Genomic DNA, 72,089 nt, shown 5'->3' on the forward strand with positions numbered 1-72,089 from the left:
CGTAATTCCGCTTGGAATCATTGCGCAATGATCGCGAAAATTAGAATTGCGCATACACGTTAACATGGGTTTGCTGTAAGTGGCATTGCTTTATACATGTTGGTCAAATGACGGATGCGTAATTCCGCTTGGAATCATTGCGCAATGATCGCGAAAATTAGAATTGCGCATACACGTTAACATGGGTTTGCTGTAAGTGGCATTGCTTTATACATGTTGGTCAAATGACGGATGCGTAATTCTGCTTAGAATCATTGCGCAATGATCGCGAAAATTAGAATTGCGCATACACGTTAACATGGGTTTGCTGTAAGTGGCATTTATTTATACATGTTGGTCAAAATGAAATGTGAATTATTATATATGTGAAGAATACAGTATTCTTATTTTCAATATTATACATAATAAAAAAAAAATAGCAGAATCCAAAAAAAAAAATAACATATGCCCATCAATTGATGAGAATGAAATAACACAAAAAAATAATTAAAGCTACAGTAAACAACACAACTGATTGAAAATAAGAGTACAGGATATATTTATCATGAATTTAATTGAGGAAGCAATTAACTCATGGGACTACCAAAAGATTAATAGTTTTTAATTGATTTGCTAATAATGTAAAGATTTTAAACATGGCATGATTTGTATTAATGATATCCAATCCTCATTTAATATATTACAGATCTGGATGTTGGTTCTGGATCCTCAAGCCAGGGCTTGTCACAGTATGGTATGTCTCATTTTAATTGACATTTGTCTTAGAAACATGGACAGAACATTACATACTAAATCCACATTGTTCAATATTTATATGTATCTGCAAAATGGATTAGTAAAATATTTACAAATAAGAATAAAAAACAAACAACATAGGATTACATTGTAAGACTACTCTGAATTTTTTTCAAATTTAAAATATCCCATCTATTCTGGATATCTTAATTTTAATGTAAGATTCTTTGAATGTCCAATTTATATTCTTCCCTTGTGTATTGCTTAATCTTATTTGTATACATTTTGAAAAAATTCACACACTTTTGCATATGATTTGTTTTTAAAAATATAGATTGCATTTTTGAAATTGATCACGTCATTTAAGGGACATGCCAACTAAATTTTACATTGAATGATTTGTAAACGTGATTTTATTGTTTTGTTTAAACATTTTATGAGCTACATTGGTTCAGTCTATTGTTTTAGTTCTTCTAAAAACATAGGCCTAGATTTGGAGTTTGGCGGTAGAAGGGCTGTTAACGCTCCGCGGGCTTTTTTCTGGCCGCACCATAAATTTAACTCTGGTATCGAGAGTTCAAACAAATGCTGCGTTAGGCTCCAAAAAAGGAGCGTAAAGCATTTTTACCGCAAATGCAACTCTCGATACCAGAGTTGCTTACGGACGCGGCCAGCCTCAAAAACGTGCTCGTGCACGATATCCCCATAGGAAACAATGGGGCTGTTTGAGCTGAAAAAAAACCTAACACCTGCAAAAAAGCATCGTTATTAACCCCTAATCTGCCGAGCGGACCGCACCGCTACTATAATAAAGTTATTAACCCCTAACCCGCCTCACTAACCCTATCATAAATAGTATTAACCCCTAATCTGCCCTCCCTAACATCGCCGACACCTAACTTCAATTATTAACCCCTAATCTGACGACCGGAGCTCATCGCTACTATAATAAATGGATTAACCCCTAAAGCTAAGTCTAACCCTAACACTAACACCCCCCTAACTTAAATATAATTTACATCTAACGAAATTAATTAACTCTTATTAAATAACTTATTCCTATTTAAAGCTAAATACTTACCTGTAAAATAAATCCTAATATAGCTACAATATAAATTATAATTATATTATAGCTATTTTAGGATTAATATTTATTTTACAGGCAACTTTGTAATTATTTTAACCAGGTACAATAGCTATTAAATAGTTAAGAACTATTTAATAGTTACCTAGTTAAAATAATAACAAATTTACCTGTAAAATAAATCCTAACCTAAGATATAATTAAACCTAACACTATACTATCATTAAATTAATTAAATAAAATATCTACAATTACCTACAATTAACCTAACACTACACTATCAATAAATTAATTAAACACAATTCCTACAAATAAATACAATTAAATAAACTAGCTAAAGTACAAAAAATAAAAAAGAACTAAGTTACAAAAAATAAAAAAATATTTACAAACATCGGAAAATTATTACAACAATTTTAAACTAATTACACCTACTCTAAGCCCCCTAATAAAATAACAAAGACCCCCAAAATAAAAAATTCCCTACCCTATTCTAAATTAAAAAAGTTAAAAGCTCTTTTACCTTACCAGCCCTGAACAGGGCCCTTTGCGGGGCATGCCCCAAAAATTTCAGCTCTTTTGCCTGTAAAAAAAAACATACAATACCCCCCCCCAACATTACAACCCACCACCCACATACCCCTAATCTAACCCAAACCCCCCTTAAATAAACCTAACACTAAGCCCCTGAAGATCTTCCTACCTTGTCTTCACCATCCAGGTATCACCGATCCGTCCTGGCTCCAACATCTTCATCCAACCCAAGCGGGGGTTGGCGATCCATCATCCGGTGGCTGAAGAGGTCCAGAAGAGGCTCCAAAGTCTTCCTCCTATCCGGCAAGAAGAGGACATCCGGACCGGCAAACATCTTCTCCAAGCGGCATCTTCGATCTTCTTGCATCCGGTGCGGAGCGGGTCCATTTTGAAGCAGGCGACGCGGATCCATCCTCTTCTTCCGTTGTCTCCCGACGAATGACGGTTCCTTTAAGGGACGTCATCCAAGATGGCGTCCCTTGAATTCCGATTGGCTGATAGGATTAAGGTAGGAATATTCTGATTGGCTGATCAGCCAATAGAATGCGAGCTCAATCTGATTGGCTAATTGGATCAGCCAATAGGATTGAACTTGATTCTGATTGGCTGATTCCATCAGCCAATCAGAATATTCCTACCTTAATTCCGATTGGCTGATAGAATCCTATCAGCCAATCGGAATTCAAGGGACGCCATCTTGGATGACGTCCCTTAAAGGAACCGTCATTCGTCGGGAGACAACGGAAGAAGAGGATGGATCCGCGTCGCCTGCTTCAAGATGGACCCGCTCCGCACCGGATGCAAGAAGATCGAAGATGCCGCTTGGAGAAGATGTTTGCTGGTCCGGATGTCCTCTTCTTGCCGGATAGGAGGAAGACTTTGGAGCCTCTTCTGGACCTCTTCAGCCACCGGATGATGGATCGCCAACCCCCGCTTGGGTTGGATGAAGATGTTGGAGCCAGGACGGATCGGTGATACCTGGATGGTGAAGACAAGGTAGGAAGATCTTCAGGGGCTTAGTGTTAGGTTTATTTAAGGGGGGTTTGGGTTAGATTAGGGGTATGTGGGTGGTGGTTTGTAATGTTGGGGGGGGGGTATTGTATGTTTTTTTTTACAGGCAAAAGAGCTGAAATTCTTGGGGCATGCCCCGCAAAGGGCCCTGTTCAGGGCTGGTAAGGTAAAAGAGCTTTTAACTTTTTTAATTTAGAATAGGGTAGGGATTTTTTTATTTTGGGGGTCTTTGTTATTTTATTAGGGGGCTTAGAGTAGGTGTAATTAGTTTAAAATTGTTGTAATAATTTTCTGATGTTTGTAAATATTTTTTTATTTTTTGTAACTTAGTTCTTTTTTATTTTTTGTACTTTAGCTAGTTTATTTAATTGTATTTATTTGTAGGAATTGTGTTTAATTAATTTATTGATAGTGTAGTGTTAGGTTAATTGTAGGTAATTGTAGGTAGTTTATTTAATTAATTTATTGATAAGGTAGTGTTAGGTTTAATTATATCTTAGGTTAGGATTTATTTTACAGGTAAATTTGTTATTATTTTAACTAGGTAACTATTAAATAGTTCTTAACTATTTAATAGCTATTGTACCTGGTTAAAATAATTACAAAGTTGCCTGTAAAATAAATATTAATCCTAAAATAGCTATAATATAATTATAATTTATATTGTAGCTATATTAGGATTTATTTTACAGGTAAGTATTTAGCTTTAAATAGGAATAAGTTATTTAATAAGAGTTAATTAATTTTGTTAGATGTAAATTATATTTAAGTTAGGGGGGTGTTAGTGTTAGGGTTAGACTTAGCTTTAGGAGTTAATCCATTTATTATAGTAGCGATGAGCTCCGGTCATCAGATTAGGGGTTAATAATTGAAGGTAGGTGTCGGCGATGTTAGGGAGGGCAGATTAGGGGTTAATACTATTTATGATAGGGTTAGTGAGGCGGATTAGGGGTTAATAACTTTATTATAGTAGCGCTCAGGTCCGCTCGGCAGATTAGGGGTTAATAAGTGTAGGCAGGTGTCGGCGACGTTGAGGGGGGCAGATTAGGGGTTAATAAATATAATATAGGGGTCGGCGGTGTTAGGGGCAGCAGATTAGGGGTACATAAGGATAACGTAGGTGGCGGCGCTTTGCGGTCGGAAGATTAGGGGTTAATTATTGTAAGTAGCTGGCGGCGACGTTGTGGGGGGCAGGTTAGGGGTTAATAAATGTAATACAGGGGTCGGCGGGGTTAGGGGCAGCAGATTAGGGGTACATAAGTATAACGTAGGTGGCGGTCGGCAGATTAGGGGTTAAAAAATTTAAATCGAGTTGCGCGCGATGTGGGGGGACCTCGGTTTAGGGGTACATAGGTAGTTTATGGGTGTTAGTGTACTTTAGGGTGCAGTAGTTAAGAGCTTTATGAACCGGCGTTAGCCCAGAAAGCTCTTAACTCCTGCTATTTTCCGGCGGCTGGAGTTTTGTCGTTAGAGCTCTAACGCTCACTTCAGAAACGACTCTAAATACCAGCGTTAGAAAGATCCCATTGAAAAGATAGGATACGCAATTGACGTAAGGGGATCTGCGGTATGGAAAAGTCGCGGCTGAAAAGTGAGCGTTAGACCCTTTAATCACTGACTCCAAATACCAGCGGGCGGCCAAAACCAGCGTTAGGAGCCTCTAACGCTGGTTCTCACGGCTACCGCCGAACTCTAAATCTAGGCCATATTGATTTTGGTTTAGGTTAATCAATGCATTATTGGTATTATCCGGCTGGTTTTTTATTCATAAATTGACATTGGGTCAAAAGTTAAAATCATGTGTTCAGATAACAGTAGTACATAGTTTCAAAAAGTATACAATTACACATTTAGAGCTTCATGTCCCTTTAATAGATGAAAATTAAATAATTCTTAGGATATCCTTAAATAACATATTAGATTCGAATTGCATGCTCAATCCCATTCATTACATCAACATATGGAGTAGAGAATTCATTAACACCAACCTTGTCGAATCAATATATTTTTATATTAAAGGGACACTGAGCTAAAATTATTAATGTTGTCATTCAGATAGAGCATGCAATATTAAGCAACATTTAAATATAATACTATAATCATATGTGAAATATTCTATTGCTAAATGTATTTTAAAAACAAGAATGTACGTTTATCTGCAGCTCAATTTTGGTTGACCAACCTGGGTTTTTATTGATGATTGGTGGATACCTTCAACAAACAATATTTATTGAATCCAATATTGCTTATCTGCCTTTAAGATTAAAATGTAGCAACATTAAAATTATAATAGGAGTCAATGTTAAATCATTTGGAACAGTTTGAACAGTGAAATCAATGATTGAAATAAATCATGTCAGTGTCCCTTTAATAAACAATTGATTCATTAATCCTTACATTCTTTGGATTAGACAATATTGATATATAATTCACATATTCACTGTTGGAGTTACTTTATAGATATAAGCATACTCTAACAGCACCATGATTACATATTTGTACTAATCAATTTTGTTTGGTATTGTGATCAATATGTGTTGTGTCCTAAACAAGATTACTGTACATTGCACAAATGGCTCGATGTGCCACATGTCTTTGTTTATATTTGTCAACAGCTGTTATATTTATATTTATATTTATATATATTTAGATATGCAATAGCATCGTATGAGATGAGTTTGATGTCTAATATAGTCAGAAATTAAACATATGTTCAATACATCATTTTTTACAGAATCCCCTTGATTCAATCAAGCATTTTTTTTCATAATGACTGCTCTATTCTTCACATTTTCAAGTTGATTATTCTTCTATATCGATACAGATGTGATTTAGTGCTATCCCAAATGTGTTCACTAATATATATCTATATCATTCATAGAGAGAGTTGGTGTGGGGAGCCCAGAGGAATCCAGCACCGACACAGAGCCGCCTTTGCGGTCTTCTGGTAAGTCCATTGACTCATTTATGTCATTGAAGGTGTATTGGTAATCAATATTATGAGCATGATTCTGATGAAGCATAACATTTGAAACAAACATATAATTGACTCCTCTGATTATATATTAATTTTATTTGAATATTGAAAGATTAATAATTAAAACTTTCTTAGTCTACACCTTTGTTATTCAGAAGATGTATAGCATATGTTTGTTTCCAGGTTCATTTTTGACAACAATCATCAAGTGATACACACATGAGAAATCTTAAATGTTCAATGTACTATGCTTTTATGATTTTAAAATTAATACAAATAATAAATAGAAAATTTGAATCATTGAGAATAACAAATCTAATGTCATTTGTATGCTCCATCAAAATGATGTAAATCATAACTTTGTTTGTGTATATCTTTAATGCAACATTGATGTGTGTCTTTGAGCAACAGTAACATATGTTATAATATCTGATCTTAACGTGTACACAACATGTTATGTTTTACAGAGATTGATTTAACATGTGGGACGGAGGATGAAGAGGCTCCCTTGAAGTCTGATGTTATGTGAAATATATCTAACATGTTTCCAACATGTTGCTTTATTGGAAATAATTTTATTGAAGACATTCAAAGTCTACAGCTTTTGCACTTTAAAAATGAATATTATTTGTCTGTTCAAATACACTACTGCCCCCTTTATATATCAGGCAGCATGAAGATATGCTTGGATTTGTTTAAATATTTGGATTTGAAATTCATGCCATCATGATGTCACATGCATATTCTAGGCCAAACCACAATAATAATTTTAGAATTGTACAGACAGTCATTGATATTCATCTGAGTGCCTATATGCATACCATATCCTCATGTCATCATTGTTTAGAAATTCAAACACACTTCTAAGTATATTGCAAACATAATCAAGTTGAATGGCGTTGATTTGATTTCATGATGTATGAGATGTTAATATATTTATTATATATATTTCAGATGGATCCTCTGCTTCTGGTCATCATTGTTCCTCCCCTGCCCAGTCCCCTGCCCAGCCCCCTGCCCAGTACCCTGCCCAGCCCCCTGCCCAGTCCCCTGCCCATCCCCCTGCCCAGTCCCCTGCCCAGTCCCCTGCCCAGCCCCCTGCCCAGTCCCCTGCCCAGCCCCCTGCCCATTCCCCTGCCCCTCCCGGCCCTTCCCATTTGTCCTGTTGTATCCCTCCCAAAAAACGCCCCTTTCGTCCCCCTTCACCGCTCTCCCCGTCTTTTGGCCCATACAGCTACCCCAGCTGCCCAGCCCCCAACTCACCACTCCCCAGCTGTATTGGCTACCCCAGAGCAGCAGCCCATCCCTCCCCAACCCAATCCCATCCCTCCCCAACCCAATCCCATCCCTCCCCAACCCAATCCCATCCCTCCACAACCCAATCCCATCCCTCCCCCCTGTCTCAACCTTCATTGTCCTGGGTGTCTGATTGTCCTTCCCAGGCACAGCTGTAAGTATCATTCAAAATCAACATTATAAGATACTTAAAGGTACACTGAATGAATATTTTTCAATTGTGATTCAAATAGAGCATGCAATGTTAATCAAATTTATAATTTACTACTCTTATCAATTATTCTACATTCTCTTGCTATCTTTATTGAAACAAAGAAATGCCTATATTTTTTTTTTATTAAAAAAAATTATGGACATCATTTCTTTATTGTTGGATGAATGTATCCATCAATCAGCAGGGACAACCAAAGTTGATAACCAGAAATGGCCTGCCCTATAAACTTACATTCTTGCATTTAAAATATAGCTTGAGAATTCAAACATTTAAAGAATACGAGTAAATTAATAATTCTTTTTAATGTCATGCTCTATCTGAATCAGTAACTAAAATATTTAGGTTTACTGTCCCTTTAATTTGATATCACTACATATACCAATCACCACTATTTGGATCCAAATATTTATGTCCAAATGTTCATACATTATCTCTTGTATAACCCAGTGGGAATGTAATTTCTTCTGGTTGCTATAATTACACAGCTTGTCCTCAACGCCAAAATGTTTAAGGATAGGTGTGCCTACCACAGTATAACTAAAATCTTAAAATTGCTAATGTAATTACAATGTAAATCCTTTAACAAGATTTTAGACACTCAAGCTGTAAAAGTGGATCATCAAAAAACAATTAAAGGGGACAACATGTTGGATTAAAATGTCCATTTAATGGTTTAGGTCTGTCTGAATAACATATTTCATGTGTAAATAATCAATGTCAACAAATTAATTTAAAGAATTATTTGTCTTTATGATGACTATGTATCTTTGCTTTTTATTTTGTCTGTTGTGTAATTATCATTAATATTTTATTTATTCTTTATTTTAGGCTGTGACTCAACATGGCTCACGCTCGAAGGTCTAGCACGCATAGAGCAGGCCGTGTTGAGGAACGCAGCTGTCCTGAGAGGGATGGCCGACACCATGCAGGCCCAGCTACAGGTTCAGCATATGACTCTACGTCAGATGAGGCGGTGGAACTCAATGCTTGAATCTGTAGCTGGACATGCACAGGACGATGAAGGTGATGACCAGTAAGTGGAGGATCTGGAGATGCTCCAAGGGCGCAGATAAGAATCCTCCGTCCACATGTTGATGTTTTTGTTATGGTTGCCATTTGGCCTTTTTTTCTGATTATTGTTGTGCCTGTTGCACTCTTTTACCTTGTCATATGTCTCCAATGGGGCTATGCTGGCCCTTGGCAACTCTCTTCATGGACTGTGATGCACTCTGTTACCTTGTCATATGGCTTAAATGGGGCTATGCTGGCCCTTGGCAACTTTCTTCATGGACTGTGATGCACTCTGTTACCTTGTCATATGGCTCAAATGGGGCTATGCTGGCCCTTGGCAACTCTCTTCATGGACTGTGATGCACTCTGTTACCTTGTCATATGGCTCAAATGGGGCTATGCTGGCCCTTGGCAACTTTCTTCATGGACTGTGATGCACTCTGTTATCTTGTCATATGGCTCAAATGGGGCTATGCTGGCCCTTGGCAACTCTCTTCATGGACTGTGATGCACTCTGTTACCTTGTCATATGGCTCAAATGGGGCTATGCTGGCCCTTGGCAACTCTCTTCATGGACTGTGATGCACTCTGTTACCTTGTCATATGGCTCAAATGGGGCTATGCTGGCCCTTGGCAACTCTCTTCATGGACTGTGATGCACTCTGTTACCTTGTCATATGGCTTAAATGGGGCTATGCTGGTCCTTGGCAACTCTCTTCATGGACTGTGATGCACTCTGTTACCTTGTCATATGGCTCAAATGGGGCTATGCTGGCCCTTGGAAACTCTCTTCATTGACTGTGATGCACTCTGTTACCTTGTCATATGGCTCAAATGGGGCTATGCTGGCCCTTGGCAACTCTCTTCATGGACTGTGATGCATTCTGTTACCTTGTCATATGTCTCCAATGGGGCTATGCTGGCCCTTGGCAACTCTCTTCATGGACTGTGATGCACTCTGTTACCTTGTCATATGGCTCAAATGGGGCTATGCTGGCCCTTGGCAACTCTCTTCATGGACTGTGATGCACTCTGTTACCTTGTTATATGGCTCAAATGGGGATATGCTGGCCCTTGGCAACTCTCTTCATGGACTGTGATGCACTCTGTTACCTTGTCATATGTCTCCAATGGGGCTATGCTGGCCCTTGTCAACTCTCTTCATGGACTGTGATGCACTCTGTTACCTTGTCATATGTCTCCAATGGGGCTATGCTGGCCCTTGTCAACTCTCTTCATGGACTGTGATGCACTCTGTTACCTTGTCATATGGCTCCAATGGGGCTATGCTGGCCCTTGGCAACTCTCTTCATGGACTGTGATGCACTCTGTTACCTTGTCATATGGCTCCAATTTTCCTGATCTTTACCAGATTATTTATAAACGTTGTTGCTGTTTTCTGACATACTAATAAAAGACATGTCATTGCACGAATCTTAGTCCTCCTTATTCATGTCATTGATTGAAATCTCTAGTTTATCTGGTTGATCCTTAAAGGACCTACCAAAAATAATGGTGTTTCCTGAATCATATATGTAATACAATTGTAAATGACTTTAAGATTAACATCTCCAATGTAATTTTATTATTTGTCTTTATATATTTTTCTAAAAGCTTTATCATTGCATGATTATGATTAGCATAGTAATTATTTTATATATGTATATATATATTGTTATTTGTGTATATATATGTATATTTCAAATTTCACATCCATGTGTGTATTTATAAACTCTGCATGAATTGATGCACCTTTAACAAATGATCTGAGGATTGATACAATGATATAATCCCTGTAAAGTGTTCATTTTATTGAATTAGTATTGTCTCTGTGTATCCTCTTTTTAAAAATAAAAATCATGTCCCTTTAAGTGATGGTGAGCACAATTGTTAATGAATGGATTTCCATTTCTAAAGCGTTTTTATCCTTTTTACATGAACAAGGACATATAATCTTATTAATAAACAATCTTATTGTAATGTTGACAGCACATGTATTTCATTTTCAATTCTATCTTATTGTAAAAGTGTAACCAAATCAATCTCTGTGTGTAATGCGCATATTTTAGATGAAGAATATGTTTTGACAAATATTGTAGGCTGACCATATTTCAACTTGAATAAATGACACGTTTGATCAATACATGTGTCATTATTGTTATTCCAAAACAATCTAAACATATCTTAAAACATCAATGGCATATGTATTTCTCATGTGTATCTTTTAAATGTTAAAGATATACACCATAGCTATAGTTAAAGGGACAGTCAAGTACGAAAAGATGATTCATGATTTCGTGACATTCCTAGATAGCAATCTAGACACATACTAGTTACTAAAATATAAATACGTTTCTTATTGATATGCCAAGCTGTCAACTGAGTCCTTGTATTGGCTGCGGTTTTTCCTTGATCTCGGATGCGCCATGTTGCTTAAGACATCACCTGCCAGGCTGTCCAATGATTCCTTGTATTGACACGTTTTTACGCGATCAAGGATGCACCTTTTATTGGATAGCGTTTTTACGCGATCAAGGATGCGCCTTTTTTTGCTTTGCGTTCTTACGTAATCAATAATGCGTCTTTTATTGGATTGCGTTCTTACGTGATCAAGGAAGCGCCATGTTAATTAAGACGTTACATGCAAAGGTAAAAAAACGTCTGATTGTATTACGTAGTCCCGCAATATTTGTTTGTGCACGTTAAACACGTTTGTGAATGAGAAGACAAGTTTAAAAACATGTCGAATATGGATTGTTTGCATCATGTTACATTGTTGACCCATAGCTGATAAAGACCACCACATTCTCTTTTGCTGGATGTCTGGTTGAATAAACGAACGAAAGCAAAATGTTTTCATGCATAAGATATTTCGAGGCAAGTGCAAATCTCTATAGTCCATGTTGTTTAATATGTTTGTCAACAATATGTTCCTTTTTATGAAAAATGACTGTTGTGTTTAATGTTAAAGATATCTAATTCATAAATATGCGCTATTATAAAGTAATCAATATGCATTTATCTTTATCATATGCTAAATATATGATGCCGACTTCTTCTAAATGTAATTTTGTCGTATATTTTATTAAAGGTTCATTAGACACTGACATTAAAAACCAAAATATTTTATTTGGTCTCTAGTTATATAGTCCATTGTTTACCAAATACATGTCTCATTTTGCTTCTGTTCAAATAAAATTTAAGTACTTTTCAGACTCCTCGCCAAGCCTCAAAGTTTCATGTGAGTACCATCTCCAGCTTTCTCCAGTTTGTGTAAAGGGTCTTTTCATATGTTAATGATGGGGTATTGTCTTGTTTTACGGTTGTAATGGGGGTTCATCTATATTTTCAATAGAGATAACCCGAATTTATTAGAAAGTGTTTAAAGCTTTCTAATATTGATATCAGTATATGTTAATCTTGTCATTTCTAGTAGTGTCTATTACATGCAGTTCTGTTAAAAATATAGTATACTGTCCCTTTAATGCAAATGTTGATTTTTGTATCATGTATGAGTTCCACATTGGTTAATCTCCAAATATATTATTGTTAGCATATTTCCCCCCCCCCACTCCTAAAAGGACTTTAAACCATATTCATTGTTAAAACAAATGTCTTTCTTAAAAAAAAATAAAAAAACAATAATGTCTCTTTAAGAAAATAGACTTTATTTAACACGTCAATATAAATATTTTTTCAAAATTTATTGTTTGAACAAGTACATGTAGATATACGAACAATCTGCAAATATTATGTTAGCATATGTAATTTTGTTAAAGGGACAGTTTAGAAAACAAATAATGTTTTGCATTATTAAAAAAGTCAATTTTGTAATATCAATGATATCAAAAGTTTCTCACCAATTAATCATTTGTGTTTATTTTAAATTGCTAGCTAAACCTATGAGGTTCGTGTGCTCATTTCTTAGAGCTTGAATAGTGCATGTAATCATTATGCAATTTGACCACTAGAGGGCATTTGGATAGCATTTGTATATGTAAATCATTGAGCTCATACAGCATATTTACCATGTATTGATCATTGATGTCTAAAATGTTGTTATGTCAGAACAACAAATAAGTGGTCATTTTTCATAGGCATAGATACAAGGGTAAGCACATAAGTCACACGTGTTTCACCATGTTTTGTTGTTTCCAACTTTATAATGCGTAATACAGTGTTTTCTTTGTAATCAATAATTCTGACTGTCCCTTTAAGCTGTGTTATTGTCATTCAAACAGTAATATGCCATCATGGATAATTGTAATGTTAATTTTTTTTGCGATTCGGGAAACAGTTTGGACATCACATCACAGAAACCAATCAATATCATGAACAAGGATAGGTATGTGATGTGGTTTTCACACACTTATAACCCACACTCTGCAAACAATATGCCTCCATGGACCCGGTCCCATAGAAGTAGATTATATACAGAGTGTGGTCCACAAGTGTATGAAAACCACATCACATACCTATCCATTACACATTAAATAAAAAAAAACATTAAACATGAAAACAAATACTTACTTCCTCTTCCTTCCCCTCTTCCCACGGGGCTGAGGCTCTGGGAGGGTCAACTGCCGACTCCGATGAGTTCTCATTGGAGATGTTGTGGGAAGAGTGGAAGGAAGAGTACTGGGATGACCAAGGTGAGGAGGAGGAGATGGGCCGGCAGGAGGAGATGGGCCGGCAGGAGAAGATGGCCCGGCAGGAGAAGATGGCCCGGCAGGAGAAGATGGCCCGGCAGGAGAAGATGGCCCGGCAGGAGAAGATGTCCCGGAAGGAGAAGATGGCCCGGAAGGAGAAGATGGCCCGGAAGGAGAAGATGGCCCGGCAGGAGAAGATGGCCCGGCAGGAGAAGAAGGCCCGGCAGCAGGAGGCCCAGCAGCAGGAGGCCCAGCAGCAGGAGGCAGACCAGCAGATGGCAGACCAGCAGGAGGCAGACCAGCATGCGCCTCCCGGAAGAAATTAAACATCTCTTGTTGGAGATTAAAGGTTCTGTTTTGGCCTTCTTCTATTCGAGTAAGGATGTTTATTATTTGGTTTTGGCCTTCAATGATTTTGTTTTGTCCTTCAAGAATTCTAGTTCTGCCTTCTATATTTTGTTTCCGGGAGTTACGCATCTGGTCAACGTAGTCTAGTAGAACCCGCACCTCCGCTATTTCCTCTTGTTGTGCACGGCGGGGTGCCCGTGCACGGCGGGTGCCCGTGCACGGCGGCCTGCTGGTCCTTGAGGGGCCTCCTCCCCAGACTCTGTATATTTGAAAAAGAAAGAAATGTATATATTAGCATATTTCCAAATAAAGCTTTAAATTACTTAGCTTACGATACAATTACAAATGCAGCCTCATTAATCCACTTTGAAATCTAACAATCAATACGATTTCCGCATTTTCTAAACCGTGTTTGTGATATCTCTGGTCAATCTGAATGTTTTAGCGTTTGTTTTCAGTCTGTTTAAATGCACACCTAACCTATAGCCTAGATACTGATGTAACCGCAAAGTAATTATGAATGCGTGTAAACAATGTTATAGCATTAATCTGATCCTTAAAGGGACATGAAACCCAATGTTTTATCTTTCATGATTTAGAAGCATACAATTATAATCAACTTTCTAATGTACTTTTCTTATCTGATTAGCTTCATTCTCTGGATATTCTTTGCTGAAAAGCATATCTAAATATGCTTAGAAGATGCTGATTAGTAGCTGAATATAGCTGCCTCCTGTGATTGGTTCACCGTGTGCATGGCTATTTCTTCATTAAAGTATATCTAAAGAATGAATCAAATTAGGTAATATAAGTAAACTTGAATGTTTTGTAAAATTGTATTCTCTACCTCAATCATGAAAGTAAAGGTTTGCGTATAGTGTCCCTTGAAATACATTCTTATGTTAATTTAATCTTAAATGAGCTTACCGTCAGATGAGAATGGCAGGTTCCCGGTATCAATTCCTCCGATACCGACTATATCCACCTCGGAGATGCTGGGACGCAACATTTCCTCCCATCGGCAGTAATCGATTTCCAGTGCAGGGCCGCCACCTGTTCCTGCGGCATGTCGGGCCTCCCGGCTTAACTTTTTCTTAAGATCCATCTTGCAGTCCCGGTATCGATGTTTAATAGAGTCCATATCTCTGTTCCGGCCAACCACTGCATTGACTGCATTCCTTATCTCATGCCAGAGCTTCCTCTTCTCAGTCGGGGTAGTCTTCTGATGCTGCAGCCTCCTATACCTGGCCATATAGGCTTCTACGAGGGCCTCCTTCTTCTCCATCGAAAACCTTGCCTCCCTAGTCGCCTTGGCCTTCCCCTGTGATGATGCCCTCTGTTTCCCGGACTGTGAAGCCCTACTCTGTCCGCCACTGGGCCCAGCCACTTGTTCATCTTGAACCAAGTGGCTGGGTCCACCCACCGCTTCCACCCCCGCTTCCTGCCCCCCTTCTTGCCCCCCTTCCTGCCCTGTTCCTCTCCCCCTCCCTCTCCTCCCCCCTCTACCTCTCCCCTGCCTGCCCTCCATCTCTTCCCTAAACTAAACCCCAACTAAGCAAACAAAAAGTGAGTGTGATCAAATGAAAAGGGGTCAAAATAAAGAACTAAAAAGACCAAAAAAAGTGCTGAAAGTGTGAAAGGGATATAAATAAAAGAGGGTAAGGAGTATTTAAATTTAAATGGGATAAGAGTAAATGGGATGAAAGGGAATGGGACTTCAGGGAATGGGGTATGGAGTGTAGTATGAGAGGGTATGGGGTATGGAGTGTATGTAGTGTTAACTCACACTAGCACTAACTCTCTAACTCACACTACCACTAACTCTCTAACTCAAACTAGCATTAACTCTCTAACTCACACTACCACTACCTCTCTAACTCACACTACCACTAACTCTCTAACTCACACTACCACTAACTCTCAATAACTCACACTACCACTAACTCACTCACGATAACACTAACTGACTCACAATAATGCACAAAAACCCACCAGCAACACAGTGAAAGAAGCCATGCTTGTGTGGTGCTTATATACCCTGTGTAAATGTTTAATGATGTACCGGTTTGCTTTGTAAATTGTGTTCAGGTGTGCTTTATTCTTACTGATTATTTGTGCAATGTGTATTAGGTGTGTGAATTTGCGCATGCTCATTTGGAGTTAGTATTTGTGGAATGTGTAGAATGCGATGATGTCATAGTGCTCGTTTTCTATAACATTGACCAATAGTATTATGGTTAAATGTTAATTTGCGATGGTGTGGTATTAGTGAAGTGTTGTATATGTATGTTTGTCCTAATATATAGTAATATTGAATGCGATTATTTTGCTAGTGTATGTTTTTTTTTTATTTTCCTTGTTGTTATTTTGCGTATTTCCGCATCTTAAAGTATATGCGTATTCCCTGTATTTTATTTAAATAAAATTCCCCCCGCTTGTGAATGTGTAATGCTTATGTGCTTTGTTTAGTGATTGTTGTTGTGACATTTGCTGCGTGTTATTGTTGTGCATGATGTGGTATGCGTCATACGACCGCTGTGCGTATTTCTCGCGAGATCGAGTGTTAGATGAAAAAAGCGTGTTTGTTTGCCTTTCCATTGATCTCTATGGGAGACTGTTACACGCGTTAGGAGTATCGTTAGAAGGTTTTGTTTGAACTCTAAATACCGGAGTCAAACAATGCAGTGCGTTAGACATAAACCACGCGTAGCGTTAGCACCCCATCTACCGCCAAACTCCAAATCTAGCCGGAACAGTGCAGGTGGAGAGGGAGAAGGAGTAATTGAATAAAGTAGTTTGTTATAGAGACAAAAGGCAGCAACAAGAAATAAGAAGGTATTAGGCATTTTTACAAAAGAGGGAACCAGTTAAACACATAAGACACAGTATTACAGTAGCAATTGCATTTGAAAACAGTAAGGTATATCAAACATAATATTACAAAAGTACCTGCCTTTATCTTGCCCCTTGCCCAATCCTTGTTCAATTCTTGTATAATTCTATTGCTAATGCCTCACTTATAAAATGTTCACTTAATTCTTGTATAATTCTATTGCTAGTGCCTCACTTATAAAATGTTCACTTTGAAAATGCGAACATATGTTATAGCAATGCACATCTCAGACTGGTGTGAAATATATGCAGGGAGGGCAGTCAGCTGAGTCCACTAAATTTAGTTGATTGCTAATCAAAGACAATTGGAAAGGCCAATTGGAAAGTTAGATTCTGGTCTGGTCAGGGTGAGATGTTAAAGGGATACTGTACCCAAAATTTTTCTTTCGTGATTCAGATTGAGCATGAAATTTTAAGCAACTTTCTAATTTACTCCTATTATCAAATTTTCTTCATTCTCTTGGTATCTTTATTTGAAATGCAAGAATGTAAGTTTAGATGCCGGCCCATTTTTGGTGAACAACCTGGGTTGTCCTTGCTGATTGGTGGATAAATTCATCCACCAATAAAAAAAGTGCTGTCCAGAGTACTGAAACCAAATAAAAGCTTAGATGCCTTCTTTTTCAAATAATGATAGCAAGAGAACGAAGAAAAATTGATAATAGGAGTAAATTAGAAATTTGCTTAAAATTGCATGCTCTTTCTGAATTACAAAAGAAAACAAAATGGGTTCAGTGTCCCTTTAAGTAAACAGACAATAAAATCTGGGGGAGGTTAAAACTATGGAATAAGGCAGCTATACATTTTAGAATAATAGCAAGTATTAAAAAGGATTGAACATCACATGGCAATTAAATGAACATTAGAAATAACACATTGGATAACAGTGCAACAGATGTAGGACTAAATTAACAAACTAAAATCATTTGCTCTATGTAAATATTCACATACCAGAAGAGAGTTACAGGAGAGTAAAAAAAAAACAGAGAACAGTGAATAGTTGCAGATTGACAGGGTCTCTATTCACGTACCAGAAGAGAGTTACGGGAGAGTAAAAAACACCAGAGAGCAGTGAATAGTTGCAGATTGACAGGGTCTCTATTCACGTACCAGAAGAGAGTTACAGGAGAGTAAAAATCACCAGAGAGCAGTGAATAGTTGCAGATTGACAGGGTCTCTATTCACGTACCAGAAGAGAGTAACAGGAGAGTAAAAAAACACCAGAAAGCAGTGAATAGTTGCAGATTGACAGGGTCTCTATTCACGTACCAGAAGAGAGTTACTGGAGAGTGAAATACACCAGAGAGCAGTGAATAGTTGCAGATTGACAGGGTCTCTATTCACGTACCAGAAGAGAGTAACAGGAGAGTAAAAAAACACCAGAAAGCAGTGAATAGTTGCAGATTGACAGGGTCTCTATTCACGTACCAGAAGAGAGTTACAGGAGAGTGAAAAACACCAGAGAGCAGTGAATAGTTTGCAGATTGACAGGGTCTCTATTCACGTACCAGAAGAGAGTTAGGAGAGTAAAAAACACCAGAGAGCAGTGAATTCTTTGCAGATTGACAGGGTCTCTATTCACGTACCAGAAGAGAGTTACAGGAGCGTACAAAACACCAGAGAGCAGTGAATAGTTGCAGATTGAGAGGGTCTCTATTCACGTACCAGAAGAGAGTTACAGGAGAGTAAAAAACACCAGAGAGCAGTGAATAGTTGCAGATTGACAGGGTCTCTATTCACGTACCAGAAGAGAGTTACAGGAGAGTAAAAAAACACCAGAGTGCAGTGAATAGTTGCAGATTGACAGGGTCTCTATTCACATACCTGAAAGCAGAGGAGAGAGAATAGAGTTAGCTTGATGTAGTGTGCAATTCTTCAGCAGATGTCAATAGGCAGCATGTTGTCTTAATAAGCAGCACTGTGCTGAGTAGTGAGTGCAGTTCTTGTATAATTCTATAGCTAGTGCCTCACTTATAAAATGTTCACTGTTAACTATATAGTCATGTTTTTGGTGATATCTAGGGTCTTTAGTTGGTTTAGCTATTACCACACATAATGTGTGGAGGGGTATTTTTTGTATAGAGGTTGATGCTTATACACTCACTTTCCTGATAAGGTGCTAATAATGTCAGCTGTTGGGGTATACTAGTTGAATTGGACACTCTTGCACGCTGATATAATACAGATATCCTGTTAGGATGTTTTGGGGCGATGCCTCCGGGCTATGTCTGGTATGTGATGATGATGTGTATAGGTTGTCGAGATTGGGGGTAATATAGAATGTTCAGTGCACCTATTTTTGATGATGAGGTATCTGCTAGGTGGTCAGCTCAGATATCATTTTTGAGATTATGTTTGGGCATGATTTATGCATTTTCTTCATTTATGTATCTGGTAATGTATTGTTGATACAGCGGATTGTAGGTGGTTGTGGATTTTGACGGGTGACAGAAGGTGGCTATGCAGGCCAATTAAATTGAGGGGAGTGTCTAGTTTGTTCCAATGAGGTATCAGTTTCCTTACCATGGGAGTTGAGGAGATACGTGTGTAGTGTGTAACTATGATTGATTCTACGACCGCAGAGGATGTTGACTATACTAGCGTGGTGACCAGTGGGCAATTTTTGGGAAAGTGCAGAGATTTTAATTTTATTTTTATTTTCGAGATTTGCTTCCGTATAATTGATGTGTTCGGGTCTTTGCACTAGAAACCGATGTGTTACCATGGTAATGGACATACACAGTAGTTCTCCCAATCCGGTGCTGAGGCGGTAACTGTTCTAACCAATGAATGCGTTTGTTGATGTGCATATATGTTCGTTATATGCACGATCGTGAACACACATGTCATTGCAAGAAAATATTTGAATAGATGTGAGAGGTTACTGAGATATACTTATGATACAGAGCACTGGTATTACGATGTTATATGTCACCACTTATGTTTGTGGGCTTTGTTTATTTTGTGGTGTGATTGTCAGGGTTTTTTCCTGACTTGTTTGCCATGTGCTGCTGGCAGCCATTTTAGTCACCGCTCTTGCTGACTTTGGTGCATTCTGGGAGATTCTGCTCACTTCCAGTACTTCCTTTTATGGCCAGACTGGTTTACATCATCCATGTGAGACAGGATGCAGTCTCAGAATTGTGATGTCATCACTTATTATTTAAAGGGCCTTTGTTCAGTATGCTTTGCCCTTGCGTTGTCTCAGACCTGTTTGTGAGAGCTCCTGTGTATTATCTGGCTGTCTGACGTCCCTCCTGGTTCCTGATCCCTGGCTTGTTCCTGATTCCGGCTGACTACCCGCTTTGGCTCCTGACTCGGCTTGTCTGACTACCAGCTCTAGTTTTGACTCCTGGCTTGTTATTTGACTTGTGGACTTTTTATTATTTTTTGCTATTAATAAAGGTGTGATTATTTTTGCACTTCTCGTCTCAGTCTGATTCCTGGCACCCTGACATTACGCAAGGGCTATGAATCCTGATGGTGCTAATAATCCACCTTTACCTGCCATAATTTCCAGGAAGGATGAACAGGATTACCGCTTGGATCAATTTGCACTAGCCCTGCAAACCCTGCTGACTCGCACTGCACATTTGGACCAAAGTTTCCCGCAAGTTATGGCTGCTCCTGCTTCCACTGCTGCACCTATGCCTACCAGGAGCATGTCCGGTTCTGCACCTCTACCTCAGCGATATGGAGGTGATCCTAATCAGTGCAGAGGGTTTTTGAACCAGGTGGGCATTTACTTTGAGATGTTACCTCTGGCGTTTCCCTCTGACAGAGCTAAGGTGGGATTTCTCATCTCGTTACTCTCTGACACAGCTCTTGCCTGGGTTAATCCCTTGTGGGAGACTAATAAACCTGTGATTTCAAATTACCCTGAATTTGTGGCCTCCTTTCGAAGGGTATTTGATGTTCCAGCTCGCTCCTCCTCTGCTGCTAAACGACTCATGTCCATTCAGCAAGATACAAGATCTGTTGCTCAGTATGCCATTGAGTTCCGTACGCTTGCAGCAGAGGTAGGCTGGAACAATGATGCCCTTGTTGCCGCCTTCTTTCATGGGCTCTCTGATGCGATTAAAGACAAAGTTGCTGCCAGAGATTTACCAGAAGATCTCGAGGCATTGGTGTCTTTTTTGATCCTAATTGATATCAGACTAAGTGAGAGGCCTTCTTTCAAGAAGCGCTTGCGGAAGCCTCCTGTACCGTTGTCTCCTACGTGTTCGTTCCCACCCATGCCTCCCTCTCCTCCCATGCCTCCTGGTCCCGAGTCACCAGGTACTGCTGAGCCGATGCAGTTGGGATTCACACATCTCTTTGCGGCAGAGAGGGCCTTTAGGAGGAGGGAGGGGCTCTGCCTCTATTGTGGGTTACAGGGCCACCTTTTGAAGTCTTGTCCTACACGGCCGGGAAACACTCACACCTAAGGTCCTGTCGGGGGCAGACCTTAGGTGGTTTATCCTTGTCCCCGGAACCGCTAAAGGAGAAACCTTTGGTCACGGTTGTCCTTTCCTGGGTGGACTCCTCCATAGTCACCCAGGCTCTTGTTGACTCCGGTGCTGCGGGTTATTTCATTGACAGTGCTTTTGTATCGAAGCACTCCATTCCGTTTTGCCTCTGTCCGTTCCACTTGCTATTGAGGCCATTGATGGCAGGCCCCTTCAGCCCGCACTCGTTACTCACGAGACCGCTCCGTTGTCCATGGCTGTTGGGGCTCTCCATTTTGAAACCCTCTAGTTCCAGGTGATAAACTCTCGCATTTTCCGGTTGTTCTGGGTTATCCCTGGCTCCAAAAGCACAATCCCAGTCTCGACTGGCGCAGGTCCCAAATTTTGTCGTGGTCTCCGCAATGTATTCCCACTTGTCTTCAGAAACCATTTAAAGTCTTGTGCACTTCTTCAGTATCTCAATTTCCAGAGGAGTACCGAGAGTTTCTAGAGGTTTTTGACAAGGTGTGTGCCGGTACGTTGCCTCCTCACCGGTCTTACGATTGTGCCATAGACCTGCAACCCGGAACCATTCCTCCTCGGGCCGGGTTTACTCTCTGTCTGTTGCAGAGAATTGTGCTATGGAGGAGTATGTTTCTGATGCTCTATTGTGGGGGATCATCCATAAATCCTGCTCTCCTGCAGGGGCTGGCTTCTTCTTTGTGAAGAAAAAGGGTGGCGAGTTAAGACCATACATCGATTATAGGGGTCTTAATCATCTTACCATTAAGAATGCTTACCCTATTCTGCTCATTACGGAACTCTTTGACCGCCTCAAGGGAGCTACTGTCTTTACTAAGCTTGATTTGAGAGGAGCGTACAATCTCAAGGAGAGCCACGAATGGAAAACAGCATTTAACACCAGGAGCGGGCATTATGAGTATCTTGTAATGCCCTTTGGCCTATGTAATGCTCCTGCTGTTTTCCAGTAATTTATTAATGATGTCCTACGAGATATGTTGCAACAGTGTGTTGTGGTGTACTTAGACGACATCCTCATACACTCACCCACACTTGAGGCTCATCGTTCTGATGTTACACGGGTTCTTCAGAGACTATGTGAGGACGGCCTGTTTTGTAAACTTGAGAAATGTGAGTTCCATCAGACTCAAGTAACCTTCCTAGGTTATGTTATCTCCATTGCAAGGTTCTCCATGGATCCTGACAAGTTATCTGCAGTTCTGCAGTGGCCTCGCCCAGTTGGTCTTCGGTCTATTCAACGTTTTTTGGGGTTCGCCAATTACTATAGAAAGTTTATTAAAAACTTTTCTTCCTTGGGCAAACTTATCTCAGACATGACCCGTAAAGAGAATGATCCACTCCATTGGTCACCTACTGCCATTAAGGCCTTTGATAGTCTTAAGACTGCCTTTGCTGCTGCTCCAGTTCTGGCTCATTTAACCCTGTCCTGCCTTTCGTTCTTGAGGTTGATGCGTCTGAGACTGGAGTAGGTGCTCTCTCTTCTCAACATCCTACACCTGACGTTTCCTTGCATCCGTGTGGTTTCTTCTCTAAGAAATAGTCTCCAACGGAGTGCAATTATGAAATTGGCGACAGGGAATTACTGTCCATAATTTTGGCACTCAAAGAATGGAGGCATCTTCTCGAGGGTACTAGCGTGCCAGTGCTCATTATTACTGACCACAAGAATTTAACTTCTATCTGAAGCAAAACATTTGTCGCCCCGACAGGCCAGATGGGCGCTATTTTTGTCTCGGTTTAATTATGTGGTCTCCTACCTGCCTGGTAGTAAGAATGTTAGGGCTGATGCCCTCTCTCGACAATTTTCACCTCTGTCCAAGGAGGAATCTGTACCTACTCCAGTTATACCTCCTGACCATATTTTAACTACCATACGTACTAATTTGACTTCTCCCTTGGGGGAGGAGATCCTGGCTGCACAAACCAATGCACCTCCTGAGAAACCTAGTGGTAAGTGTTTTGTTCCTGAGAATCTTCAAACTAAACTTTTGCACTCTTACCATTATCCTAAAGCCGCAGGTCACCCAGGCAAGAACCAAATTATTTTGCCTGTCACTCGACAATTCTGGTGGCCAGGTCTTCGTTCTGACTTTGCTGCATATGTTGCCTCCTGCTCAGTTTGTGCACAGAATAAGACTCCTCGACGTCTTCCTGTGGGTCTTCTTCAACCTATTGCTAATGGTGAGCATCCTTGGACACATCTTTCCATGGACTTCTTTGTCGAGCTGTTATCCTTATGGTGGTTGACCATTTTTCTAAAATGACACATTGCATTCCCTTGAAGAAGTTGCCTACCGTTCAGGAGCTTGCTTCAATTTTTGCCCGTGAGGTCTTCTGTTTACATGGGTTACCCAAGGAGACAGTGTCGGAATGGGGTAGCCAGTTTGTCTCAAGATTTTGGCGTTCCTTTTGTGCTCAAATGGGGATCCAGCTCTCCTTCTCCTCGGTATATCACCCTCAATCCAATGGGGCTGCAGTCTAATCAAGCTCTGGAACAGTTCCTCCGTTGCTATGTCTCAGATCACCACAATAATTGGTCTGAACTGTTACCTTGGGCAGAGTTTGCTCATAATAGTGCTATTAATGCTTCCTCCAAGTTTTCCCCGTTCATGGCAAATTATGGGTTTCAACCATCCTTGTTGCCCGATTCATTCATGTCTCAGGGTATTCCGGCTTTGGAGGAGCATCTCCGGTAACTCCGTTGCACGTGGGTGCAGATTCAGGATTGCCTTCATTGTTCTATGCAGTGCCAAAAGTTCCAGGCTGATCATAGGCGTCTGCCTGCACCTTCCTACCAGGTTGGTGAGAGAGTTTGGCTGTCCTCCCGCAACTTGAACCTTCGTGTGCCTTCCAATAAACTGGCTCCCCGTTATGTTGGTCCTTTTCGAATACTCCGACGGGTTAATCCTGTGGCCTACGCTCTTGACCTTCCTCCTGCAATGCACATCTCCAATGTTTTTCACGTCTCCCTCTTGAAACCATTGGTTTGTAATCGGTTTACCACTGTGTTGCCTCGTCCCCGTCCTATCATTGTTGACAACCATGAGGAGTATGAGGTCAGCAGCATTATTGACTCTCGTATATGTCCAGGGGCCGCGTACAGTATTTGGTTCATTGGAGGGACTACGGTCCAGAGGAGCGTTCATGGGTTCCCTCCTCTGATGTTCATGCTCCCGCCCTCCTCCGTGCCTTCCATGCCCGTTTCCCCAATAAGCCTTTAGGAGGGTACTGTCAGGGTTTTTTCCTAACTTGTTTGCCATGTGCTACTGGCAGCCATTTTACTCACCTCTCTTGCTGACTTTGGTGCATTCTGGGAGCTGCTGCTCACTTCCTGTACTTTCTTTTATGGCCAGACTGGCTTACATCATCCATGTGAGACAGGATGCAGTCTCAGAATTGTGATGTCATCACTTATTATTTAAAGGGCCTTTGTTCAGTATGCTTTGCCCTTGCGTTGTCTCAGACCTGTTTGTGAGAGCTCCTGTGTATTACCTGGCTGTATGATGTCCCTCCTGGTTCCTGATCCCTGGCTTGTTCCTGATTCCGGCTCGTCTGACTACTCGCTTTGGCTCCTGACTTGGCTTGTCTGACTACCAGCTCTAATTTTGACTCCTGGCTTGTTATTTGACTTGTGGACTTTTTATTATTTTTTGCTATTAATAAAGGTGTGATTATTTTTGCACTTCTCGTCTCAGTCTGATTCCTGGCACCCTGACAGTGATACAGTTGTTTGTAAATACGTAAGAATTCCTGACCAATCTGATTGAGGAGTATGACAAGCCTGGCCCAATCAGCACTATAGACATTTTTTCCCTGTGAATAGAGTGTACATGGGTGATGTTTGTTATTAGCGATCACACAGAGGATATCGACCTGTGTTGTGTGGAACGAGTTGGCCATTCATCCTGGGATGATTTTCTCTATAAAGGAGAACTTGGCATTAGACGGTGGTCTTTATCAGTGTTATTTATTTCCGGGTCTGAATAGGGGTGTATACAGACTGAATCAGCCAATCCATAATGGAGGCATGAGTCTGATACACCAATGAGGACTTTTGTTGATTTTAGCAATTTGTAAGATGCGGTCTGTGTATTTTTACGATCGTGATCATTATTTGTACTTACAGGGGGATTCATATATTCACCAGTATCAACATTATTTTATTGTTACACTAACAATGTCTGCACTTCACTTATATATATATATATATATATATATTTACATGCATTACATAGAATAGAAAGTCTGACACCTTCTTGCAAGCACACAGCTAAATTAAAAACTGTTTTTAATCTAGCTGTGTGCTTGCAAGAGAGTGCCAGACTTTCTATATGTTGTGTTTGTAATTTTGTTCTGTAATTTTTCCTATGGGATTTAAACTCAGGCTTGGCTGGGGTTAACTGCTTGAGATTCTGAAAGCTGTGTGGCTGTCTTTGAGTGCTAGTGAGCATCCAGGGCTGTGTGTTTTGTATGGACATAGGATGTGTACTCATTCTGGTTTGAGAGTACAGTCCATTTTAATGTTTGTGTCTAGGGAAATTACAAAGGGCCTGTGTCACCCTTGTTGTATCTTAGTATGGTTTAGTTGAAAGCATATCTTCCAATCCTCTTCAGCTTCACCAGTTCCTATATTATTCTAGCAGCTGAGTCAGTAAACAACTGGGAAATAAATCATCTTTAGTGAATCTGCTGGAATATTTTTAGAACAAATGTGAGATTAAATAACTTCAGCTACCGCTCCCGAGCACTTATGGCTTTAAAGCAGTTTAGTGAAAACTACAAGTCCTAAGAACACTTTGATGGTGCAGACTAAATAAGCGGTAGCCCAAACTACCAACAAAATGCTCATGCCAGACTGTTTATCTGTACTGATCAAAAAAGTCAACATACAAAAAGCCAAAAATCTTTAATGGGATTAATGTAAATTTAGTGTAAATGTAAATAAAATATCTGACAGTTCTGTAAATTTCAGCCGCCGTTTTAATGGCTAGTCATCATTCAAAAATAAATACCAGGAATGTAATTACTACAGCATGCACATTTTCTGTGTCTGCTATTTACTAGTACCACAAATACTGACAACAGGCCAGGTTTTTATAATAGATGAACCAGTGCACATGTGAAATAATCAGCTGATCAGTAACCATGGCTACTAACCTGCTCTCACCCATAAGCTGATCATTTCACCTGTGCACTGGTTCAGCTATCATGAAAACCTGGCCTGCTGGGGGTATTTGAGGACCACGGTTAAGAAACAATAGTGTATATGAATTAGCTGGTTCTGTGCTGTTTTAAACCACAGCCTATTTAAATGGGTTGAGCTTGCAGGTAATATCAGATCTCATTACGTTATCACTTTGTGTACACACTTGCTTCTTTATCTTATATTTGTCTGTAACCAATGCTTAATAGAGAACAATGGAGAATTATCATTTATTACTTATCAATCCTGCACCCCACTGAGAGTGTAATTTCTTCTGCTGGCTGTGTTTTCATAGGCTGGTTAATAATCTAGGCTCCAGTGTAGAAACTTTCAGTATAGGTAGGGATACCACAGGCTAAATCAGCTATATGAAAAGTCGAAAAAAGGGTAAGGGAACTACTTGTAAATATACTTCAGCAGGTAAAATGGATCATTAGGAAAAATGTGAAGGGGAGAAAGATGTGGGTAATCTGTCCCTATAAAACCAAAACACCTATAATAACCAAACACAAAAGAAACTATTCATGACATGTATAGTATAGGGTTAAACCCATGGGACCTTGGTTAAAAAAAAGGCATATCACCTTTAAAGGGACACTAAACCCAAATTTTTTCTTTCATAATTCAGGTAGAGAAGACAATTTTAAACAACATTCCAATTGACTTCTATTATCTAATTTGCTTTATTTTTTTGTAGATATTCTTTGATGAAGAAATAGCAATGCTCATGGGTGAGCCAATCACAAGAGGCATCTATGTGTGTGCAGCCACCAATCAGCAGCTACTAAGACTATCTAGATATGATTTTCAGCAAATTATATAAAGAGAATGAAGCATAATAGATACTAGAAGTAAATTAGAAAAATGTTTTAAATTGCATGCTCTGTCTAAATCATGAAAGAAAAAAATTGGGTTTCATATCCCTTTAAGTACAAGCAGGGTCACAGCCAGTAAGCTTTACCAATGGCCATATGCACAATTAAAGAACATCTAACAGTGGCCACATTTTAATGATCACTGTCAGATCAACATGAAATAAAAAGTTGAATTTCACATACCATTCATTGGTGACCGACTGCCTAATAGGTCAGCCCCCCCAATAAAGTCTATATGAACCTCTCTATTTTTCCTATAAACAACAAACCCTCGGCGGTTTCTTTTTAGACTGCAAATAAGGACTTATGGACAGATCGTATGGCACAGCTCTAAATTGTTATATAATTTGCATGAGAGCTCCAAATTACGAGCTCAGTCAAACTATCCTTCCTATTATTTATATATTTTTTAATTTTTTTTTTAAGCAACCTGAGACTACAAACACCCTATGCTGTACCCAACCACTTAGACCTTATCTCTTGGGAGGTATTTTATTATTATTTTTCCTATTGTTAATAATTGAAGGTCCATAGTAATCAAAATTGTGTCTACCATGTATATGATAGAGCATTAGTTAATTATATTAAAATACCTAAATAAAGGTAAAAACTGTTTAAATGTATAGTGAATTTAACTTCTTTTTAAGGCTCAACAGATGTCGCACACTGACAATTATTGTTTTTATTATTATATAATAGTGAGTGCTACTCATTGCATAAATGAGAGAAAATACTATTAAAATCAGGTACCTTACACCCATCATCACTTCTCACACTAAGAAAAATAGTTAAAAATTTTGCTACAGAGGTTGTGGGATTGAGGGCACATAAAACAAATAATGCAATAGCACAATATCATCAGAGGTTATACCTTACTACTTTGTTATTCCTACGCAATATTTTTATTATACTCCTAGGAATTAAGACTGAAATTTAGTCATTAAATTAAAACAAACGTCAAGGCTGGATTGGCCTACCAGGAGATTTCCCGGTGGGCTGCAGCAGCTGGGGCTGGAAATCTACAATTTAAAGTGGTGATTAATGGATGCAATTGGGTTGTATGATGTATATATAACAACAATCTGCCACTTTTATTTAATACAAAGTAATATTATTTAATACTGATAAACATATTGAGGAAAGAGTATACCAGTAATCCCCTTTGAGAAAAATGGGGCATGTGCTTTCTACTCTACAGAAAATAGGGCTGGTCTTTATATTTTTCCAGGGCTGCTTTGTATTCCCAATCCAGAGCAGAACTTCAGAACGTCTTGATATAGGTGACCAGATGTCCAGTGCAGCAACAATTATTTTTTTTCTCCATTTTGTTTTTTCTCAGTTTGTGGTCAGTTTCTCTTGTGACTCCTGTACTTTTGATACCTACAAATTATATAAGAATCCTATGGCATTATCAACACGGTTTGTAATGATTTAAAATTGCTCAAACAGGGAACTTTTTATTAATTTAAGTAATAGATGTTGGATGCACATTAGTAATAATATATGGTTTACGAAAAACTAAGAATTGACATATGGTTGAGACAAGGTTGTATGTTACTGTTATATTTTGGTGCATTTTGTGTATTAGACTATGATAAAACTCTTAATAAAAAAATATCTCAGCATAATAATGTAAACAAATTTTTCACCTATTTCTGTAGCTACCTAAGGACAACATTGTGTTAATAAAAACAATGAAACAAATGGATAATGCAATAAATAACATTTTCACACTTGAAATATTTTTCTGCTAATTTGAACACATTTTTTCAAATGTTACTAACACAGATGATAATCTCCCTTTTGTTCAAATAACTGGTTTACAGAAAAAAAACCAAAAAAAACATAGAAGGTCTTTAATTTTTTTTAATGCTTGAATAATTTAAGAAAATATAATGAGAATGTTGTGCTGTGCAGCCCAGCGTTACGTTGGAATTCAGCCATAGCATTCGCTTAATTTACTTCATCAGTGTTCCTAAGTGTAATTAGAAAAGTTCTAAAATCTATTCTGACATGGGTAAAATATGAAGCATTTTGTATGTTAGAAGCTTAACATCAAACAGCAACAAAATGTTCCCACTGCACCGATTCTATTTCCTCAAGGCTTTACTATGCTGTCAGCTGTGCCACGAGCAACACAGAAAAAAAAATCAATTAATCTTTAGTGGAAAGGAAATTAATATGCAAAAAAAAAATCAAAGTATTAGTGAGCATACCCCAATATTACAAGGTCATTACTGTTCCGCATTGGAGCTGGTTAGCACTGTTCCGCAATAAGGTGGAAGCAAGAGATATTCAAGGTTGTTAGTTTAAAGTGGACAGATGCCCTATCTTGTTCAGATGATGTGGACGGAGTGCCAGATTCCTTTTTTTTTACTTCTGTTGGCTTGTTTACACAACAGATGGGTTCTCTTCTCAGATGTTTTCAGCTATATATTATTAATATTTGTTTTCCTTGAAAGAAATTTATTTGTGATAATACTTAAGCCGGCATATGTTTACAATGTAACTTTTTTTTTTTTTTGCTTGTGTCAAGAGAAAAACGGTTCTGAATTTGGCAGTAAAGGAGACAATATTTCACTTGCGCATTTTTATCTCCAAAATATTTAGTTTTAAAAACCATAGACTAATGATGGAGTGAGAAAAGTTTATATTTTTTTGTTTGTTTTCTGCAGCTTTTTCTGTCACGGATGTTTTTTTTTTTGAAGATTGATATTGAAGCATTCTAGGAACAAGCATATTAGTTCAATTAAAGGGAAACTCAAGTCAAAATGAAACTTTTATTTTTCAGATAGAGCACACAATTTTAAACAACTTTCCAATTCACTTTCGTTATCTTAATGTGCTCAATCTGTTTATATGCACAGTTTTTGAGACACCAGCTCTTACTAAGCATGTGAAAGATTCACAGAATATGCATTTTGTGATTGGCTTTTGGCTGTCACATGATGCAGTGGGAGGGAAAATAGAACTAACTTTAGCATTTGTCAGAAAGAAATCTATTACTCATTTGAATTTCAAACCAAGTACTTTTGCATTGTCTTTTTATTATCCATTTATTGATTATGTGATTCTATTGTGTTTAGTAGTCCTTTAACCCCTTGAGTGCTAACAACGGCTCTGAGCCGTCGCAGTTTCTCACTCTGGTGCTAACGACGGTTCAGAGCCGTCACTAGCACTCTCCCACCTTGAGGGAGATCTGGGGGCTCCCACTCGCTCCTACCCCGGCGATCGAGCCTGCATAGTGACAGGCATCGCCGGGGCTTCATGTTATGCGTGGTGACATCACGCGCGATGATGTGATGATGTCACCACACAACTTTATTTAAACTTTGCAATGTTAATTATAGGAGCAGGGGGCATGCTGCTTAGAAGCCTGTATCTCAGGCATCTAAGCAGCTACAGACCACCAAGACCCATTGTTGGAAAGGTAATCGCCTTACCTTTCCAACAGTGTAAGTCTTGGGGATCTGGAAAAAACATTTTTTTTAAAAATAATAACAAAAAAATAAACTTAAAAAAGCTTGGCACCCAGGTGGAAAAGTGCTTAGCACTCATAGGGTTAATATAATAATATAAATAAATATATATAGTGTTTATCATACAGGTTGATGATGGATGGACAATTTCTTGCTTTGGTCAGTGGCTGGGTAGAGATATCCATTATAAATAAAGTAGAGCCACTTAATGTTGATCACTCTCCTTTTTTGCCAAAACCATAAAATCCCCCTTCATAAGCTGCTCTCTCATTTGATGTGTGGATCTTCTATCAGATGTATTCTTCACCACTGCAATATTTGGCTCTGCCTAACTAGCAGACCTCTTAGTGCTGAGCACTAATGCTATGGCTCTTGTGAACTCCACTCAAACTCCAAAGAATCCCTACATGTACAGATCCCACACTTTGCAGCAGCACAATGATTGACGTGTCTCCACCTTGGAAGGCACACAAGTAGGCTACAAGATAACAGGTTGCACCTTGTTCCAAAATGCTTCTCTGGTACTATGGCTTCCCATTTCTGCTGCTGCGCGGCCTTCTATTACCGGAGCCTCCGCTACCAAACCATGCATCCCCTGATAACCTATACAAATGGAGGGTTTCAGATCCATGGGAAGCCTGGCCAACTACACTTCAGTGCCCTTATCAAAGCTGTACACTCAGGCATTACAGTGCCCACTTGTGGCTTAGGCTGTCTCAGGAAGGCACATTAGTATAATTCTAAGGCATTTGCAGCAAATTTAAAGGGACAGTTCACTTTCTTTTTTTATCGTTTAAAACAATAGATAATGCCTTTACTACCCATTCCCTAGCTTTGCATAACCAACACAGTTATATAAATATACTTTATAACCGCTAAGATTGCCTGTTTCCAAGCCCCTGCAAATTGCCCCTTATCTCAATACTTGGTTTTTTTAGCTTTTTACAATCTTGCACTACAGCCAGACAGTGCTAGTTCATGTATACCATATAAATAACATAGTGCTCACTCCCGTGGAGTTACAAACACTCCATTCTTCTTATTCCACAAAACCTCAAATAGAGAGAGAGAGATAAAAACTCCCATAGTGCAGTAAATTTATAACACAAATGGTCAGAAATGGAACGGTACTCACATAGGATAGTAATATGTTAGCTCTAAGTATTGCGCTCAAAAACAATAAAAGTTATCAAAATGATTCCAATTTATTGCCAAAATATATGTTTATTAAAACAACTACAATTACTCCAGAGATGTACATTTGCCTTCCGGCTTTTGTCAAGGATATTTGGCAAAACGTACATCGGACTTTCTATGCCATTACTTCACAAGGAGAGAAGCGTACTCTTTTGTATCCTGTATGTATAGCTGTATACAGTGTGGGTGTAAAGAGTATTCTGACCCTGGAGTGATAGTAGTGATTCATTTTTTTTAGTGCAATACTCTCTATTCTGTGTGTGTGTACTGTTCCATTTCTGACCATATGTGTTATACATTTTCTGCACTATGGAATCTCTTTCTATTTGAGGTTTTGTGGAATTCGAAGACCAAAGTGTTTGTGACTGTTGAACCCTTTGTGGGAATCCCCATCAATCTGTCTTTATTTGTTGTTTTGTTGTGAGTTTGGTGCACAGTGTGCTTATTATCACGTTATCATTCATATGAATCCATAGTTATATTGTCATAATGGGTATTCTTCAATAGTAACATCAGGACACCAACATCTACAAATGTCATGTTTTTATGTTTTATTTTACTTTTTAAAGTCACACTTGCACTGCCGTGTTGGTCACAAACAGTACTTGCATCTTCATGATCAGGTTTTAAAATGGGATTACACAATTGTAACTTCCATAGGAATCAATCTATTGCAATCTATTTCCAGCTAAACCATCTGAATGCTAATTGTATGTTGGCATAATGAGCAGACTAGGCACCATTTTTCTATCACTATATTTTCATTTTTAAACTTATATTTAACAACAATTTCTTAATTGTTAAAAGGACCCTTTCCCTTTTGTTTTTTCTTAAAACAAGAAGGCAACTATAGATTTCTATTGCAAGGACTTAGCGTATAATATCGGCTTCTACTAGATTTTTACCTTTATCAAGACTATAAAGTGTGAACCTGATTTCTTGCAACGTTGTATCTGCCTAGGAGACCTTCAAACAAGATCACACTTTTGTTACCGCAGACAGGCCTTTATGCAAGCTAAACTTAAAGTACTTGCTTCTACATTATTGAGCGCATGGTCACAAAGGCATTTTACAATTTATAAATTCAATAATGTATATTGCAGTGTTGTCTTATTTAAATTAAATAATTAAATGAATTAGCATCTGAATTATTACATTTTTGAGTTTAACATCCCTTTAATAATACAACATCTCATCAATAGTGTTGTCCTAGAGAGTATGTATTAGAGTTACTTTTGTTCTTTGAAAACTTTTCTTACAAAATATATCAAGTTTATATTAAGTTGCACTGGGAGAGATTTGCTTCTTTGATTAATGAGATTCTCTGAACACACATGACACTTTTCCTAAGGCAGTATTTAAATTTCCGTTATTGAAATGCCTCATGTTGTGTTACTTACTGTATCATTATATCACAGTCACAAACACAGGCCTGAACAGACACAGCTAGAATGATTAGCTATGATTTAATGCACTTACGTTATGTCAGGGTAGAAATGAATACTTGCACTCAGAGTATTTGTCATTTATTTAAGATAACAAGATAAATTGTGTAACTATTTTTTTCCCGACGGATCTCCTTGCTCAGTTAGTGCCAAGAGGCAATGTGTCTTCCCGGGATAGAAATGAGGAATATTCTCTTTATCTCTGGAGATTGCAGAAAATGGGCTGTAGCTTAGATTTCTGCAGCACTAAAGAGGATTCATGTTTGGTGGTTTATTTTCATAGTTTTACAACCAAATTGATATATCTTAGAAACATATAATGGGTTTGTTTTCTGGTCTATGTTATGGTAACAGAAGTAATCTACCATGGATTGCTATGCCATCTATTTATTATTTTATTATTATTATCAGGTATTTGTAGAGCGCCAACAGGTTCTGCAGTGCTATGAACATGGGTGGTATATAAAAAAACCATTACAGGGATCAAATGGGTGACGGGTCCTGCCGAGAGTTGCACTGTTGTAGTCGGCTCTTATGAAGGTGGACTACAAACAGCTGGGCTCATAGGCTTACATGCTATGGGGTTTAAGGGGATAGCAGTGGAGATAGGAAGCTTAGTGTAGGTTGTAAGCAACTGTAGTAGAGTCTTCAGGGAGCACTTAAAGCTTTTAAAACTAGGGGAGATTCTTGTGGAGCGAGGCAGAGAGTTCCATAGGATGGGAGCCAATCTTGAGAAATCTTGTAGACGGGAATGGGAGGAGGTAACAAGAGAGGAGGAGAGGAGGAGATCATGAGCAGAGCGAAGAGGGCGGGAGGGAGAGTATCTGGAGACAAGGTCTGAGATGTAGGAGGGAGCAATGCAATTGAGGGCTTTGTGTGTCAGAGTGAGAATTTTGTGTTTAATCCTGGAGGCAAGAGGAAGCCAGTGAGGGCAGAGAGGTTGTGGCAGATCAAGAGCGACGTGCAAGAAAGATGAGCCTGGCAGAGGCATTCATTATGGATTGTAAAGGAGCTAGGTGGCAGCTAGGGAGACCAGAGAGGATAGAGTTGCAGTAGTCGAGGCAGGAAAGGATGAGAGAGTGGATTAAAATCTTTGTTGTGTCTTGTGTAAGGAAATGTCTAGTTTTAGCAATGTTTTTAAGGTGGAAGCGTCAGGCTTTAGCCAAGGACTGAATGCGAGGAGTGAAAGAAAGATCTGAGTCAAGTGTGACCCCCAAGACATCAGGCATGTGAGGTTGGCATATTCTGCTAGACAGAAGGATTATGAGTCTGTGTTGTTTGGTGTCCTACACCTATATTATGTCTATTTAAAAAAATGTTCATATTCTATAAAAAAAAAAGATCACTAATTTGTGGATAAACCACTTTTCCTTTTTTCCCTCAGTAGGATACTGGGAAATTCTCCTTTAAAATACTATAACTCCACCCCCAAAGAGCCAAGTTCCTTCCCTCCTTACAAACGGTCTTAAATTCAGAAATAAAATATGCATTTCAATAAGCTTCTTGAATAGTGAAATGGAAGCCAGTTCTTATTAATGATATTATAATTATAATCCCTTATTAATGACCGTTGATTCTGTTGCCCTGTGTAGTGCAAAACTGATAAGGAATTAATGCTAAACAGAAGTGACTATAACATTTTTAATAGCCAAAACCCACATAGACACACAAACACATTTTTTTCTATCAACAGTCCCAATGATAAAGTACAAAAATGGTTATATGACTATATGACATCTCTTCTATAAAATGGTACCATCATTTTATCAACATCCTCTGCTTGTAGTTTTCCCCTTTGTCTGAAATCCATTAGATAGATCTCAATGAGATCAAGGACATAAATCATCATTATCATTCTTGTTAATTAAGGGAACTTTAATAGAAAGCCAGAACATTTAGAAAAATATAAAATCATAAACTATTTTAGTAATTTCAATATAAACACAAAGCAGAGTCCGAGGGGTAATGCTACTTAGATAACATGGGTTCATGGAGAAACTGAATTTACAAGTGATACTTGGTTGGAGAGGTATGGCCATAAGACAACGTTGTACTGAGTAAATGATTACTAGAAATGTGCACAAGCAAAAACTTTGTTTCGTCCTAATGATTTGTCTCAGATTTTGTCAAATGTTCGGCTCGGCCAAATCTCGTCCATGCAGGCAGTAGTAGATTTTTTTCTGACAAATTTCAACGATATGGCTATTTCCACTCCTCCTGTATCATGTGACAACCACCAGCCAATCACAAATGCATATATGTATATTCTGTGAATTCTTGCACATGCTCAGTAGGAGCTGGTGACTCAAAAAGTGTAAATATAAAAAGACTATGCACATTATGTTAATGGAAGTAAATTGAAAAGTTGTTTAAAATAATATGCTCTATCTGAATCGTGTAAGTTTAATACTGACTTGAGTGTCCCACATTTTAAATTATAGGATTCTAGAACCTATTTTTCATGTTAAAAGAACATAGAACTCCTATATGACTAAAATCCAGTATTTAGTGCCTGACCGGCTGTCCCTAACATCAGTCATTAGTACTATGGCAGGATTAGAGCTGAGGGCAATGAACAAAAGAATGGTAAGACCCCCTGTACATCATTACACACAAAGGAGTTTATTAACCAAACAATTTAACTTCCTGCCCCTTTTTTTGGTGCCAAACAAAATGAACAAATCAATTTTGTCAACCATTAGTTTTTCGTGTTTTCGTATATCAAAAAAACTCGACAAAGCAGCATAATTCAAATGAATTTGCATTCGTCCGAAGCCTGAAAGCACATTTTTTGTGATTTTGCATGAGCGATACATATTAAAGGGATATAAAGTATATATAAAAGTATGTTTTAATATTATCTGAAGATAGCAAAATGAGGAGTCACTATCTAATACTTGATCAAAACCATCAATAATAGATATAAAGGTGTAGAACTATCTAGGAATATGACAAAGAGCGATCAATCTCAATTCCAGATCTTAGAGTAGGAACTCTAAGATATGAGTAAAAGGTTAAATCAATAGAAAAATACATACATAGAATCCCTTCACACTGGTTCTAAAAATAAGGAAGGTAACTAATAAGCTATAACAGCAATAATTTAATTTTATTACTGTATACAAGATAATATGAATTTACGATACCACAATAATGGTTATTAATAAATTTTAGAAATGTATATAAGGTTAATAATGATTGCACCATAAAAGTTGGTGTACTAGACAATGAGATAAAACTACATAGATTCCAATTCCCCCTTCATTGGAGGGACATAGAATATGATAGTGAATGTATGCCACCTCCTGAATACTCACCTTATCACAACACCATCACGATTAGTTTGGGGTGTCCTTTACATTTAAATTAATCTAAACACAATTTTTCTTTATTTATTTTTTCACCACATCATCATTAGCACTTATCAACATTAAATCACAAAACTGTCAAGTATATGATGCATATGATTGCACTTACAAATATAATTCTTGTAAAGGGACATAGGATTACCAATTGGGAGACAATATATCTTGACTCTCCTTCCCCTCCTTAACCCCCCACCCCCCCCCCCTTTTTTCTTTTTACTTTTACTCTCTAAATACTGTTTTAGATTTCTTTACACATAACTAGGTGCACCTGCACTGACACTACAGTAAGCTACCGAAAATTTCACAGATACCAGGGGCATTGTTAATAAACCACCCCCCACCCCCCCTTTTAGTCCTTTCCTTAGCACGTAGATTTATAGTCACAGTATATATATAAATAAATATACTCTTCAGAGAGGATCCAACCTTACAGAATATTATATTAATTATTTAAACCCGAAGATTGACAGAGGGGTTATACCTGTATTATATCAAACTCTATAAGAGGTTTATAGTGTTATTAGGAATAAGATGAACATGATATTCATCAAGAATTATTGGTAATATAGAATAATCTGGTTGATAATGACAAACTCTAAAAACCGATAAAGAATACAAAGGTATTAATATACAGTAAAGAAATACAATCGAGGAAATCTGACTCGTAGTGTTGAACATTATTAACATACAAAGCATTCACATAGACAGAAATTTATGTAATCATTATTCTAAAGTCTTATTAAGATGTGTAACCTATAATATAAATTTCTAGTACGCAATCTGGAATTGATGATTGGTCCACAGCAATGTCAATCATACAGGTAACATTAATTCAATAGAAACGACATTTGGAACAGATGATTGGTCCACAGCAATGTCGATCAACAAATCTATAGACGATTTTCATCCAATTAGAGTGGAGCGAGGGCGGGACTTCCGGTTTTGCAGGGTTTAAATCCCCAAAAACTCGGCGGCTCGCTGCCTTTGATAAAGCCCTATCGGGCGAAACGCGTCAGGGGAGAGTGTTGATTCCTTCACACTCGATTTTTTGTGTCTTTTTAACTGTCCAGTACCATTTATCCATGTACCGCTAAAATTGTACTTTTATATTATACTTCGTAGTGAGTGACTTGGGTGTATTTGGGGATATGGTACGTACCAGTACCCCAGTATCATAATTACACTATTTGCCCTCGATAATTAATCAAGGGATTTGAACTGAATGAATGTCTGAATGATCAGTCTAGTTTACAAGTTTGTATCAGTGCACCGGGCAGCAAGCACCGGGCTTATCCACTACAAGGCTTTATAATATAATATAAACACTCAATATAGAAACTGGGTTGTGCCAGATAAAAAATTTAACTTTATATATAGCCTACCACAGAGTGGACAGTAGAAAATATAAACTCACAGTTAATATCCTACTCAGACTGTGAATAACATAATCTTAGCTGTATGAGTGCTGCACAGCTGATTGGAATGAAAAATATCTTATAACTGTAAAAACTCACAGCCTGGGTTGTGCCAGACTTAGCTATATTTTTATATATTGAACTGTGCGAGATGATGTGTAGTGATGTGTGCCTGAATGGATACTATGATTAATTAATAATGGAAAACTGACTGGCTGACTGGGTTATTACTATCCAGATTGATCCACTAAAAAGACTCTGTAATTTACATATACTCAACTTATCTCAACTTATCTAGTCTGGGTTGTGCCAGACTTAGTTATATCAGATTTATACAGCCGTTCATACATAGTGGATGCCGGAATAAGAGCACCTAAACTCATTGTGACTGTCCAGACAGGATTACTAACTCTGACACCGTACAGACATAGCTAGACTGAATAATTATCGATATGACCTGGTAGTAGCTGCAGGCCATTACCGCAGTGTACTGAAGTTATAATATGTACTGAATAGCAGCAAAGTGTGTCTGATCCAGTGATACTGAAGTACTTGAACAGAGGGAGTAACAGACGATTACTCGATATAGCTATATTCATACACTGAACTGTGTGAGATGCTTGGCAGTGGTGTGTACCTGAAGAAATATTATGATTAACAAGCAATGGTAAACTTATATCGGCAAACTGGGTTATTAGTATCCAGATCGATCCACTAAACAGGCTCTCTAATTTACAAATATTTAACTTGTCCAGTCTGGGTTGTGCCGGACTTAGTTACATTAGAAATATTTAGCCCTTCACATATAAGGGATGTCGGAATAATAGCACTCTAACTCATTGTGACTATCCAGACAGGATTACCAACTCTGACACCGTACAGACATAGCTAGGCTGAATAATCATTCATATGAACTGGTAGTAGCTGCAGGCCATTACCGTAGTGTACTGAAGTTACAATATAGACTGAATAGCAGCATGGTATATCTGATCCAGCGATACCATAATACTTGAGCAGAGGGAGTAATATACGATTACTCGATATAATGACAATCACTCTGACACTGAGGATCATTTTCCTTGTCTCTACATTCTACATGGCAAAACCATAATTTAATATTAGAAATCAGTAATCCAGTGATTAACAAATAGAGGGGACACGTTCTACCCATTCTCTGATTACATATACCCAACTCACACTTGTAATCACTATTTGATATAGTTATACTGTAACAGTGTTTAGCGGACGTTATTTTGTTACTTTTTGGATCATTCATGACTGTGAATATAGACAGGCCTAATTCCAATAACTGATGATCCAATAAATGTTGATACTACTGGTATATGGTACTGGAGTGTATTTTAATAGTGTTTGTACTTTTTTTTTTTTTTAATTATTCTTTATTAACCAACAGTAAGAGAAGAAATAAATGATATTGTACAATAGCATAGTCTTGACTTGTTTCAAGATCAAAGAGATAAATAAAGAAAACAAATAGCAAAAAATAAAAAAATTCATCCACCTCTCTAGAAATTTAAAGGATTTCAACCTGGAGGTATAGAGGAAAACCAAATAGTCAAAATATATTGAATGATCTTTAGCCCTCCATATTCTCCTGGAGGAATTTATATTTTGTCAAAAGATCAAGGCTAAAAAGTACCCTATTACTTTGTACCATTTTCTGTCGGGATTTTCTAGTTTTATATAGAGAAGAAAAAAGAAGGAAAAAAAGAGAGAGAAAAAAAATAAAAAAAAAAAGGAATAAATAAAGAAAATGGAAAAAATAATAATTTTTAAATATCTCCACCTCTCGCTCAGCTCCCCCCATTCCCTCGGCTACCAAATGCCCAATAGCATTAAATCTGAGTTTTGAAAGGGAAAGATCATATATTCCTTTTCGTTTTCAGGGAGTGATTTAATATATACTATCCATTTGTTAAAAAATTTCCTTATATCATCGTCATTATTTATGTCTGTATCCTTTTGTTCTAGTAGGCATTGCTTTTTTAAGCAATTCTGGATTTCAGACACGCTGGGCACTGAGCGCATTTTCCATTTTTTGCAGATTAGATATCTAGTAGCTAAGATGGAAATAGATATTAATTTATCATTAGGGTGACCTTTAATCTGGTTGTCTTTACAAAATATAATTTGATGTGGGGTGAAAGTTACAGGAGGGATTTCCAACACCTTATTTAGCCAATATTCTAACTTGCACCAGGTTTTTCTCACTTTTGGACAAAACCAAAACATATGTTCTATATTGGCTGCTAAAAGTGAACATTTGGGGCATTTATCAAAACCTGAGTTGTAAACCCTGCGACCCATCTCCGGAGTGAAGTATGCCCTATGAAGAATTTTGAAATGCGCTTCCCGCCAAGTGGCTGAAAGAGTTATTTTTTTCACTTTACTTATGGATTGTTGGATTGTTAATAGTGTTTGTACTTTAACCAACAATTTGGTTTTTTAATGGTTATAATAAAAGTTATATTTTATTAAATCCCAGCGGGACCACCCACCCTTTAGTTTAGGGCCCAGAGTGCTATAAGTGCATACTTTTGGAATTGTGGTATTCTTTATATCATCTTTCCATTCGTTTGGATATAAAGTATCTGTGATGTTTGAAATGCACACAGTTTTATCTCCACTATAACTTAAATTAATAATATTGCTTTTTTACCTGAAAAAAAAGATACAAATTTAAATAATTGAAAAGGCTCTTAAAACTGTATGCTCTATCTGAACCATAAGTTAACTGTTGAATTTTATGTCTCTTTATTTGCAACTATCTTTTATATATGTCCCTATAACTAATTTAGGTAATAATTCTATCGGCTAGATTTAGAGTTTTGTCGGTAAAAAGCCGCGTAGCTAACGCTGCTTTTTTTGCCAACGCTACCTTCCAACAACGCTGGTATTTAGAGTTGTAGGAGGGGCTGCATTAGGCTCAGAAAAGGGAGCGTTTAGCATAACTTAGCTCCACTTCAACCCTCAATACCAGCGTTGCTTACGGTAGCGGTACGATGGAAAAACGTGCTCGTGCCAACGCTCCCTTCCAACAACGCTGGTATTTAGAGTTGTCTGAGGGGCTGCGTTAGGCTCAGAAAAGGGAGCGTTGAGCCTAACTTAGCTCCACTTCAACCCTCAATACCAGCGTTGCTTACGGTAGCGGTAAGATGGAAAAACATGCTCATGCTCGTTCCATAGGAAACAATGGGGCAGTTTGGGCTGAAAAAAAACCTAACAGCTGCAAAAAAAGCAGCGTTCAGCTCCTAACGCAGCCCCATTGTTTCCTATGGGGAAACACTCTCTAAGTCTACACCTAACACCCTAACATGAACCCCGAGTCTAAACACCCATAACCTTACACTTATTAACCCCTAATCTGCCGCCCCCGCTGTCGCTGACACCTGCATTATATTATTAACCCCTAATCTGCCGCTCAGGACACTGCCGCAACCTACATTATAGCTATGAACCCCTAATCTACTGCCCCTAACACCGCCGACCCCTATATTATATTTATTAACCCCTCCCCAATGTCGCCGCTACCGTACCTACACTTATTAACCCTTAATCTGCCGACCGGACCTCGCCAACACTATAATAAATGTATTAACCCCTAAACCACCGCACTCCCGCCTCGCAAACTCTAGAATAAATAGTATTAACCCCTAATCTGCCCTCCCTAACATCGCCGTCACCTACCTACAATTATTAACCCCTAATCTCCCGCCCACAACATCGCCGCTACTATAATAAATTTATTAACCCCTAAACCTAAGTCTAACCCTAACACCCCCTAACATAAATATAATTTAAATTAAACGAAATAATATTCCTAAAATTAACTAAATTATTCCTATTTAAAACTAAATACTTACCTATCAAATAAACCCTAATATAGCTACAATATAAATAATAATTACATTGTAGCTATTTTAGGATTTATATTTATTTTACAGACAACTTTGTATTTATTTTAACTAGGTACAATAGCCATTAAATAGTTAACTATTTAATAGCTACCTAGTTAAAATAAATACAAAATTACATGTAAAATAAATCCTAACCTACGTTACAATTAAACCTAACACTACACTATCATTAAATTAATTAAATAAATTACCTACAATTACCTAAAATAAAATACAATAAAATAAACTATTCTATAATACAAAAAAAACACTAAATTACAAAAAATAAAAAAGAATTACAAGCAGTTTAAACTAATTAGACCTAATCTAAGCCCCATAATAAAATAAAAAAGCCCCCCAAAATAAAAAATTCCCTACCCTATTCTAAAATACAAAAGTAATCAGCTCTTTTACCAGACCTTAAAAGGGCTTTTTGCGGGGCCTTGCCCCAAAGTAATCGGCTCTTTTACCTGAAAATAAAATACAATACCCCCCCAACATTACAACCCACCACCCACATTCCCCTACTCTAACCCACCCAAACCCCCCTTAAAAAACCTATTGCTAACCCCCTGAAGATCATTCTACCTTGAGTTGTCTTCACTCAGCCGAGCCAAATTCTTCATCCAAGGTGGCGCAGAGGAGGTCCTTGATCCGGTAGAAGTCTTCATCCAAGCAGGTCAAGAAGAGGTCCTCCATCTGGTAGAAGTGTTCATCCAGACGGGGCGTCTTCAATCTTCATGCGTCTTCAATCTTCATCCATCCGGAGCGGAGCCATCTTCAAAGGAGCCGACACGGAGCCATCCTCTTCTACCGACGGAATTAAGGTAGAAAAAAAATCTGATTGGCTGATGCAATCAGCCAATCAGATTGAAGTTCAATCCGATTGGCTGATCCAATCAGCCAATCGTATTAAACTCGCATTCTATTGGCTGTTCCGATCAGCCAATAGAATGCGAGTTCAATACAATTGGCTGATTGGATCAGCCAATCGGGTTGAACTTCAATCTGATTGGCTGATTGCATCAGCCAATTAGATTTTTTCTACCTTAATTCCGATTGGCTGATTCTATCAATTCTATCAGCCAATCGAAATTGAAGGGACGCCATCTTGGATGACGTCCCTTAAAGGAACCTTCATTCGTCGTTAGTCCGTCGGTAGAAGAGGATGGCTCCATGTCGGCTCCTTTGAAGATGGATCCGCTCCGTTCCGGATGGATGAAGATTGAAGACGCCGTCTGGATGAACACTTCTACCGGATGGAGGACCTCTTCTTGCCCCGCTTGGATGAAGACTTCTACCGGATCAAGGACCTCCTCTGCGCACCTTGGATGAAGAATTTGGCTTGGCTGAGTGAAGATGACTCAAGGTAGGATGATCTTCAGGGGGTTAGCGATAGGTTTTTTTAAGGGGGGTGTGGGTGGGTTAGAGTAGGGGTATGTGGGTGGTGGGTTGTAATGTTGGGGGGTATTGTATTTTATTTTCAGGTAAAAGGGCTGATTACTTTGGGGCAAGGCACCGCAAAAAGCCCTTTTAAGGGCTGGTAAAAGAGCTGATTACTTTTGTATTTTAGAATAGGGTAGGGAATTTTTTATTTTGGGGGGCTTTTTTATTTTATTAGGGGGCTTAGATTAGGTGTAATTAGTTTAAACTGCTTGTAATTCTTTTTTATTTTTGGTAATTTAGTGTTTGTTTTTTTGTATTATAGAATAGTTTATTTTATTGTATTTTATTTTAGGTAATTGTAGGTAATTTATTTAATTAATTTAATGATAGTGTAGTGTTAGGTTTAATTGTAACTTAGGTTAGGATTTATTTTACATGTAATTTTCTATTTATTTTAACTAGGTAGCTATTAAATAGTTAATAACTATTTAATAGCTATTGTACCTGGTTAAAATAAATACAAAGTTGCCTGCAAAATAAATATAAATCCTAAAATAGCTACAATGTAATTATTATTTATATTGTAGCTATATTAGGGTTTATTTGATAGGTAAGTATTTAGTTTTAAATAGGAATAATTTAGTTAATTTTGGGAATATTATTTTGTTTAATTTAAATTATATTTATGTTAGGGGGGTGTTAGGGTTAGAGTTAGATTTAGGGTTAATAACTTTATTATAGTAGCGGCGACGGTGCAGGCGGGAGATTAGGGGTTAATAATTGTAGGTAGGTGGCGGCGATGTTAGGGAGGACAGATTAGGGGTTAATACTATTTATTCTAGTGTTTGCAAGGCGGGAGTGCGGCGGTTTAGGGGTTAATACATTTATTATAGTGGCAGCAAGGTCCGGTCGGCAGATTAGGGGTTAATAAGTGTAGGTAAGGTAGCGGCAACATTGGGGGGGGCAGATTAGGGGTTAATAAATATAATATAGGGGTTGGCGATGTTAGGGGCAGCAGATTAGGGGTTTATAGGTATAATGTAGGTGGCGGCGGTGTCCGGTCGGCAGATTAGGGGTTAAAATTTTTTATTATAGTGGCGGCGATGTGGGAGGGCCTCGCTTTAGGGGTACATAGGTAGTTTATGGGTGTTAGTGTACTTTGTAGTACAGTAGTTAAGAGCTTTATATTTACGCGTTAGCCCATAAAGCTCTTAACTACTGACTTTTTTTGGCGGTAGGAGTCTTGTCGGTAGAGGGTCTACCGCTCACTTTTCCCAAGACTCCAAATACCAGCGTTAGGCAGATCCCATTGAAAAGATAGGATATGCAATTGGCGTAAGGGGATCTGCGGTAGCCTGGAGTCGCGGTAGGGAAGTGAGCGTTAGACCCTTTCCTGCCTGACTCTAAATACCAGCGGGCGGCCAAAAGCAGCGTTAGGACCCCTTAACGCTGCTTTTGACGGCTAATGCAAAACTCTAAATCTAGGTGTATGACTTTTATACATTCACTTGCTTCCGCTAAAGGCTATGGATCATGCATGTGGTTATTAAACTACTTAGCAGGTACCTGCCTTAGGCTAATGATAATCAGCTAGATATTTATTCTTAAATGTTTGACCCGGGCTCCAGCAGGTATTAACATACAGTGGGGCTGTTGGATTTTCTTCTAATTATTCATGCATTATGGTTTTCACTTTCCCTGTCTTGTAATTTTCTTTAATGTGTACTTGCAGATGTTTTCTTTTTTATTTACTCCTTAGCTCTGAGAGATATTATTTAATTCTATTGGCTTCATGTACGAAGCAGCGTAAATGGCTCCAAAGCCCTTGCAGGACAGGTTCACACATGCAAGCCAGCTTCCCGATATGCAAAAAGAAGTGGTCATTAGATCGCTGATTCTTACACTCTTTGCCACCTCTGAGGTGGCGAAGAGAAATCACTGAGAGCTTGTTCGCTCTCGTTGGTTGACCGTTCCTTCTCTCGTGTGATTGGTTCTTGAGTTGAGAAGCTTGCCCATACGCCATTTAATACTTGGATCCCTAACAAAATATTTTGTTCTCTTTTACGACCCTATCACTGACCTAAATTCAATTAATCCCATTTGAGAAAAAAAAAAGAAACTTACAAATTGGGGAACTGAACAAGATTTGTACTCTCCCATTGAGACTCTTCATTATAACCAATGAAACAGTAACTATCTCGTACCTATTTATTTTTCATGCACATTATACAAGTTCTCCTGTGATGGATATGTGCTATCTTACACATGCTCAATAGGAGAAGGTGCCTCAAAAAGTATGCATATAAAAAGATTTCTCACATTTTTATCAATACATATCAAAAGTTTTAATGTTTTTTTTTTATTATTATATTCTAGAAACATTGGTGGATACTCACATCATGGGTAGACATGTCAAGACAATAGGCATCTTAAACATGACTTCTCCGCTCTCTTGAGAATATATTTTGCAATTTTTGCAAACGGTTGTAGTGTACAGTATACTCCAGACTTTAAAATTTGCTTTTTTTTCTCTTGGTATCCTTTGTTGAATGTAATATTAACTTATGTTTCCATTTCTGAGGATAATAATTAGGGGCTCTAGCGTGTACAAGACGCGACTGTGTGGAATATAGCAGGATGAAGTTTTAGATTCTGCATTTCTACTTTTAACGTGAATTAGAAAACCCTCAATTTTCAGAATTAAATAAGAAGTAAAGTAGTTAAATAAATAATGTAATTATTTGCAAAGTTTTCTTTTATTATGTATACCATGATATTTATATTGGAATCTTCGCCCCATGCCGCCATTGTGTTTTGCTGAGATGCATTGAAATCCCACAAAATCTTTGGGGGCTTTTTTGAGTATTATATTCTTGCTTTTTTCGAGTGGTGTTTGCCACCTTTGTGTGCCTTGCCAGTTAAAGGGATAGGAAAATCAAAATTAAACTTGCATGATTCAGATAGAGCATGATATTTTAAGAGAGTTTTCAATTCACTTCTATTTTCAAATGTGCTTCGTTCTCATGGTATACCGTCAATTAGCTAGGTACATATCTTACTATGAGTGTGTTATTAACTGCAACAATGTGCTCCACCTCCTTATTGATCAAAGCCAGCAGGTGGTGAAAAAAGCACTTACGGTCTCTTGCCGTTCACCTTCCGTGCCACTGTGGTATCAGTACTGACCTCTTTGCTGGGGAAGCCTCTCGATCTGTATCCAGTTGGCATCTGCACTCACACCATTGCCGCTTCAATCCAAGCGCTGTCGTTCTGGTCTGACCCAATCCCGTGACTCACATGTCACCAGTACGGCCGGAGATCACCACCTTGTCCTGTGGTTCTTTCGGTCTCCCTCCTCCCTACCGAATTCCCAGAGGGAACACAAAAAACCTGTTCCAGTTGCTTGTTTACCTTGTTCTTGTGTGTTATGTGTAGACATCCCTACTGCAGTATGGTAACTATTCTACCCTTTGTTATCTTCATGGGCCCCAGTACTGTACTTACTGACCGTACTTTTGGGCATAACCACTGGTTCTATATATGCACCCGCCACCTTCTGGGGATTTTTTTGTGTTCTTTAGAATACCAGGGAGTTCCTGTTTGGACCCTTCTCTCTCTGAGGAAGTTCTATCATCCCTTGATTTAACCTCACTGTCACTAAAAGTCACATGGGGTGTATTAGTCTGTCTACCCCTTCTGTTTCTACTGCGTGATCTGTCCCCCCTATTTCTGTTCTGGTATCTACAGGCATTGAATCTCTGCCCTTGATTCCAAATGTCATAAACGGCCTGATCACACAGATAGTTTGTGTGCTTAATGCCTATTACCATAGCTTTGATGTTAGCAACTGATGCTTTGAGAGCGTGTTATTTAAGCTCTCCATATACACTAAATACAGTACGGTATGCGTATATATTGTACATGACAGATAACCCCATCACATAATTATTATAATTCCTTCTGTGTTATATATTTGCTTTTTTGCCTTTTTGCATTTATATCACTGTTTCTTTGTATATATGTACACTGTGGGGTTATCAACAATTTGCTTACACATGTTATCATACATGTGACACATATATATATATATATATATATATATATATATACGCTTATTTAATATAGCGATGTGTTACCACTATTCTTAAGATGTTAATATATTTAACATTTTATTATATATAGAATCATGTGTATAGCAATGTGTAATATAATAGCCGGATGGGAAAGTGGAGTGGCTAACTAATACAACTTTTGGTATCTGATGGGTTAATTTAGACAAGGGGGTGTATCCCCATTTTAGCCAATGAGTGTGCAAAATACCCTTTTTAAAGGTATGATTGTGAATGTTTTTAAGCAGTTATGAATACAACCTAGCGCCAAAATGTGTAGACTGTATATTGGATACCGTGTGAACCTGTCCTTGGTTCTAAACTAATTTACAAATAAAGGTGAAGTTTTACTCTACCACAGTTTCTCCCTTTTTCTTTGGATGTTCCAGTCTCTTAGTATCACTTTTTGAAAAAGTATACTCACATATCCTACACTAATGGGAGCTAGCTGCTGATTGATGCCTGCGCACATTTGTCTCTTGTGATTGGCTAAATAAATGCTTTCAGATAGCTGCTAGTAGTGCAGTGCTATTCCGTCAGCAAAGGATAACAAGATAATGAAGCAAATTTGATTATAGAAGTACATTAGAAAGTTGTTTAAAATTGTATGCTCTATCCAAATTGTGAAATACATTTTTGGGGTCTCCTGTCCCTTTGTGCCTAGCAGTTCAAATGCCTTTAGCTTACAATTGTTCCACCAATGGCTCTAACTTGCCAAACAATGTTTCTACAGGAGTGCCTGTTTAATACATACTGTATCTGTGTTCTACATGTGCCTGAAATATTCAAAGAAGACAGAAGTCCTTCAACGTCAACCTACACTGAGATTACCTGATTTACACTAAAGAAGTTGAAAATTGAACTTACATTAAACATTAAGAAAAGTTAGTAAACTGACCCATTTAACACAAGCAATCATATCACTGAAATGCATCTAAGGTATTGACAGTCACTACCTCCTTAGGCAAAATGTTCCACAACTTGATTGCTCTTACCGTGAAAAAATCTTTGTGTTGGTAGAGATTAAATCTCATTTCCTCTAGTCTTCAATTCTGTATATTTATGTTAAGTAATCCTGTCTCTAGCGCCAATTTATAGCCCCAATTTAGCTAACCTCTCTTCATAGATTAAATCTCCTATTTCCCTTATTAGTTTTGTGGCCATTCTCTGATTTTTTTTCTAATTCTGCTATGTCCCTTTTATAATTGGTCCCTCGAGCAGCACTCCATACTCAAGGTGAGGTCTTACTAGGCATTTATACAGCAACCAAATGCTTTCTTCCCATGCATCTCAAACCTCTTTTAATACATTCCAGTATCTTATTACTTTATTTTAGGTGTTTCCAGATTTCATTTCCCCTCCAAAGTTGCTAAGCCAAGTTTGTATAAAACTGTCTGTTCCCTGTATGCTTCAATTGTGTCGCTTACAGCCTTAACGAGGTAATCTGTTAAATTAAGTTTTTCAGCTTCCATCATTACATCCAAGGTGAAAAACAAAGTTTGTGCAGACACTGTCAATCTGCTTCATGCTGGAACTGTGCAAAATGTTCTCTACAGAGCTAGGGTCTTCATTTATCAATCTATTAACTAGTTCATTTTCCTTAGGTGCCTTAGACAGTCAAAATTATTAAAAATAATAAAGTTGGATATTATTGCTTAAAATGTGATGTCAAGAGCAGTGAATGAATGATAATAACAAAGCAAATATTTAAATGTATCTTTTCACCATCCTCATGGTTTAAATAGCCATTTGCTGCAAGAGTAGCCAGCATCCCCTGCTATAAATAAATAAATAAATAAATAACAGGAATTGTGCAATATTTTATTTTATTCGAAAACGTATGAAATGATTTATCTTCAAAAATACCAAGTGAATTTCTGAATGATTATGATCAACAAATATTTACATTGTAGATATACATTGTTGATACCAGACAATTAGCCCAAAGGGATTATTAATAAAGAAAGCATCTCTCCATCCTTAAATTTTCTGCATAATGGCTTGATGCAGGGAAGTTTGCACAATAATGATTTTTTACTTTGAGCCACAAAGTATATCTCCTCTCTCTCACAAGCAAGTTTAGCCACCATGTGATCATTAAGTTTCTTTTTTCATATTTGGTATCCCAGTGACTTTCTTGAAGATGGGCTTCACTGACATACTATCCCAAATCTTTAAAAAGTACATTTGTAACTATGTGTTCTAGAATTTCTGGGATTTCCTGTGTCCAAGCTATGTCCGAACCTAATTTACAAGACCGATTTCATGTTTAGAAGGAACCTCTTTACTAGATCCTTGTACATGAGGGCTTTGAGTCCACATCTTGGCACCCACATGCATTTTCTTTGAAGGACAACCAGTGCCTTGTATTTTTTTCCTTTAATGCCTACTTGAACAGCTATAAAAAAAAAATCACAAACATAGGCAACAAGGAAGATATCCATGATAGAGTTCTTATGGATAGTAAAATTATAATTGATAAAGTAATTTGGGGGAACTGGAGAACCATTAGATTGACTCTTTATACAGTTATATAATAATCTACCTTTAATATTCCAGACATCTGTTGGAACTACCTATTGATTTCTATAGTGACCATCACCTAAAATCTATTGAATGTAAATTGCAGATATACACAACAAACTTATTGCCTGAATAAATTATAACTTAGTAAAAACAGGGCAAATAGTGCGCAAAGTATAACAATGTACATTAGCGTTCAAAAGACTGGGGTCACGTAGGCATTTTCTTGCTTTCAAAAGAAAAGCAAATTTGTTTTGTCCATTAAAATAACATCAAATTGATCCGAAATACAGTTTAGACAATATTAATCTTGTAAATGACTATTGTAGCTGGAAACGGCTTATTTTAATGGAATATCTACATAGGCGCACAGAGGCCTATTATCAGCAACCATTTGTCCTGTGCTCGCTAATCCATCATTTAGTTGAAATAGTTTTTATTATCATTTCACAAATAACAGAACAGTTTTATAAGAATAAACAATAGATTATATGTAACATCTCACAATCAATTTACAACCCCTCCAGTGATGTTACAGATGATCGTTTTATGAGATATGAAAAAATAGAACTCAGAGGGTGTCTACGTTTCAGCAGTTTGATAGGTGAGAGTTACATATTTACCCAACAAAGTATCTGGTCAAACTCAATGTCTTTTGATATGTCAGGAAAATAGATTCTCTCTGTGGTTATTAAAAATGTATATCTAGATTTTTAAATTTAAACCACTAAATATATAATTCTATGTAAAAACCCACTATACCATTACAATTAAGTTAAGTGAAATAAACACTCTAAAAGGGTCTCCATTGTTTCCAAAGAGTTTATTAGGAATCAAATATGTTGTTAATAATATAAATATTTACAGGTATATATACACATATATTTTACAGCAAAACAGTACAAATAATTAATACAGGGCAACTAGCTACCACATCCCCAATTTGTGCACATAATCACATAATTTTATCCAAGGAATACTGTATACTTAGCCAAATCCTCCAATGTGTCCGATATCAGCCATCTTCAGCAAGAGGAGATAAGAAAAGAGAGAGAGGTTTTGGTGTTCCAGGTTTTTATACCCCAATTCAATAGGGAGTGGTTTATCAAATGCCATTCAAAGGCTATTGGGAGTGTCCTTCTTAGAAAGTGACTAGGCCAAAGCCTAAGTCTATAGTTTTACGTATGTTTGAATAAGAATCAACTACTTGAATATTCAATATTCAATTGTAAAACCAGCTATGTGAATTGCCAGGGATAAAATCTGTGAGCTTTATTTTATTCCAGTGATAAAATGTCACCACACTCTCTATGATATTGTCCTGAATTGTTATATATTTCTTCTCAAACAGAAATAGAAACTATTTGTTACATGGAAAAAACACAGCATAACAATACAAAAGTGTTTCAATGATAAAATTATAAAATTAAGAACAGGAATATAAGCTTGTTTTATATATGTATATCTGCAAAACTATCAGGATTTTATATTAGGTAATTGGGAAATCAAATTAATCTTAATAAGAAGTATCATGAGTAGCTAACTGAGAAATGGCACAATGAATTCAGCTCCCTTTACAACCTATGCCTCTCGTATTTGTGGGAGATAGTGCTCTTGTATTAGATCTCATCTAGTGCTTGCCCCCTCATAATCCAATAAAACCATATATTATGGAAGTGAGTGGTGTTTCCTTAGATCCAAGATGCATGTTCTGACATTAGCATAAGTATTATGGATTTTCTCCAGTATTTCAGACCATGTAGGGACTCCTATCTGTCTAGCAATACTAATTCTAGTGGCCATGCAAATGATTCTGAGAAACGTATTTATAGCTGAATTATATGGCTTTATATATTCATTCAACAAGGGTCAAGTTTATATGTTCCGATAGTAATTACTCAGAAGGATGGAAAGCTTAGACCAGATCTGTTGCACCTTGGGGAATTCCCATCACATGTGGATATAGGTTCCCTGCACTAAACATCCCCTCTAGCAGTTTTTTTATATCCTGGGGAATAATGCAAAGTTTTTATGGGAGTTAAGGTACCATCTAAATGTAGTTTTTATGCAGTTTTCCTTAAAGTCTGCACCAATTAATTCCCTTGCCTGAATTATAAAAGACTAGATTCAATTTGTCTTGCAGATATGCCCTGCCGATGTCTTTCTCATATAGTGGTTGTTTAGTATTGTATTTAGCTTATTGAATGGCTAGATATATCTGAGACATTGTTTGTTTCTCTTATCAGTACTACAAATACATTCCAAAGCCAAGTTTGTCATTTTGAAGGGCTAATTGATCATTAGAAAACCCTTTTGCAATTATTTTAGCACAGCTGAGAGGTGTTGTGCTGATTAAAGGGACAGTCTAGTCAAAATTAAACTTTCCTGATTCCAATAGGGCATGGAATTTTAAACAACTTTCCAATTTACTTTTAGCATTAAATGTACTTTGCTCTCTTGGTATTCTTTGTGGAAAGCTAAATCTAGGTAGGCTCAAATGCTAATTTCTAAGCCATTGAACTGCCTCTTATCTCAGTGCATTTTGACAGTTTGACACTGCTAATTCATGTGTGTCATAAATATAACATTGTGCTCATTCCCATGGAGTTATTTATGAGTCAGCACTGATTAGCTAAAATGCATGTCTGTTAAAAGACCTGAAATAATGGGCCAGTCTGCAGAGGCTTAGATACAAGGAAATCACAGAGGCAAAAAGTATATTAACTTAACAGTGTTGTTTATGCAAAACTGGGGGGGAATGGGTAATAAAGGGAAATTCTATCTTTTTAAACAATAAAAATTCTGGTATAGACCGTCCCTTTAAAGAAGCAATAAAACTGTCCTTTATTAAACTAGTTGAGTATCTGGAGCATCAGCAATTGTGGATTCAATTACAGGTTTAAGATGGCCAGAAACAAAGAATTTTCTCCTGAAACTCATCAGTCTATTCTTGTTCTGAAAAATGAAAGCTATTCCATGAGTAAAATTGCCAAGAAACTGAAGATCTTGTACCAACAATATGTACTACTTCCTTCACAGAACAGCGCAAACAGGCTCTAACCAGAATAGAAAGAGGAGTGCAAGACCCTGGTGCACAGCTGAGCAATAAGACAAATACATTACAGTATCTAGTTTGGGAAAAAGACGCCTCACAGTTCCTCAACTGGAAGCTTTAATAAATAGTACCCACAAAACATAAGTCTCAATGTCAACAGTGAAGAGGCGACTCTGGAATGCTGAACTTCTAGGCAGAGATGGAGAGAAAAAGTTATATCTCAGACTGGACAATAATAAGAAAAGATTAAGATGGGCAAAAGAGCAGACACTGGACAGAGGAAGATTGGAAAAAAAGTGTTATGAACAGACAAATCTAAGTTTGAGGTGTTCGGCTCACAAAGAAGAACATTTGTGAGATGAAGACCAAATGAAAAGATGCTGGAGGAGTGCTTGATGCCATCTAACAAGCATGGTGGAGGCAATGTGATGGTCTGGGGTGCTTTGGTTGTGGTAAATTGGGAGATTTATACAGGGTTAAAAGGGACCTTGAAGAAGGAAGCCTATCACTCCTATTTGCAAAACCATGCCATACCCTGTGGATGGCGCTTGATTGGAGCCAATTGTTTCCTACAACAGGACAATGACCCAAAGCAAAGCTCCAAACTATGCAAGAACTATTTAGGAAAGAAGCAGTTAGCTGGTATTCTGTCTTAAATGGAGTGGCAAGCACAGTCACCAGATCTCAACCTTGAATGTATGGTACGTAAGAAGTGCCCATCAAGCCAATCCAACTTGTGGGAGGTTCTTCAAGAAGCATGGGATTAAATCTCTTCAGATTGCCTCAACAAATTGACACCTAGAAGGCCAAAGTCTGCAAGGCTGTAATTGCTGTACATGGAGTACTCTTTGACTAAAGCAGAGATAATGGACACAATTATTAGTTTCCTTAAAATTCTTATTTCTAACTTTGTCAATGACTATATTTACCAATTCAAACTCATTTCATGTATGTTTTCATGCATAATAAAGAAATGTCTAAGTGACCCCAAACTTTTGAATGCCAGTGTATGTTTGATGTAAAAAAGGCTGTTGGGAAGATTTCAAGTGATGATTAAATGCATTATGATACCATAAAAATCATATGGTTTTAAAAAAGGATTATTGTTAACTGTTAACAAAGATTACGAGTTTTGCGTTGCTGCTCATAACGCTGAAAATATGGCATTTTCAGCGTTAAAACAGCACCGCAGCCGGACTTCCGGTGGGCGGAGCTAGCGGCTGGCAGCAGAAGTACAGAGCTCCGGGAATCTGCTTCATATTAATGGTGTTATTTGCTGCCAGCCAACTTTCCCCACGACGCTGCCTTGCTGGGTTGCCCTCTAAGGTACCCCATCCGGCCAAAGAACTATCGTGAAGGGCAGAAAATCGCCCTTGCCTCGGAAGTCTCAAACAAACTGTGCCACACGGCGCGAGCGGTAGCGCTGACCGGCGCCATTTTGGAGGAGCTCCCCCCGTCACCTCCGTGCCAGTTTCAGCTCAGAACGGGCCCTACAAGCAGACCGGCCTTGAATGCGGTAATCGGAAAGATCAGGTGAGAGTTGGTAACACCGCAGACTCTTAATCAGATGGTTAGAACCGCTTCACCTCAAACTGTGACCGTGTGAAGCCCAGGTAACGGGCTCCCAGGAAGATATTCTATGCATGCCCAGAGATTGCTGCACACTCTGATAGACTGTAAAAGTAGTGTGGATGCACATACAAATATAAACACATTTCAGCCAGCTCCAGTTCACTGACCCCACAACAAGGCACAACCTCACTACCACACTGGGAGATAAACTTGCTATTATTTTCTCAGCAGGAGGATACCAGCCTTCTTGTGCCCCTGTGGTTGCTAAGGGGTGAACGCATGAACACCTGCTCTGCTTGAGATCTGATCACTGGGACAGTCCATGCATAAACTATATATTGATCTATACAGACTTTTCCTATACAGACTCTTTTCACCTCATAGCTGGTATAGCTCAATTTTTCAGGATTGTGTTTATGATCCATCAGCTCTGTTTGAGAGGCCTGCTAAACAGGGCAGCAAAAACACTTTTGTCTACATAGTTGGTACAGCTAAAAAATTTTATTATCTAACACCTGCATCTTGGCATGTGATATCTGCAAATTCAAAATCTGTGTCCCCATCTCCTCCATTTTCCCTCCACATACCTACCTTGATTGCTGCAATACACAGTGCAACAGCGCCACCTGGTGGTTTCTTCACAGTGTCATACTATTTCCAGTATTTGTCTGTATTTTGCTCTATGAAAGTAGACAAGTATTTTCACAGGCTGCCCTCGCCTTCAAGTAGCACCATGAGTCACAGATCAAAAAATCAGGAAAAAAAACAAAAGCCTCTGACAGAATCGCAGGCAAACCCATCATTTGCAGATGCTGAAGGCAGCACCTCAGGAGATCATTCTTCACTCCTACAGGAGCTCAAGGCTTTCTTTTTACCAAAAATGGATAGCTTGCAGGCTGGTGTTGACACCTTAACCAGCGAAGTGCGGCTCTTCTCTACTCGCATGTCGGCCGCGGAACAAAGAATTTCGGGGGTTGAAGACAGACAGCAGGTTTCTTTAAAACGTCTACTGAAACAAAATCAACAGCTAATGGATAAGGTGGAGGACCTGGAAAACCGCAGCAGGCGAAATAATCTACGAATCATAGGCGTCCCTGAATCCATTAAAGATAAAGATCTACTAGAATTTGCTGCTTTGACTCTCCCAAAAATTCTGGGCCTGCCTCAGGACTGTTTACCTCTGGACATTGAAAGATCACATCGCATAGGCCCTAACAGGTACCTAGAAAATTCCAAGGAGAGGCCACGACAAGTAATCTTTAAATGCTTAAATTTCCAGGATAAGCTAGCAATCTTGCGAGCCTACAGGGCAGCTAAGGAAGTCATCTTCGAAGACCACCGCCTCTTGCTTTTTCAGGACTTTTCAGTTGAGGTTACTAAGAGACGTAAAGACTTTGCTTCTATCTGCTCCACTCTGCATGATCAGGGACGTAAATTTGCACTCATGTTCCCAGCTACCCTGAAGATTCAGAGTCTTTCAGGCCCCAAAACCTTTCATACGCCTGCGGCAGCACAGGCATACCTGGCATCAGAGCGGAGACAGGACAATGACTTTTTTTTTTTTTTTTTTAAGTATTAACGTTCACAATCTCTTTTCATATGCATCATGTTGATTACATTATGTATTTTGCTCTTGCGGGTCCTGTGGCTCTGGTCATGCTTGCCAGTCTTGGCTGTGGCCGGAGGCACGGTTCCGCACATGGCAACTTGTTATTTCTGTTATTACACTATCTGTGCAGGTTCATGTTTGTCTATGCATTGCACTGTTATGGTTAGGAAATATTATTCAGCATACTTAAACCTTAGTTCTAATATGCGTGTTATTAAGACAGTTCTCAGTTACCGCTGGTTTCCCCTGTGTCCCCTAGTAGGCTTAGTTCTTGGCCTATCCCTCACAAATTCTAGTGGAGACCCTCTGTCCACCACTTGCCTTTTGACCGTTGCAGATTTTGGTGTTGCAATTCTGTTCAGGCCCCAGGGCATTGACACCGAATATAAAAAACATAATTCCCCATCTCAATGCCCATATACACCTTCACCTGACTACCTAGGGCCTATCCACTTGCCCCTGCCTTATGCAGAAACCTTTGGTAAATTTTCTCATCTTAAAACTATACTGAACATTCCAGGGCCTTGTATGGCTATATTGCTTCATATCCCCTCCCCCAAGGGCAGAATTCTGGTTCTAAGATGTTATGCTTCCTGTTATTATGATGTGTTTTTGTTCATCTTTCAGTCCTTCTATAAACAGATTGCCTCTGTGAAGATAACTATTGACATTACTACAACCATGGGTGCTGACCTCTTACTCATATATATTGTTAATGCTGCTGTATGTTCTTATTTCTTTTGTAGCGACTGCTGGAATAAGACCTGGAGGCCTCTGGTTCCCACTCCTTCATCACGTCATCCTGTCCTGAGGACACATCTATGCTTTCCCATAACTGTAAGTCACTTGTTACTACCTACACCTCAGACACCACAGGGGACACTTACTAGGACACTACCTACTGGGTCGTGCCCTCTCCATCCCTGCACTCTGTAGACATGACTCTTCCCCTTAAAATTATAGCGTGGAATGTAGGGGGCATTACGTCCCCGGCAAAGAGAAGTAGGATTCTCCACCACCTAAACTCACTGAAGGCTGACATTGCTATGCTCCAGGAGACAAAACTGACAGTTGAGGAACATGCGAAGTTAAAAATCAGATGGGTGGGACAGGTCCTCAGCTCCCCTACAGAGGGTAGGAAAAGAGGAGTTGCCATCCTAGTGCGAAAGGGTTTAGCGGCCTCCTTGTCAGCAGTGGACATAGATAAAAAGGGACGGTATATAGTCGCATCACTCCAGACCAATACACACACATACACTCTCTGTAATGTTTATGGCCCTAATGCCCATGATCCCCCCTTTTGGACAAATTTATTGGCGATATTGGCCACACATAGTGCCCCTTTAATAATGGGAGGTGATTTTAATTTAGCTCAGGCTCTTCCTCTGGATAGGTTTAGAGATCCCTCAACCTCTGGCTCCTTAAAAAAAACACGTAATCCGCTACAAGCGTGAGGTATCCTTGATTAGATCCTTCAAGGAGACTCTGAATTTACTAGATGTCTGGAGAGCAAGGAACCCGGATGAGAGGGATTTCACTTGCCTCTCAAAAACATACCATACTATGTCGCATATTGACTATTTCCTAACTTCCTCAAGTATAACGCCACAAGTCTTATCTACTTATATTGGCCAAGTCACTTTATCAGACCATGCCCCAATTACCCTGATACTGCAGCCCCATCCCCCTAGACCTCCAAACAGAAGTTGGAGATTTCCTCTCCACCTGTATAACAACATTGAGTTCCGTAGACACTTAAAAGCATCCTGGACGCACTATGCATCTGACAATGCTTGTCATTTGAGTACGCCAGATTTGTTCTGGCATGCCTCAAAAGCGGTGATGAGAGGTCATATAACCTCTTTTGCAACACACCATAATAAGCAACTTACGAGGGTAGATGAGACTCTCCTTGCCCAACTCACTGCAGCTTACAATAACTACTTATCTACCCCCACGCCAGCATCTAGGAAATCTTACTATGAACTCAAACAGACAAGGGATACTTTCTTAGCTCAACAAGACAACAAAGTCAATATTCACCGTCAGGGTCGCTATTACCGTCATGGTAATAAGGCCGGTAAATTGCTGGCCAAACTAGTTCATTCCTATAAACCCAAGTCCCAAATTCTAGCCATTAAATCTAAGGGTACCCTCACCGCTAACGCCAAGGAGATTATGACTGAATTCGTAGACTATTACACTTCCCTATACTCTAAACAACCTATCCACATTGAAGCCAAGCGTGCCTTTTGGGACGCAGTAAAACTCCCCACTTTTACGGAAGAGCAATCTTCCCTGTTGAATTCTCCTATAAGTCCCCAGGAGGTTTTCAGGGCCATACGGCAAAGTAAACTGGGCAAAGCAGCAGGCCCGGATGGGTTACCTGTAGAATATTTTACGTTACTGGAGGAGGAGCTAGCACCAATTCTCTCGTCCTTATATTCTGCTTACCTGGCGGGCACTGAACAATTAAATGATAGATTCTCTGAGGCTAATATCTGTCTCCTTTTGAAACCTGATAGGGATCCCACCCAGACTTCTTCATATCGCCCAATCTCCCTATTAAATGGGGATTATAAACTTCTAACAAAAATCTTAGCAGACAGGTTGGCGAAGGTCCTACCACATATAGTTCACGCAGATCAAACGGGTTTTGTAAAGGGCAGGTCCTCAGTGATTAATATTAGAAAGACCCTCGGCGTCGTGTCCCACTACTGGTACAACACACATACACAATCCCCATCCCAATTACCAGACGCATGCCTTTTAGCACTAGATGCCGAGAAGGCGTTTGACCGGATCGAGTGGGATCATTTACATACGTCACTGTCGCGCCTTGGTATGCAGGGTGAATTTCCTAGCTTTCTACAAAGATTATACTCAGCCCCTAAGGCCTCTCTTATAATCAATGGGAGGCTTTCTCCTTCCTTCACGCTACAACGGGGTACGAGACAGGGATGTCCCCTCTCCCCTCTCCTTTTCGATTTAGCTATCGAACCCCTGGCGTCCTACATCAGGCAACAGTGCGCCGGCTTAGATATATGCGGTCAAAAGCAACATCTATCACTTTACGCCGATGATTTACTGCTCTTTGTAGGCGATCCTGGTTCTAATTTACGGCCTCTTCTGAAAGTTATCAATGATTTTGGCGGGTTCTCAGGGTACAAGATCAACATTGACAAATCGGAGGCCACCTGGTTGCAAAATTCCCGCAACATGACTCTAGCAGATTTTTGTCTTAAAACTACCCAAGGTAGTTTCAAATATTTAGGCATATGGATACACGTTAACCCTCATATGTTATACTCTCTGAATCTCGTCGGGACTATTGGTGACATTAAGCAAATGTTGTTGAGCTGGATGAAACTCCCCCTCTCTCTTTCGGGTAGGGTGCACCTTTTTAAAATGGTTGCCCTGCCTAAACTTCTTTATCCATTACAGATGTTGCCCCTTCTTCTCACTCAGAAGGATGCGACATCTTTGCAAACTGCCATTGGAAACTTTGTTTGGCAGGGCAAAAAACATAGAATAGGCAGGACCCCCTTGTCAATGACGGTGGGAGGGGGAGGGCTCCGTCTTCCTAATATAATATAGTATAACTGGGCGTCTCTTTCTAGATTTACACTGGACTGGCTGGTAGGGAAGGACTGTTATACTATCCCTGAACTAGAGTCTAACATCATTAAACCACTGAATTTAGCTTTTCTGCCTCATGCAAATTTGAAATCCCTATCTCCATTCATTCAAAACCATATACTGTTTAGAGATCCCCTGAGAGCCTGGACCAAGATTTGTAGACTCTGGGGTATACAGCGATTGGCTAGTAAGTATCTCCCAATCCAGGGCAATTTGGACTTCCTCCCTGGTTACACCACGCAAGCATTTCAGACATGGCAACAGTTACGACTTACACGACTTCACCAACTTTTTCGCCCCCTGACTTTAGAGATACTGCCCTTCCAAGACTTACAATCGCGTTATAACCTCCCGCACACACACAGGTTTGCATATTTTCAATGCCGACAATACATATCTACCTTAATTTCAGAGGGACTCCTATCTGTAGGATCCTCTAATTTAGATACACTTTGCGCTTTGGCGAAGTTAGGCTCTCTGAGGCTGTCACATACATATAACTTATTGATCCGTCACTCTGAGGATCCCGTGCTTCATGGCATGGTATCAAAGTGGTCCCATTTTGGGGAATTAGAGATTGACCCGTCATTGATCGCCATGAGTTTCGAGAGGGCACACCAAAGTACTATCTCTGCAAAATTGAGGGAATCACATCTGAAGTTCCTACATCAAGCTTACATCACTCCTGGCCTAAGGGCTAAATGGGTTCAGGGAGCACTCAATTCATGTAGTAAATGCCGCCTTGAATCTCCTGATTGGGTACACCTGCTCTGGGGTTGCCCTAAAATACAAAAATTTTGGCAAAAAATTGCGTATTGGCTAACCAAATTAACTAAACAAACTGTGTCCCTCTCGGCACAACATGTGATCTTTCTGACACCTAGAGACCAGACATACAAGCACGACATCTTTTTAAATACAATACTCATGCTAGCTAAACAAATCATTCTGAGGGAGTGGACAGGGAACCGGACCTTACCTTTTCAGCAACTACTTAAAACAATTCATACTCAGATGTTGATTGAGCAGGCAGATACTAGGGGTGACCCTGAGAAAAGAGTTAAGAGATTTCTCCTTAAATGGGAGGTTTATTTGCTGCACTTACCTGACATAGTGAGGGATAGGGTTCTCCTTCCTTTTAAAAATAGCCAGTATGTTCTTAATGAAAATCTCAGAGGCAATTGGTGTCTATCCACGGATCAGGCCCATGAGTGACTTGCCTATTGAAGGAGGGGGGACTCGGAGGTGCTCTGGGTAAGTATGAATGTTGTATGTTTTCTTCTTCCTTTCTTCTCTTTCTCTCTATCTTCTTTATATGTTATTGTCTTTCTTCCCTGCTCTTAGCTGTTATGTTTTCTTTCTCGTTCTCTCTTCTTTTTCTTTGGTTGATTGTAAAAAAATGTTCTTGGAAAAAGTTGAGTCCCAGGACATACATGAAGATTTCATTCACTTATTGTATTCTTTCGCTGGTTTGCCTTTATATAACATGCTCTGAAAATTGTTTTATTCTGCAGGTAATCACTTTGTTACACCTGCATTATTATGACTGCATTTACCATGTATGACTCGGATTCTTTTCTATAAATAAAGTTTTCAAAAAAAAAAAACAGCACCGCAGCCATTACAAGTCTTGTTGGTATAGCTGTACCGCACACCTTTTAGCCTGTCAGTACTGCACTCGTAAAAATTATGTTTTTTCATGGGATTTCCATAGCACCGGTATTACAAGTTTTGTGGTGAGACTAAAAATTTGAAAAAATATTTTAAACTATTATAATTATTAAACTATAATTAAACTAACTACCAATTAAATAATTACAAAAAAGAAAAATAACTAAATTACAAAAAAACAAACACTAAATTGCGAAAAATAACAAATTATCAAAAATAAAAAAAGAATTACACCTAATCTAATAGCCCTATCAAAATAAAAAGCCCCCCCAAAATAAAAAAAACGTAGCCTACAATAAACTAAAAAGGGCCTTTTGTGGGGCATTGCCCCCATGATAGCTCTTTTACCTGTAAAAGAAAAATACAAACACCCCCCCAACAGTAAAACCCACCACTCAACCAACCCCCCCCAAATAAAAAAACGTTCTAAAATAACCTAAGATAACCATTGCCCTGAAAAGAGCATTTGTATGGGCATTTAGCTTTCTACATTGCCCAAACCCTAATCTAAAAAAAAAAACACCCAAAAAACCCTTAAAAAAACCTAACACTAACCCCGACAATCCACTTACAGTTGTTGAAGTCCCGCTTGAAGGATCCATCCAGCCGGCGAAGTCATCATTCATGCGGCAAAAAGTTTTCATCCAGACGGCCTCTTCTATCTTCATCCAGACGACCTCTTCGATCTTCATCCAGCCGGCGCGGAGCGGGTCCATCATGAAGACATCCGGCACGGAACATCCTCTTCATACGGTCGCAGCTGTATACTGATTCTTCAATGCAAGTGACACAATCCAAGATGGCGTCCCTTGCATTACTATTGGCTGAAAGATTTCAGTCAGCCAATAGGAATTAGAGTTGCTAAAATTCTATTGGCTGTTTCAATCAGCCAATAGGATTGAGCTCTCATCCTATTGGCTGTTCCAATCAGCCAATAGGATTGAGCTCTTATTAGGTTTTTTATTTTGGGGGGTTGGTTGGGTAGTGGGTTTTACTGCTGGGGGGGTCTTTGTGGTTTTTTTTACATGTAAAAGAGCTGATATCTTTGGGGCAATCCCCCACAAAATGCCCTTTTAAGGGCCATTGATAGTTTATTGAAGTTTTTTTTTTTATTTTGGGCCCTTGGTAGTTTGGGGGTGGGGGTTTGTATAGTGTAAGGGGGTGTTTGTATATTTTTGGCTCAAAAGAGCTGTTTATCTCAGGGCAATGCCCTACAAAAGGCTTTTTTAAGGTCCCTTGGTAGTTTATTCTAGATTAGGCTTTTTTATTTTGGGGTGATTTTTTAAGGGTATTAGAATAGGAATAAGCTTTATTTTTTTGGATAATTTTGTTTGTTTTTATAATGGTATTTTTTTTTTTAATGTTAGGTTTTAGTGTAAGGCATGTTAGGTTTTATTTGACAGGGAAGTTTTATTTATTTTAACTAGGTAGTTAGTTAATAACTATTTACTAACTAGTCTACCTAGTTAAAATAAATACAAACTTACCTGTGAAATAAAAATACAACCTAAGCTAGCTACAATATAACTATTAGTTATATTGTAGCTAGCTTAGGTTTTGTTTCACAGGTATTTGGTTTTAACTAGGTATTATTTAGTTAATAATTGTAAATTTAATTTAGATCTATTTTAATTATTTTAAAGTTAGGGGGTGTTAGGGTTAGGGGTAGGGTTAGGTTTAGGGTTAGGGGTTAATAGTTTAATTTAGGCTGTTGCGATGTGGGGGGCTGGCGGTTTAGGGGTTAATAGGTTTATTTAGAGGTATTGATGTGGGAGGCCAGAGGTTTAGGGGTTAATCGCTTTATTTAGGTGGCAGCAATATCGGGAGCGGCGGAATAGGGATTAATAACTTTAATATAGTTGCAGCGATGTTGGGGTGCGGCAAAATAGGGGTTAATAACTTTAGTATAGTGGCAGCGATATCGGGAACGGCAGATTAGGAGTTAATAATTTTATTTAGGTGGTGGCAAAGTAGGGAGCGTCAGATTAGGGGTTAATAACTGTAGGCAGGCGTCGGCGATGTCAGGAGCAGTAGATTAGGGGTGTTTAGACTCAGGGGTTTATGTTAGGGTGTTAGGTCTAAACTGTCTTTTCTTTTTCCCCAAAGACATCAATGGGGCTGCGTTATGGAGCTTTTGTTTTCGTGATCGCAGGTGTTAGACTTTTTTTTACCCGGCTCTCCCTATTTATGTCTATGGGGGAAACGTGCACAAGCACATCAAAACACTGCTGCTTTTGTGTGCGGTATGGAGCTCAATGCAGCCATATCGTCCGCACAAGCTAGGTTTTTTAATTTAATTTAAATTGGTCTTACTCTATGTTTTTTTAGATTCTATAATGAAATTAGATTTGATTTAGTCTATTTGCACATGAACTGTAGCAGAGATACAGGGGGGTAGTTATCAAGCCGTCTACTTTTCTGCCTTCGCCGGCCCAATACGCCCGCCTAAGCTCGCCTACCTTCGCCGCCGCGGACCTTGAATACGTTCGCCTAAGTTATCAAATAAAGCTGTCAAAAAGCCACGGGGCGATGAGCAGCGGACTGTGAGAGTTATCGCTCATCCGATCTCGCTGCTCTTCGGCTTTTTCCCAGCTTTATTGCTAGCCTGTCACTAAGCACTCACACTAACTACACTGTTCTATCCCTATACCGGCACCCCCGGAGCCTCCCGCAACTCAATAAAGTTACTAACCCCTAAACCGCCGCTCCTAGACCCTGCCGCAACTCTTATAAATGTATTAACCCCTAAACCGCCGCTCCTAGACCCTGCCGCAACTCTGATAAATGTATTAACCCCTAAACCGCCGCTCCCGGACACCGCTGCCACCTACAGTATACCTAGTAACCCCTATCCTGCCCCCCCTATACCGTCGCCCTCTATAATAAAATTATTAACCCCATCCTGCTGATCCTGCACCTCGCCGCAACTAAATAAATAGTTTAACCCCTAAACCGCCGCTCCCTGAACCCGCCGCAACCTATATTAAATTTATTAACCCCTATCCTGCCCCCCCTACACCGTCGTCACCTATAATACATTTATTAACCCCTATCCTGCCCCCCACTACACCGCCGCCACTGTAATAAAATTATTAACCCCTAAACCTAAGTCTAACCCTAACCCTAACACCCCCCTAACTTAAATATTAATTAAATAAATCTAAATAATATTTTTATTATTAACTAAATTAATCCTATTTAAAACTAAATACTTACCTTTAAAATAAACCCTAATATAGCTACAATATAAATAATAATTATATTCTAGCTATCTTAGGATTTATTTTTATTTTACAGGCAACTTTCAATTTATTTTAACTAGGTACAATAGCTATTAAATAGTTATTAACTATTTAATAGCTTACCTAGCTAAAATAAACTGAAATTTACTTGTAAAATAAATCCTAACCTAAGTTATAATTACACCAAACACTACACTATACTTTAATAAATTATTCCTATTTAAAACTAAATACTTACCTGTAAAATTAACCCTAATATAGCTACAATATAAATAATAATTATATTGTAGCTATCTTAGGATTTATATTTATTTTACAGGTAACTTTGTATTTATTTTAGCTAGTTAAAATAGTTATTAAATAGTTATTAACTATTTAATAACTACCTAGCTAAAAGAAATACAAAATTACCTGTAAAATAAATCCTAACCTAAGTTACAATTAAACCTAATACTACACTATCATTAAATTAATTAAATAAACTACCTACAAATAACTACAATTAAATACCATTACATAAACTATTTAAAGTACAAAAAATAAAAAAAGCTAAGTTACAAAAAAATAAAAAAAATAAGTTACAAACATTTTAAAAATATTACAACAATTTTAAGCTACTTACACCTAATCTAAGCCCCCTAATAAAATAACAAACCCCCCCAAAATAAAAAAATGCCCTACCCTATTCTAAATTAAATAAAGTTAAAAGCTCTTTTACCTTACCAGCCCTTAAAAGGGCCATTTGTGGGGGCATGCCCCAAAAAGTTCAGCTCTTTTGCCTGTAAAAGAAAAATACAACCCCCCCAACATTAAAACCCACCACCCACATACCCCTAATCTAACCCAAACCCCCCTTACAAAAACCTAACACTAATCCCCTGAAGATCATCCTACCTTGAGTCGTCTTCACTCAGCCGAGCAGCGATGGAACCGAAGTGGACATCCGGAGCGGAAGAAGTTAATCCTCCAAGCGGCGCTGAAGAAATCTTCCATCCGATGAAGTCATCATCCAGGCGGCGCTGAAGAAGTCTTCGATCCGGGCGATGTCATCTTCCAAGAGGCGCTGAAGAGGTCTTCTATCCGGGCGATGTCATCTTCCAAGCCGGGTCTTGAATCTTCCTCCCGCCGACGCGGAACCTCCTTCTTCACCGACGGACTATGACGAATGAAGGCTCCTTTAAGGGACGTCATCCAAGATGGCGTCCCCTCAATTCCAATTGGCTGATAGGATTCTATCAGCCAATCGGAATTAAGATAGGAAAAATCTGATTGGCTGATGGAATCAGCCAATCAGATTGAGCTCGCATTCTATTGGCTGTTCCGATCAGCCAATAGAATGCGAGCTCAATCTGATTGGCTGATTCCATCAGCCAATCAGATTTTTCCTACCTTAATTCCGATTGGCTGATAGAATCCTATGAGCCAATCGGAATTGAGGGGATGCCATCTTGGATGACATCCCTTAAAGGAGCCTTCATTCGTCGTAGTCCGTCGGCGGGAGGAAGATTCAAGACCCGGCTTGGAAGATGACATCGCCAGGATAGAAGACCTCTTCAGCGCCTCTTGGAAGATGACATCGCCCGGATCGAAGACTTCTTCAGCGCCGCCTGGATGATGACTTCATCGGATGGAAGATTTCTTCAGCGCCGCTTGGAGGATTAACTTCTTCCGCTCCGGATGTCCACTTCGGTTCCATCGCTGCTCGGCTGAGTGAAGACGACTCAAGGTAGGATGATCTTCAGGGGATTAGTGTTAGGTTTTTGTAAGGGGGGTTTGGGTTAGATTAGGGGTATGTGGGTGGTGGGTTTTAATGTTGGGGGGGGTTGTATTTTTCTTTTACAGGCAAAAGAGCTGAACTTTTTGGGGCATGCCCCCACAAATGGCCCTTTTAAGGGCTGGTAAGGTAAAAGAGCTTTGAACTTTATTTAATTTAGAATAGGGTAGGGCATTTTTTTATTTTGGGGGGGTTTGTTATTTTATTAGGGGGCTTAGATTAGGTGTAAGTAGCTTAAAATTGTTGTAATATTTTTAAAATGTTTGTAACTTATTTTTTTATTTTTTGTACTTTAGTTAGTTTATTTAATTGTATTTAATTGTAGTTATTTGTAGGTAGTTTATTTAATTAATTTAATGATAGTGTAGTATTAGGTTTAATTGTAACTTAGGTTAGGATTTATTTTACAGGTAATTTTGTATTTCTTTTAGCTAGGTAGTTATTAAATAGTTAATGACTATTTAATAACTATTCTAACTAGCTAAAATAAATACAAAGTTACCTGTAAAATAAATATAAATCCTAAGATAGCTACAATATAATTATTATTTATATTGTAGCTATATTAGGGTTTATTTTACAGGTAAGTATTTAGTTTTAAATAGGAATAATTTATTAAAGTATAGTGTAGTGTTTGGTGTAATTATAACTTAGGTTAGGATTTATTTTACAAGTAAATTTCAGTTTATTTTAGCTAGGTAAGCTATTAAATAGTTAATAACTATTTAATAGCTATTGTACCTAGTTAAAATAAATTGAAAGTTGCCTGTAAAATAAAAATAAATCCTAAGATAGCTAGAATATAATTATTATTTATATTGTAGCTATATTAGGGTTTATTTTAAAGGTAAGTATTTAGTTTTAAATAGGATTAATTTAGTTAATAATAAAAATATTATTTAGATTTATTTAATTAATATTTAAGTTAGGGGGGCATTAGGGTTAGTGTTAGACTTAGGTTTAGGGGTTAATAATGTTATTACAGTGGCGGCGGAATAGTGGGGGGCAGGATAGGGGTTAATAAATTTATTATAGGTGGCAACGGTGTAGGGGGGGGCAGATTAGGGGTTAATAAATTTATTATAGGTGGCGACGGTGTAGGGGGGGCAGATTAGGGGTTAATAAATTTATTATAGGTGGCGACGGTGTAGGGGGGGCAGGATAGGGGTTAATACATTTAATATAGGTTGCAGTGGGCTCCGGGAGCGGCAGTTTAGGGGTTAATATGTATAGAGTAGCTTGCGGTGGGCTCCGGGAGCGGCGGTTTAGGGGTTAATACATTTATTATAGTTGCGGTGGGCTCCGGGAGCGGCGGTTTAGGGGGTAAACACTTTATTTAGTTGCAGCGGTGTAGGGGGGACAGATTAGGGGTGTTTAGACTCGGGGTACATGTTAGGGTGTTAGGTGCAGACAGCTCCTATAGAAATCAATGGGATGTCTGTCAGCAGCGAACTTGTACTTTCGCTATGGTCAGACTCCCATTGATTCCTAAGGGATCCGCCGCCTCCAGGGGTGGCGGTTTGAAAACCAAGTACGCTGGGCCGTAAAAGTGCCGAGCGTACCTGCTAGTCATTTGATAACTAGCAAAAGTAGTGAGATTGTGCCGCACTTGTGTGCGGAACATCTGTAGTGACGTAAGAATCGATCTGTGACGGACTGAGTCCGGCGGATCGAAGTTTACGTCACAAAATTCTACTTTTGCCGGTCTCGAGCCTTTGATAACTAAGGCGAATCAGCCTCGCCACAAATACGCTGCGGAATTCCAGCGTATTTGAGGTTGACGGCTTGATAACTACCCCCCACAGTATCTGTGACACATAGCTTTATACTAATGAATGTCTTAAAATCTAACACTTAGTAAATATACATTATGTTATAATATCAGATTTTAGACCCCTATTTCTTGAGAATGCTCTATATTCTCAGCAAATCCAGGCAACTGTTCCTTTAAATTTAGCATAATCTTGTATGATGATCGCAGTCAGTCTGTTCCTACACAGTTCATTGTGTTTCTATATTTGCAGGACTAGGAGAGAAAATACTGTCATGTTTTTTTATACCAAATTTGTGCAGCAATTTCCTGATGTCACAGTGCAGTTGTTCCCTAAAGCATATTGTGTACCTCCAGGCCTGCTTAACCCTGAGGCAATGTCTTGTCCCAAGGTATAAAAATGGGCTGCACGACTTATAGAACAATTTATGGCAGTGAAAGAAATAGATACAAATGACCTGAGAAATGCACATCCTGTCCCTCCATGACACCAAACAAGATATGTATTTTAAGAGGGCAGCTCAAACTCTTATAAACTTAAAGTTATACTGTTTAAAGGGCCATGGTACCCAAATGTTGAAACACTTGAAAGTGATGCAGCATAGCTGTAAAAAGCTGACTAGAAAATATCACCTGAACATCTCTATGTAAAAAAGGAAGATATTTTACCTCAAAATGTCCTAAGTATTCAAACCCCATTGCAAAGGAATTGAAGCAGCAAATCAGTATGTCTGTCCCGGGACAGGCAAGGGAGTGAGCTTCGTGCACCCTCCTGTTATTTCCCTATTCAGTTTAAGGAAGTTTACTATGACATCTCATGAGAGTTAAGTCAAATCTCATGAGATCACAGTAAAAGAGTTCATGACCTCAGCACTGTTGATGCTGATTGGCTGCTGTTCATTTCTTCATTTTTTTTATTTTTTTTACCTGCAGCTGAAGTATAACTGTTTACACAGAACTTAATCTTAAGAGCTGAGGAAATTGTTAGGTAAAATATCTTCCTTTTGGCGGAGTCTAGCCACGCAAGTAGATGGCTGCTTCTTAGGAAGACTCCTATCTCCTACTCTGACAAAAAGCTCATAAAAGCTGGCAATACCTTATTTTTCCCTTCCCCTTTCCCATCTGAGGGTCTGAACATATATCCAGCACGGAGTGAGGCAAAAACTGTCCATCTTTCACTTACCCGCTTTGATATTATATACTGCGGCCTGCCGACACATAACCCGCGTGGCGGCAGAAGACACGGACTACCCAGGGTTGCTGGAGGACCCAGCAAGGGTATTCAGCCTCTTAAACTGATGACCCGGAGGAATACCGCTACAGCACTTGCAAGGTACAGAGGCTAAATACAAGTACCGATCGCATTTTCACCGAACCACCACCCGACATGTAAGTCAAGAGCGGCCTTAACACATTAGCACTCCGCCTAACTACACAGACACAAGCGGATCTCCGGTGGCAGTGCGGACAACTCAACTGTTATATAACACCTCATAATATAATACCGCACAGCCGCTGACACGGAACTGACCCCTCACTTAGTTTCACTGGCTGCCTGATAAACTACTCTACATAATAAAAGCCCCGGCCATTAAAGCTTGTGGAACTCTGTCAGGAGAACCTATTACCGCTTTTTTCTATTTTATCTCATTCTTTTCCAAGAAGGCAGAGGAGACTTTCTAAACACATAATTACATAGGGTGTACTGCTTTCTGTTTCAATCAAAACCCAGGCTGCATAGGCTGTATGAGAGGGGGATGCCTTGCAAAAAAAACATAAAAAGTGATAAAATTTCCACATCCAAATCACTGAGTCATTATCTAAAACCTAAAGACCCAATTCCATCCTCAGACACAGAGGAAGCCAGAGAGATGCAGTCCCCCATGACACCCCTTCCCTAGACAGCGGATCAAGATCCAAGCTCTTTCATTACAAAAAGAGACATAATAAACCTATCTTCCAAGGATGATATAAAGGTGGTCCTCCATGAAATGAGGACCCTTTTTGGTGATTTGAGGAAAGACCTGGGGGCCATGGAAAAAAGAGTGGTCACCTTGGAAAAACATCAAGAAGCCCTCACTGAAGAAGCTCGCTCTAACTCCTCCAGCCTACAAGATCATGAAGCCAAACTACACATCCTCTCAGATAAATTGGAGGACCTGGAAAACAGGACACGGCGCAATAACTTGCGCATAAGGGGTGTCTCCGAATCTGTCTTTCCTCCTGCTATTGAGGGCTACCTCCAAGCCCTATTCAGAGTTATCAGAGACGACCCCTCTGCAGAAGAAGTTCATATAGAGCGTGCCCACAGAGCTCTACGCCCTAAACCTCCCCCTAAAGCCCCGCCGAGGGACATAATTGTCAAATTTTTAAAATACAAGGATAAGGAAGATCTGCTCAGAAAAGCGAGAGAAAAACACCCAATTTTTCATGCCGGAGAAGAAATCCAACTATTCACAGACCTCTCTCCTACTACACTTCAGAAGAGAAGAGAACTTTCCCATATCACCTCTACCTTGAAGAAACACGGTGTCCCCTACAGATGGGGATTTCCTGTCTCCCTAATCTCCACATTCAACAATAGAACCGCCATCTTCAGGCCTGGCATGGATCCAAATATCTTTTACAGGGAACTGTCACTACCCACGAACCCGGACGAAGAGGAAGGCCCTAGACCCTCCGTGTCACATCAGATGACAGGAAATACAGCAAGCTCTAGCCTTACTCAACGCTGAAAGATGTCACCTACTTCCCCTACAGACCACTGGATTTTGACACCTTAAATCTCAAAAGCCAAGTAAGATTTTGTCATCAGTGACTCATGAGAAACAGACGGTGAGTGTTGGATGAAAATTTTTGTTCCATAAACATACACACAGACTTTCATTAACAAGGCACACTAAAACTTTAAGCCTTTCATATATGTGAGACTGGGTAAAATGCCTTCCAATGCTATAGAGTTCTATTGCCTACTATTAGTTAATTCACTGTTATACATGTTTTAAGGTTTGTAACTGTGTCTTTGTTTGATTGAATCTTGAATCCTCTGCAAAACTTCGCATATTTTTGTTTCTTTTTTGTATTTATTTCCCTTTTAAAAACACTAGATTACGGCTTGTATCAAGAGGTCACTTCAGCTCCCAAAACTATAGAATCCTTCTTCACTCCTTCCTAATATCATCCCTTCCACTACGTCCCAATATATCTTCTCACCTGAACCCCTTACCCCTCCATTACAACTCCTCCCCCCCCCCTCCTTTAACAACCCTTTCGACAGCTGATATTTTCATTTGCAGATATACATCCCACCTAGTCAGGGATGGAGATACTTCCCCTGTCTTGTAATTTTCTCAGAAGGTTTCTCAGACCCTTTCAAGAGTATTGACACTCTGTGAGTTGCCCTTTTTGAGGGATAATTCGCAGATTACTGATACAATTCTTATTGTTTACTAAAGCCTTCAAAATTTTTCTAATCTTTCTCTTCTTTATCTCCTTCTTGATCCCTTTCCCTCGCTCTCTTTAACTACTTTCTTCCCTTACTATCTACTTCTTTTTTTTTTTTTTTTTTTTCCCCTCCTTCACCATGCCAGCTCGTCACAGTAGATTTGGAGAGCACTCT

The sequence above is a fragment of the Bombina bombina genome, chromosome 7 (assembly GCF_027579735.1).
Source record: "Bombina bombina isolate aBomBom1 chromosome 7, aBomBom1.pri, whole genome shotgun sequence".
NCBI classification, from domain to species: domain Eukaryota; kingdom Metazoa; phylum Chordata; class Amphibia; order Anura; family Bombinatoridae; genus Bombina; species Bombina bombina.